Genomic DNA, 72,089 nt, shown 5'->3' on the forward strand with positions numbered 1-72,089 from the left:
GAACAAAGGATTGCTCATATAGTTTCTCAGTGATTAATGAGAGTTTCAGTTAGAGTCCCATTGAGAGAAAGGGACATTAAAGAGAAGTTCTGCATATGCTCTAATAAGGCAGCTTTAGCTGAATGATGTGAAGCTATGTGAACAACAAAAGCTTCTTCAGCAGCATTTTTAACAGAATAGGAAGCTCATATTTAAGAACTTTTGTTTTTTAATAATGTTGGCTTTTTTAGTCCCATCACTCATTAAACTGCTCATTAAACTGCCAATCTTCTTCCATTGATCAATCCTGATTTCTTACTGTATAACATGAATCTGTCACATTTATTTCTTTGCCTATTTATTTACTTAGTGAGCTAATAGAGTTTCTCTCCCACCTTTTCTTCAAGAACTCAAGGCACTGCATGTAGCATTTCCTCTCTTCTGTTTTTCCAAAGCTATAATTGTGGGTTGGGTTGGGTTGGATTGGATTGGGAAGTGGTGATGGCTGAGGATGAGCTAAAACACACGTCCCTTCATTTCAACTCCAACATTTTAGCTTTTTTCTAAATGAAAGTTCGTTTAGAGCCCAGTGATGTTAAAAGCAGTGTAGCCATAGACTGGATTTGAATTTCTGTTCTAATTACAAATTTCTTTGTAAATAAGACAGAAAATAAATTTAAACTACCAATGTGATTAAACCATACTGACAGATCTTAGAAATAATGGATTCTTAATTACTTCAAGCAGTGCACAGATTTCCAAGGACTTATCATTAGATAGAAGTTCCTATCAACTTTTCTTCCCAAATCATTGGCTTTAATAACCATTTATTTCTGTTCTATCTGGCATGTTCTTTTGCATGGTTTTACTGTGAAGATATTTCATTTCTAAAGTAGTTACTACCATTAATATAATAAATATTGAAGAAGACAAATTCAACATTGAAATACTGCACAAAAAATAAAATTTGCAAGAAATACAATAATTTAAAGAGTTTTTACATTTTTTCTAATTATTTTTTCACTTCCACTTAAATAAGATATAAATTCAAACAATGCATATATTTTAAGCATACCATTTTATTGTGAAAATCCACTTCTTATGTTGAAGTAAAAATACAACAGCAGGTATAGTTATATTCTGGGTTTTTTATTTGTGCTTTTAAAAATGACCATGAATTCATTCTATAAGTGCTAGTTTGCAACAATACAAAAACACTCATTTTTAAACTTCAATGCATACATTTCCATGAGCCTTAAGAATCCATTGAGCAGTTATACTTCTTTCACTTCTACAAATAGCTCTGCCTTTTCATTATTCTTTTTGAAATGAAACTTTTTTTCTTTTTTCTTTAAAAAAAAATCCCCATAAATTCTGCAGCTCAATGGATTAAGAGAATCGTTTGCATGAATCTAGACAACTCCTTGAATTTCTTGATATTTCTTCTTGTTATTGGTATTCATTGGTCTGATATGTGTATATGTTTGTGTGTGTGTGCGCACACACACACAATCTGTTCTAGAGAGATTACATTGTTAATTTGTTTGGCAAGGACTTGCAAATACAAAACTTGAATGAGCCAAGATGCTACTACTGTTCCTAGCCATTACCTGCAATAGTGATTAGTTGCTAATGATAGCTCTGATTCTTATTAGTTATTTTTGAAGCTCTCAACTTATTCTAGCTATGTTTGAAATCCCAGCGTTCAGATATCAAGTGTGTACCCTATATCTTAAATGTCTTCTTTATCAGATGTTACACCTTTTTCTAGGAATTATCCTATGCATTTTGTAGGTAAATCTTGATAATTAAGAATGACTCCGTGTCTTATGGAACTTGACCTCTAGTTCTGAAAGAAATAGATGTTCTGTTCTCTTCTGTGTTCTATTCATCCCCCAATTGTTTGTTCTAAAAGTCTGAAAATTGATTTCTGTTTCTAAGTTTACTTGGCTGTAAGCTTTGGCTTATATGTGCTGTTTTAGGTTGAACTAGAGATTAGTGACCCCAGATTGAGTTTACATAACTTGATTCTGGTCAGGGAAAGAAAGAAAAAAGAGCAAGTGACTTATTTTAGCTTTCCTGAAAGGTTAATCTCGGTTATTACTTTCTAGGTCAAAGGCATTCACACTGTGTAATGGAACAAAAGGCATGAATTCAGGTACAGTGGGAATATTTGGAAACAGTGGTAACAGATCCACTCTTACTATGTTTACTTATTTGTTTGGAGAATTTGTTACTGCCCAAAATGTGAATCTGAACCTTGTATCATAAAAATAAGCATTAGGAGAAATCAAACATACATCTTTCAAAAATAGTTCAATCTACATATAATATGAGGACGTGAATAGTATAATTTAATACAACAAAAATAGGACTCCGCTCAACATTTGGCAAATGCCTGGTGGAAAAGCAGAGGCCCACAGAGTTAAGGTTCATTATACAGATAATCCTCGATTTATAACAGTTCATTTGGTTACAACAGCACTGAAAAAAATGTGACTTATGGCCATTTTTCACAGTCACAACATTTGCAGCATCCCCATGGTCACGTGGTCAAAATTCAGATGCTTGGCAACTGGTTCATATTTATGGCTGTGTCCCAGGGTCTTGTGATGACCTTTTGTAACCTTCTGACAAGCTAAATCAATGGGGAAGCCAGATTCACTTAACAGCCAGGTCACTAACTTATCAACTGCAGTGATTCACTTCACAACGGCGGCAAGAAAAGTCATAAAATGGGGCAAAACTCACTTAACAAAAGTCTCACTTAGCAACAGAAATGTTGGGCTAAAATTGGGGTCATAAGGGCTACCTGTATACTGGTATGTTTCATTCAGATGTTTTTCTTTTTCCCATAGCCAAGGGTTCTTTGACCGCTTTACAAGACTGCTTACTGTGAAAAAAGGTATTATTCAGGTTATTCTCTTGCCTTATCATTTGTACTTCCACGTTAATTTTCAAAATGTTAATCAACAACCAATTTTCAGGAGAAAGTCCTTATCCGAGTCATTCTCTTGGCTTGTCATTTGTTTTCCATTTTAGTTCCTTTCTCTTCTAATCCACAGTTTTTTTTTTCCTGTCCAGGATTTTTGGTTCTAATATTTCTGCATCCAGGCAAATTTTCTTTTACATCTTTCATTCCTTCATTAATATTTTTTGGACATAATCTGTCCGTAGAAGCAGACATCATTGGTGCTATTGCTACGTAACATTGCAACTACTCATTTCTAACCCCTTTCTCGAAAATCTCCTGGGGCATTTCAAATGTGATAATGTTTTGTTTCATTTTGTAAACACCTGTACTAACCAAAAACCAAAGTTAACAGATAATCCTTTCATTCCACAAAGTATTGAATTGTGTATGTTAGCTCTTATTACTAACATTTATAACACTTGATTTCTTGGCTTAGGTGCAATGGTTCTACAAACCAAAGATCCAAAAAATATTATTACAAAACTTTTGAAATTATTGTTATTCAAAAGGGAATCCTTCATCTTTACCTATGAATATTGAAACATTTTTTCCCATAGATTTGATCAGGAATTGGGTATGGTGAGTTTGGCCCCCATTCATCCCTTTACAGTTTCTTAACTAATCTTGTTGCAGTATTTGTCACCATGAGTCATGGCTTAGGGACAGTCGAGGTCAAGAATTGAAGGCCAAAGGTCATCTGAAGCATCCTGCCAATGGCAGCTAGAATTGACCTTTATTTGACAAAGCAGAACTAACCAGGGATCTGAAAGAATAGTATTCAAGTACCCATCTGAACCCTGCATCTGAGCATTGCATTTGTATTGATCCTAATCAGCCTTAATTTTCTAACCAAAAATGGTTAATTAGAAAAGTATGTGAAAATAAGATGAGCAGAAGTAATAACAAAAAAGATGTGGAAACTCATGAATCAATTGCTTCAAAGGTTTGCTCAGATTGCACACTTGAAAGAAAATGAACCAGACACTGGTTTATTTGGAACCAAGGATTGAACATTCAGCTGAGCTAATATGTCTTCGCATTACATGGTGTGCAAGCTTAATGATTATGCCCATGTCCTTCTATTCTTAATGGGCTTCCATTTTTAGACACTTGCCATTCTTACATTAAAGACTGGCTTGTGGGTCTCACCATAGTTTTTTTATATATATATTTTTTATTTTAAGATAAACATACAGACAATACATACAAAACATAAAACCATCTTCCATTTTGTACACACAGTGTGTCAGTTGGTTTAGAATCTTTTGTGCGATCCTTTCATAATCATTGTTCACAATTTATATCAATCTCACATTGTCAAACCAACATATGCTTGTCTATTTATCAATTATTAATTATCCTGCTATTTATTCCATCTATTATATTATGCTGTCATCCAATGAATAATCATATAAAGCCGGCGAAAAAAACCCCCCCAAAAAAAACAAACCCCCCCCCCACAACAACCGCACCCCCAAGAACCCCCGGCCGCAGCGGCGGGGGGGGGTGCCAGGGGCCAAGGAAAAACAGAAGGCGCAGCCCGGGCGCGAGGCGGGGATGAAGCGGAGCGGCGGGACGGAGCCAGGCCCCGCGCGCCACACCCCCGGGGAAACCGCGAAGACCCCCCACCGGCAAGCCTATATATGTCTACATTATATTTTGTATCAGTCTATTAAACTTCTATAACAAAATTATCTATTCTGTTACCTTACCATGTCTTTTTATCCAACCATTGATAAAACAAATCCCATATCATATAAAATTGCTTGTCTTCTTGTTCTCTAATTTCAAATGTCAGTTTACTCATTTCAGCACAGTCCATAATTTTTTTAATAACTTCCTCCTGCATAGGTATTTTGTCATTTTTCCAGTTCTTCGCAAATACAATTCTAGCCGCTGTTAAAACATTTACAATCAAATATTTCAGGGTCTCACCATAGTTTTAAAAAGTTTATAAATAAATTGAATTAAGAAAGAGGTTTGGAGGTTTGGTACTACTGAAACAAACCTCCATGCATTTCTGCTTGTATTTCTTTGTCATTCATACCATAGGAATGCATCCAGACACTTAATTGATGTTGTTTAAAGAAGTCTGTGAAAACAGGCTGAATATTTTCAGAGGGCACCACCAAATAATAATTGCACTTTGCTTTTGTAAAAAAAAAAAAAAACTAATAAAATTCAAATGATGTTGTGGAACAAATGGTGACCATAAATATTTGAAGAAGGATCTCTTCCTTTTTAAGCCAAATTTTCAGTAAGGAGACAGTTGCTCTCTTTCTCACTTCATGCTGGAGATGCAACTTAAATAATTTAAATAACTTAGATTATCCATTTCTTCTATAATGTGTGGCCTATATGAAGTTCTTTGATATAGCTTCCCTATTGCCTTTTATCAATGATCCCATGTGTTGCCAACAGCACTGGGTGGGAGAGATCGCTTGCATTTTCTAAAATGAAATGAAAGGGAAGCACACTTCATGTTTCTACTCATCTGTCATTCCTTTGTCATTCACCCAGTGGCACTAAAGAGAAAAAAATATCAGCACATGAACTCTTGAAGCTTTCCAAGTCTCCAGCTGTCATTAGCTTTCAGCTCATTGGGCTGATCTTATCTGCTGCAGAGTGATTGAAAGTAATTTGTTTTGGTTGGAAGTAATTTGTTTTGGAGAGTAATTAGATTATCCCTTTGGTAGTTCCTACCTGGGGATCCAGAGCGTCTCTGTTACTTGTTGCTCATTAACATCAATACCACAGAGATCTCCATCAAAGAAAAGCTTTGCAGGGCTTTTCAGTTGCAGGAGATCCGTAAGGAATTTCTTATTTCTCTAGGGAGATAATAAATCTTCTGGTGTCAAATAGTCATTTCATGGTTAGGTTTATAAGAGAACCAACTGGGGCTAAGCTCTCCTTTTTCAGTCTCAGGAACAGAGCCTCAAACCTAGGCACTCTTAATCCAATACCCTCCAGATATGTTGTACCACAACTCCAATAGTTGCCTAGAGTTTCGGGGAGTTACAATACACTTCTGGAGAGTGCCAAGCTAGAAAAGGCTATAATAGTTATCATTATGATAGCTTAATTAATTGGGATATGTGATGACATGAAAAGAACAGACTAAATTAGAAATCATAATTCTGGTATGGTTAAAAAGATGCATTTAAAAAAAGTTCCAAGGTAGCAAAACAACTGTTTTCTATCACACATTGCTTATTCGATTCAGTAATATTTATTTATGGAAGTATATTATTAAGAAAACCTGCAGAGATATTACCTGAAGTCTTTTTCACAAACTGAGATAACAATCACTTCATAAGTAGCAAAAAGGTGTGTGTGTGTTTAATATTCTTCTATACTTTTTTTAAAATGAATTGTTGGCTTAAAATAACTGTCTCTGACCTAGTGCTTTCCCAATTTATTGAGACTACAATTGTCCAAATATCAAGCTATTTCTATCCTGGGAATGATGAAAGTTGTAGCTTTAGTAAAGCCGGAGGCCACCAGATAAGAGAAGAAGAGTTTATTGGAGTTGGGAGGCTAATAAATTCAAATAAATAAAGTAAATAAAAGACTGGCTGTTACTTCAGGCTATATTATCGTTCACATGGAATATTTTAGAACTTTCCAAACAAGGACTGCTTGGAGGATCTGATGGTCTTAGGGATCTGTTTGTGTCTCTTGTCATTTCCATCGAGACTCTCCAACTGTGCTGAGACTCTCACTTCCCCAACTCCCCAGTATGGTGATAATTGGATATTTGGCAAGTTTTGGTTCCAATACTTTGGGAAAGCAAATACTTGTAGACCACAATCCTCTCTCTATAGGAGTCATGGATTCTATGCACCCATTCCTTCCATTATGTACAACATAGCTGTGACGTGTAATTTAAGCACATATCTCTCGCTGATGCTGGCTATCTTTCTACTCTGGTTTGTTTTAAAAGAAGGCATGCACTGCAGTTTTAGGCACATAACAGCCACATTATATGGTATATATATTGGCAGGATTCAGACAAGATCAAAAACCCCACTATGTAAGCATGTTACAAACAATTCATGGTTCTAGTGGTTCTAGGCATAGAATAATTTTTCAATCTTGAAAGCGAGCGAGAGAGAAAGAGACAGAGAGATGTCATCTGAAAGTATGTTTTGAGCACGTTTAATGTAGTGCCTAGGATGCCACAATAGAAACCAGGAGACCATGATTTCTAATCCCACCTTAGGCACAAAGCCAGCTCGGTGACTTTCAATCAGTCACTTTCTCTCAGCCCTAGGAAGGAGGCAATGGCAAACCACTTCTGAAGAGCATCACAAGAAAACTTCAAGAAATGTCCTGGCAGTTGCCAGGAATCAACACCAGCTCAAAGTGATATGTATGCAAAATTGTATGTCATTAAATTAACATTCATCTTTGATTCTCTGTTAGCCAATTGCTGGTACTCCTGTAATTCTGCTTTCCCCTAATAAGCTATTTGGAAGATGCTCCACATTCCTTATCAAAACCTATTTAATCAATTTCAACTCAAAATATTTGTTCCCTTGGCCAAAGTAGGAGTGGGCTGTCCTGAATCCTCCAGTACCTTTGCTAGTATTCTCATGTGCTCCCAAGATATCTGTCTTTAAAAGAGTACAACTCAGGTGCAATTCTTAGGAAGCAATATTATGTCTTCACCAAGAATACGGCTGGAATTATAGTAAACATTTTCTTCTAAAATAAACAAGATTACTCCAAAGCAAAGCATGTGGCTCAAATAGGGGGCTGAATCTGATCTCAGACCAACATAATGTTTAAATCAACTTCTACAGAAAGGGTGCTTGCTTCAATTACACAGGGACAGTGCCAAATTCTCCCTTTTCTTTTCTCAATTTATGTGTCACTACTCTACAGTTTTCATCTCTCTGTTCTCTCTGTTTTTCCCCCTTCTTCTGAATGGTTATTTTATTGTCTGTGAAAGTGATTGTTTCATGAGTGCCAAAACAAGAATAATAAAGACCTTTGAGGCATACAGTTAGTGGGGGTATCATTAGAGAGAAGGAATGCAATGGCAACATGAATAAATGACCTTTTTGAAATATTCTCCCTCAGTGACCACATGTTTGCCTGCATAAAGCTAGTGAACACACTTTATTTTATTTTATTTCACTTTTCTCACGGGTATTCTTAGAATGAGTCCCTAAGTATTTGCTGTTGTGATAAAATGAACTTTGTCCAATTGTCCCTAACTTAAGTTTGTTGCATGTTCCTTCAAAAGCTAAAGGCAGATTGTATGGAATAGCTTATATTGGCTGCCTCTGAATGATAGCAAAACTTACGCATCTCAACACTTCTGATATTTTCTCAGCTAGCAGAGTTGGTCTGACTTTCCTGAGAACTCAAACCTTTATGAATTTGATAGAACATCACTTCTTCTTATAAGAGCTGCTGAAATGAGGGAAGCCTTTCCTGGGCCTTTTTTCAGATCAGAAAGCAGAAGCATCCAGGGAGGCTGCAGAAGGATGAGAGTTGTATAACAGAAGCAGAAATATCCTCCATCAAGAGAAAACAACCAACTCTCTTCTCTAAGGGTTCTGGTCTTGTTTAAAATATAGGTATCCTTCTCAGTGCAGTGACTGTTGGAAGAGCTTTGTGGTAAACTTAAATTGAACGAAAGCAAATGCTCGTGGTCTTGAAGAGATGGATGCACTCATTGCATTAGCCCAATTCTCAAAGAAGACTGAAGCTATTCTTCAAACTCCACTTCCTGAGAATCTAGAAGTGATGCATTATTTTCTAGATGTCTGTACTCATTTTGTACAATATATTCCTAATTATGGAGATAGTTCAGAATGATTGCACCTGCTCCCTAGAAAAAGAATCTGATGGCACAGATTTGTGGCAGGTGAGTCTCCATTTCAGCAACAGCGACTATGCATCCAGCCTGAGAGCTGCCAATTTGATACCCCTGATCTATGGGGAAAATCAATGAATGGATGACCCACCATTTATCTCTATGATTCAATAAAATTAAACCACCATTTTACTACCTCTCATTCAGCAGCTTGGTAGGAGATTACAACATATATTTTTGTTACTCAATGCATTTCTGGGGAAATGAATGTAGCTGGTTCCTTTTTACATCTTCTGACCTGAGTCAGAATCAAAATAATTGGTAGAACACTATCGTCACCAGGCTGTTGATTTTTTTTTTAAATGCTGGATTCTGAAGTATTATAATGAAAAGAATTCTGATTTGCTTTTCAGTGAACCACATTGCTCACAAGGTAGGCTTGGATGTATGGATTGATCAAATAGTGACAAATAATTCCTGTTCCATTACAACCTTTTAAGCAAGGTGCTGCTAAACTTTCTGTCTCTAATAATTTCCTACTATGGAATGAATAGCTAAAAGTAAGGCACACGGATTATTAAAGTTAACTCATGAGACACCATGGTGTTTTGCATGCCAAATGTATTCTACGTGTTTAGTTTCACCGTCTTAATGTAGATGTGGAACACACAGTCAAGAACCGTGATGTTCGTGTGAATTACCATGTTTTGCATGAAGCTCAGTCTCTTGGGCTTTTTCTGCTACTATCTCATCTTTGGATCTAATTGGGCATTGCTATTGTTTAATGTGCTTACTCGTTGAGTCTTTTTTTGTCCTACTAGGAGGAAATTTTGTAGATATGCATTTCAGCTGATGGCATTGTCACTTTACTGCCGGAATTTCTGCTTGTTTTGGATACATTTGTGAAGTGGGACCAATATACCCTGCAAATATATCTTGCTGGACACCGTGGGAATCTTTTCAATGTGTGTCCACCTTCAGGATGCAGAATACTTTCCTTTCCATTACTAGTGAAACCTGGTATATAACATACCTTCTTTATTCATGGTATAATAAAATGACTTTGGGTGGATTCTAGTCCTGCCTTAGTCATGAAACACCCGGCCAAGTGACTTTGGGCCAATCCCTCTCTCCCAGCTTAACTCATCTCCTTTTTGTGGGGAAAATAGGAAAAAAGAAGGAATGTTCACCATCTTGAGAAAGGTGAGATTAAAAACAAACAAATAAACAAATACCATATAGCTAACATTTAATAGGCATCTTAGGTAACTTTCACCTGAAAATGCAATAATTTTTCTCCAACACCATTATTGATACAGGCTGTGATATTAACCCCCGGTGTGTGGTATAGTGACCCTAATGACATGACAAGGATATTAACCTTTGTGCTCCCAACCCATGTCTTGTGGCAGAGGCCACCGCTGCTATGGATTATTTCTTCACCACATGAAACTGCAAACAAATGTCACCCTTTTGGAGGAAAAAAACAAATGTGAAAAGAGTTTTCTAGCTTTGGGGACAAAAAGGCCTGCACAACACTATTCTCTAATGTGGTTACTTTGCATCCAGTCAATGCATTTTCTACCAGAAGTGTAAAGCATGTCCCAAAATACAAGATACAAAACTGAAAAAATTCAGAGTATTCCCAAAGAGGGAATCAATGGAAGCTTTTGGCATTTCAGAAATTGTAAATTGCTACTATACAAAATAAGGAGACCATTTCAATAATTTAATAGTTACTGGTGCCATTTTTTAAAAAGGTCTATTAAAAAGGTTCTTTGCATCAGAAGTAAAAAAAGAGAAAGAGAGAGGGAAGAGTTACATGGCAAACACTGTAAAAGGTGAGCATGCTACTTTGAATCGCTACCTTTTTTTCTATTAAAAGGTTTATAATTCGTATAATTCCAGTTTTGAACATCAGAGCTCTTATTGCTCAACTACACATCAGGTATAATTGAGAAAGAATATTTAGCCTTTATATTAAATATTTTCCGTCTTAAAAATGCAGAGGCAGATGGAATACATTTTCCATTACTTTCACCAGCCTAACAGTAAACTGGGATGAGAAATAACAACTGGGCAAAACCTTCCCAATGAGCTTCATTCTTCTGTAAGAGGTTGAATTTAATTTTAATTAAATTCAAAATTGAATTAATTTTTTGATTAACAATATTTCTTTATTCGAGACTTTGGCAATTGCTGGGGGAGGATGGGGGCATAGCCAAGTGTACCTGAAAAGTACCAGGTTGGAGAAAACTACTCTAAACAATTCAATTTTGATAGTGTTGTACTCAGTTTTCATTTATATTTCATTTATATAATTACAAGATTAAAGGTAAAGGACATTTAACAAGTTTTCTTTTTTGTAGTTGCTAAGGTCATGTCACTCAACTAAGGTGACCATGGCTTTGAATTTAAAACTTCCTCGTTGTCCTTACACGTTATTGTAATTATCTCAACTCCTAGGCCCTTTGAATCATTGGATGATTTTTTAAATTCTACCCTGATTATATTAGTTTGAATAGCTTGCTCTTCAGAAGTAAAAAAAAAAACTTTCAGTTTCTTTTTTTAATGTTCCTATTGTAAGCCATTGTCAGGTTTTAGTTTTTATACACTTTCCTCTCAATCTTTTGTAGAAATCGATCATGTATAGGTAGTCCTCAACTTACAACCACAATTGAGCCCAAAATTTTTGTTGCTAAGTGAAACATTTGTTAAGTCAGTTTATTCCCATTTTATGGCCTTTCTTGCCACGGTTGTTAAGTGAATCACTATAGTTGTTAAATTAATCAAATTGTTGTTAAGCGAATCTGGCTTTCCCATTGACTTTGCTTGTCAGAATAATATGACCCCGGGACACTGCAACCGTCATAAATATGAGTCAATTGCCAAGCATCTGAATTTTGATCACAGGACCGTGGGGCTGCTACAACAGTCATAAGTATGAAAACTGGTACATAGGTCACTTTTTTTCAGGGCTGTTGTAATTATGGACAGTCACTAAATGAACTGTTGTAAGTTGAGGACTACCTGTAATGCTTTTCCTTGTCAGCATTCTTTTCTTGTTTTTATTTTTTATTTTTCAACATTCATGTTTTGCTTCCTGCACAGCCAGTTCAGTTTTCAACTTGCTTCAATTCATATTCTTGGCTATCTTTTACATTACCAGCCAATGCATTCTTTTTTTTTCTGTGACCGTTTGATTCAAAGTAAACTGCTTCTGTGGGTCAGGCATTCTCTATCCCAGGGGCATCAAACTCAAGGCCTGGGGGCCGATCTGGCCTGCGGGGCTGCCCTGGAAATAGAGAAGGACCGGCCCATGGTGCCTTTGCCAGCGAAAACAGATCTTGGAAGGGCCGCTGGCAAAGGGTTGCAGGAGGTCATTGCAGCTGAAAATGGATCTCAGGAGTCCATTTGCTCTGTCAGAGTGCTCAGGCCACCACAGGCACCTCCGACACAAGTGATGTCAAGCTGGCTACACCCCCTGGCCATGCCTCCTCCCCCCCCCCCCGAGGTCAAACACAATCCTGATGCGGCCTGCAATGAAATCAAGCTGGACACCCCTGCTCTATCCATATCACTATGTGAATGTAATGCATGGTGAATAGTAAAATAATTTTCTTATTTTATGGTCCAAACTGCCCAGTTGAGTTTGTGTCCAACAAATAATATCATCACAGATATGGCTCAGGTATTAATAGCTTTGATGGTGTTTCCACTATTCAATTTTGTTCTTTAGCATTTTTCTTACCATTTATTTATGCCTGCTTGCCTGCACGATTCCTGGAGGTATAAGTGTAGAATTCCTATCAATTTTTGAATATATTTTTAAAAAAATAAATGTGTTCCTCCTTCTCCTTCTCCTGTTCCTGCCGCTAATGGAGGCTCGGGAATGTTTGCAATGGCAAGAAAATGGAGCATTTAATTGCCACTTACTATCAGTACGTTAAGACATGACTAAAATGTTAAAGAAAGGAACTATGTGAGAAACTTAGCATCTCTGTCTGAGGTTTTACATGTTTGTATATGCAACTGATGTATGTAATTCAATTATCAAGGATATGCATTGTTTGAAGAATAAACTCAGAGGTATCCTTTATTTAAACAATATTCTAGATCATGTCATAGCTAGGTGTTCCTTGCATTTCACATAGTGCATTTAAAAAAAATCCTTGTTTTCCTTGGAAATAAAGACAACCAAAATCCGTGGCTTTTACTTTTAGGTAACTACATTTTACATATACTGACAGCTTTTTCTTCCCTCTAACTCCCTACAATAAACAATCTGACTATTCCTGTGGTTTAACAAGCATAGTGTAGTTGTGTAATTGGATATATCATTTTTTAAAATAAAAATAGATATTGCAGTTTCATAACTCATCAAAAGTCACCACCAACGATACTGAAATATACATTGTTCAGTCTATTTATTTATTATGTGTTGTATTGACAGAAGCATGATGCAGTGATGCATTTATTATCTCTTGCTTTTCTACTAATGCCTAAAGTAATGTAACAAAGCATCTAATTTAAACTAGGTTTTTCTCTTTAATAGTTTACAATGTTTTCCTGCAATATTTTCTCTTCAAACTACTCACAACATTATTTTTGACATTTTTAAATGCCTTTGACCTAAATCTCTTCCTCTTCCTCTCCCAATCCCTCTCTCTCACACCATTGCAGGATGAAGGTTTCTTCATTGACTTTTCAGTCAAGGGCTGAGAGACAGTGCTGTAAAAATGAACATCCCATAATATTCAAGTCATCGGTGACAAGAACAATTGAGAATAATCACAAAGCTTAGCACTTTGCTTGGTATCCAGCAAATTTATCTGGAAAAGTTGAATAGGCATTGTAATTCTCACTATAAGAATCGTAAAGAAATAACCTTATATAGATAGAGAGATAGATATGGATAGAGGATAGATAGATAGATGATAGATAGATAGATAGATAGATAGAGAGAGAGAGAGAGAGAGAGAGAGAGAGAGAAATAAAGGTCTGCCAAAAATCTAAAAATAACAGTATCAAAGCATAAATGATATTAAAACTTAATAATGCTGAACAACCTGTTTCACTCATGGTAATAACACTAACTACAGTACTTCAAGGTTTTCATGGTCAAAAAGTCCTTTCATATAAGCAATCCGTTTAATCTTTTCCAGTATTTATGCTTGATATGAGGTTTTGAAATATCTCTTGAACCACTGCCAAATGTGCAAATAAAATTTAAAAGATGTCAGAAAGTATTCCAAAAAGCTTACTTTTTATGACTATTAGTCATAATGTAGTACCTTCTCATACATGGCCTATTGCTATAGTCTTTACTTATTGACTATTCTTTGTTTTGAACCCTTAGCTTCACTTGACTGCCATGTTTACTCATTCACACTGTTTCAAAGATGTTAAAGAGTGTGATTTGATGTTGTTTGTATCCATTAGCATTCTCCAGTTCCAACTGTCCTCTAATCAGGCTACCTCTGAAGTACAAATCAATCCTCCAACAGCTTAAAGGAGTCTGTTAAGTGTCAAAGTCACTTAGGAAAACACCCTGATTCCTAGTGAATTACTGTTTGCTTTCTCTCTCTCTCTCTCATGGCTTTCTCCTTTGTCTTCTTTTCTTCCCTTCTCTACAGCTACTTATGTTTGTTTCCAGTGGTTCCAAAAAATGTATTGGGAAGGTTAGCTGATGATCAACACAGCTGCTTAATGTCAAATGATGCACAGCGGGTCACGCTGAAAGACCATGAGGTTTAACCCACCTGGGGAAATACTTCTAAGCCAGTCCCAGGGGTGGTGATAGACCCTTTGAGAATGTTTAGACTCCAACATTTAAAGAAAAAAAAATCTGGAAAGAGATTATTAGAAGAAACATATTCCTACACAGCCTTGAATGATGGACATTCCACATGTGAGTAGGAAAAGCTGGTAAAAATACTTCCCAAGACTACCATAATCACATGATATTTAATAAATGCATGTCAAACATTTTGTGAAATGGCTGTGGATACTGTGGATGGCATCGTTCTGGCTGAAAGGTGTAGTTCTAGAAATCTGTTTTTGTTTTACAAAACAAATTTACACAGATTATTATATTCATTTTGATTGGATTTTTTAAAAACTCAAGCTAATTAAGGATCTGAGCATTTTTAATAACTAATCCCTGAACGGCAAGAAGCATTTAATTGATACTTTAGAAATCCTAGAATAATCACTGATTTTAGAATAGAATGGAATGGAATTCTTTATTGGCCAAGTGTGATTGGAATTTGTCTTAGTGCATATGCTCTCAGTGTACATAAAAGAAAAGATACATTCATCAAGAATCATAAGGTACAACACTTAATATAATACAATACAAATACAATAAGCAATCAAATCATACTAGGAAACAGTTAATTAAAAATAGTAAAAATACAAGCAACAAAGTTACAGTCATAGAGTCATAAGTGGGAGGAGATGGGTGAAAGGAAGGATGGGAAGATTAATACTAATAGTAATGCAGTAAATAGTTTGACAGTGTTGAGGGAATTATTTGTTTAGCAGAGTGATGCTGTTCAGGAAAAAACTCTTTCTTGTGTCTAGTTATTCTGGTGTGCAATGTTCTATAGTGTTGTTTTGAGGGTAGGAGTTGAAACAGTTTATGTCCAGGATGTGAGGGGTCTGTAAATATTTTCACAGCCCGCTTTTTGATTTTTGCAGTATACAGGTCCTCAATGGAAGGCAGGTTGGTGGTAATTGTTTTTCCTGCAGTCCTAATTATTCTCTGGTCTGTCTGTCTTGTTGGGTTGCAGAACCAAACCAGACAGCAATAGAGGTGGACATGACAATAATTCCTCTGTAGAACTGTATCAGCAGCTCCTTGAGCAGTTTGAGCTTTCTGAGTTGGTGCAGAAAGAACGTTCTTTATTGTGCTTTTTTGATGACATTTTTAATGTTAGGTGGCCATTTTAGGTCATGTGATATAGTAGAACCTAGAAATTTGAAGGTCTCTACTGCTGATACTGTGTTGTCTAGTATTGTAAGAGGTGGTAGTATGAAAGGGTTTCCCCTATAGTCTACCACCATTTCTACAGTTTTGAGTGTGTTCAGTTCCAGATTGTTCTAGTTGTATCACAAGGCAAGTTATACAACCTCCCATCTGTGTGCGGATTTGTCGTTGTCTTGAATGAGACCAATCACTGTTGTGTCATCTGCAAACTTCAGTATTTTAACAGATGGATCGTTTGAGATGCAGTCATTGGTATATAGGGAGAAGAGAAATGGAGAAAGCACACAGCCTTGGGGGCGGCTGTGTTAATTGTACAGGTATCAGATGTGATTCTGCCTGGCTTCACCTACTGCTTCCTGTCTGTTAGGAATTTTATGATCCATTTACAAGTGTTTTCAGGTACTGCTAGCTGGTTTAGTTTAGTTAGAAGAATGTCTGGAATGATGGTATTGAATGCTGAACTGAAGTCTACAAAGAGGACCCTTGCATAGGTATTTGGAGATTCAAGGTGTTGTAGGATGTAGTGCACAGCCGTATTAATAGCATCATCTGTCAATCTATTTGCTCGGTATGCAAATTGCAGAGAGTCTAACAGCGTAATAATTTTTAATAATTATTAAAGTTTAATTGATTTTAATAAATTTTAATTCATTTTAATAATTATTATTAAAGTAATAATTTTGAAAATAGTTTTCAAAACTATTTCCCATAAATAAAATGCTCTACTCCATAAAGTATGTTTACCTATATCTGGTTCACAAACCCTCATTTTTTTCCATTCTGCTCCAATCACTAACACAGAGAACTGTCAGTAACTTTACTGACATTTGTAAGGCAAGAGATATACTGAAATGATAAAGTATACTTTAGCATAGGAGTAGATTGTCAATAACATGAAGAGTGGATGGTATCTTTCTTTTGACTAAAGAAACAAATATTATGTTGCATTTTTGTAATCAAAAGAGGACACATACATGCAACAAAACATTAACAGTGAAGTGAAGGCACATTTGGGCTCCACTCCAGTGGTGGGATTCAATATTTTTTACTACCGGTTCTGTGGGCGTGGCTTGGTGGGCGTGGCAGGGGAAGGATACCGTAAAATCTCCATTCCCTCCCCAATCTTGGGGGAAGGTTACTGCAAAATCCCATTCCCTCTCCACCCCACTAACCTGCTTACCAGCTCTGTTCTCCTGTGGAGGGCAACAAAAAAAGACCCAGCCGATCAGCTGGGGCTCGGGAGGCAGAGAATAGATGACGGGGATGAGGCCAGTCAGAAGTCGTATTTGCCGGTTCTCTGAACAACTCAAAAATTTCTGCTACTGGTTCTCTAGAACTGGTCAGAACCTTCTGAATACCACCTCTGCTCCACTCAATATTTTCATGGACCACTTCAAATACCTGCTCAAAATCTGCTCTCTTTTGGTAAAGTTCCTATGGGAATCTGCTTCTGGATTTTGCTGGTGGCCGAAGGTGGGAAGAATACAGCTGAGTTCATATTTGCTTAAGTACACAGCATGGGTGGGCTGCATGTGACACAAAACCTTCAACCAGGTAGGTCACTTGCACAATTCAGTGGAAACAAAATGCTTGTCGGCACCTGATATTTACAACAGGCCAGTGCAGCTGTTTTGAACATCCAACTTATTAGCACCACACTGCACTAGACATAAGCAGCTTGCATCTGCTTAATGTCAATCATGATGACAATATGGGAAAGATGGAATACCTTTTCTCCCTTTACTTTCTTTTCCCACTAGTAAGGCTACAGCATTAAGGAAGAAATTATTCAAAGTATCTATATGGTTGGGCTATCTCCTTGCCCATAGCATAAAAAGAGAGTTTTGGAGAGAAGTCTAAGGTTATACATACCAAGTTGTCCAGTTCAAAACTTTGCTGCCCCATTGTATGGAATTTTAAAATAATGTTGTCCTTGCTGTGACATCCACAACCTCACCTTGATTTGTGTGAATATATACATTCAACTTCCCAAGAATCATTGTCAATAGAAGTCCCAGGATGGATGTCAAGAGCAATGGATTCTGGGGAAATTTGCCAAGATCCCCCACTGTGTATTTCTACGTTTCAAAATTTACCCCCCCAAAAAACAAATTTGAGCCTTTTTGATTATGCCTGTATCTCTGTTGCTTGTTCCTTTTTTAATAGCTAGGTTCTTTTTATCTTCTCATTTTTTATTATTGTTAATGTTATTCTTTTCATGTTTTTTAAAAACAGTACTTCATCTGCTTTTTTGGCAGAATTCTTCCCCAGGAAAGGAAGCAGCTATATAGAAACACATAGACGGCAAGGCCTGTGTAATAGCTATTGTTTCAGGATATAATGCTTGAAGAAGAGGGGAAAAAAAACTTAATAATTGGAGAAGTGACCCATACTGAGTAAGTGTCCTCATGCATCAAAAACAAGCAGACAGCAATGCAAGAGAAATACCAAAATTGATTCCAATGATGTCAACGTCCTTTTCCAGCATGTGTCAAGAGTCTTATGGTGTTTGACAGAAGTATTCCCTTTCCTCAAGGGAGTAAAGAATTGTCCTGCTGGATCAGCCCAGCATTTCCTCTGACCTAACTTCTTATTACTACAGTGGGCAATCAGCAGCCTATCAGGAACTCGGAATACCTGAGGAGAGAAATGTCATCTTGTGCTGGTATTTTCTGAAAGCTGGCATTGCCAGGCAATATGTGTCTGCAACAAACCACGGTGATGCCAAAATATAATTCCTATAATGACATCAACCCACAAATATCACAATTCCATACATGATTCTTGTTCAACTGTGTTGCTGTTCTTGTATGGTTACACTATAGTCTATATTGTCCTTTCTTACCCAATCAAATGGCTATAATATACTGCTGTCATAGCTAGAAATAATCGATAATTGTATCCTCCATGATTATTTGAAACCCCATTAAAGTTATCCAAATCATTATATATTGTGGAAGCAAATCCTATAGTTTAATCAGATCCCTTGAGAAATATTTCCTTTTATATGTTCCAACACCCCCCATCAATGCACTCAGGAATGCACTCAGGTTCCAGCATTAAAGCAGGAGAAAAAACTCATAGCACCATGTGTTGGTTGATCAGAATTTAGGAAATTTTGGAAGTGGGACTTCCTGAATGGTGGGGGCTTTTTGAAGGGAGAATTCCCAATGTGTTTCCTTTAACGGTGGAGCAAAGCAGCCATAAAGAAATGTTGGAAGAAATGGACTGTGTACAGAATCCCATTTCTGAGTTAGGTTAATGACAGAAATACTTGATGAACCGACTTGTCCTCTGTTTTCATTTATGTGAAATGAGTCAACTATGCAGTGTGAAGTAACTGACAAGTTATCTTGCAGTGTCCTATACATTTTACACATCCCTTCTATCCTTTATCTTATCTTAATTAAAACACTTTCCTCTGTTTTTTTCTGGAATATTCTCTTTAACAATTTAACAACTATAATTATATATAGTGAGAACTAGTCCAGTGCAGTAGTTAAAAGCTAGAAAGCAGGACACCATAGGTGACTTTGTGCTAGTCATTCCCTGGGAAGAAAGCAACAGAAAATAATTCAAAATATTGTCAACCATGAGAGTTGGGACTTGTTGATATAGTTATGAGGAGGAAAGACTGACTTCAAGGCAGAAAAAGAAGGTTACAGACTAGATATACGCTACATTTTCATGTCAATCACAAAGATAATTGTGTATGTTTTTAACAATCAGATTGTTAAAGCCCCTGCTTTCAAGGCATATCCGTGATACAAGGAATGGGTCTTATCATCCAAGACATCATTGGTCAGTTTATCAGACCAATGATCTTCTGAAGATGTAATTAGCACATCTAAAGTCTTATACATTGTTGGGTTTATCACCTTTAAAAGGAACTTGTGCTTCCAGTTTTCAGTGGTATGAACTCTGTAAGCTGTCGTGATCTCTAAAAATCATGTGTCTTACAGCCCCAGGTCACCCATCCCTGATGTAAGATTATTTATTATTGTCTCATTCAAAATTTGGTTTCATCTAAATATCTGGTGAAGATTTCCTGCAAGCATTGCCAGAATTGGCAGTTTATAGAATTATCTCCCTGGGATTAAGTTCCCAGGTTGAGCTGTAATGTTCTAAAGCATGAGTGTCAAACTTGATTACAGTCACGTGACATATCGTGATGTATCACAACATTTTTTGCCTTTACAGAGCTGGGGTGGATGTGGCCTGCATGTGATGCAACCAGCCCATGGGCCACCAGTTTGACAGGCCTATTCTAAAGCATAACACTACTGAAATTAAGTACCCTAGAATGTCCTTTGCTTTGGCTTCAGCTGATGCCAAAAAATTCAATAATTACTTAAATGAACTGCTACCCTATGCTACTCAGAAAAGGGTTTGACTTTTTCTTCTAGAAAGTTCTTTGATTCTAAATAATTTCACATGTAGCATTTCTTTCTATCTTTACAAGTTTTCACCCAATTTATTTAGGGTGGTGGTGGAGCGATTGTTTTATTTTTTTAGGCTTGCATGCAGGTGCAAATCTTGTTAAAACAAGATGGCACCGCTCCAGAATTGATTTTATTTGTTACTATCTCTTTAAAAAATTTTATGAAAATATTTGTATGGCATATTTTGAGGTAAAACTACTCTTTAGCCATATTTCCTACACGTATAATATTGTCCAATGTCAATCATGTAAATTGCCTAAAAGTACAGACTCTACCTGTAAATTTAGAATGTTTAAGAAAATAGCAAAGCAGAAAAAGTGAGAGAATGTTAGAGTATTCCTTATAGTAGTGCAAAGCTTTGTCTTATAAATTGTATGTAAAGGCAAAGGTAAAGGTTTCCCCTGTCCAGTCATGTCTAGTTCTAGGGGGTGATGCTCATCTCTATTTCTTAAGCAAGGGAAACAGCATGGTCTGAAGACACTTCTATGGTCATGTGGCCAGCATGACTATTCGCAGAGGCACACGAAATGCTGTATTGTATCTACCTTTCTTCATTAAACAAAAGAACCTACTGAATAAGTGTGCATAGGATAATTCTGGGAACTATTTTGGAAACCAACAGTGCAGGCATGTCTACTTACAATAAGGGGTAAATGTGTTTACAATTAGACTAATTCCATCAATTCCATTCAAACTGACTTTTGAATGAGCACACATTGGATTCTATAGGAAATAAAGCAACCATATGAGAGTACTAAATATTTCTGAAGTGCAAAATAATCTTATTTCCCCCCCAGCTGTTGATGAAAGAATGTCAACCGAATGCACAATGTCCATTGTAAACATGTATCTATTTATTATGCATTTAAATGTGCACAGCACATACACCACAATATTGAACAACACCTGTATAAAACTACAGACAGATTTGGTAAATGATGAAATCTCATAACATTGATATAAAAGTTTAACAATGTTATCTGAACATTACAATATAAACCACCCCTGACCACATTAAGGATGAGTTCAACTGAAAGGAAAACAAATGTGATTTAAAATGTACCTAGGAGCTGTATCAATTATTTCAGAAACCTAGAAATATTTGGGGTATTCAGATGTATGCATTGTGCAGATAAATATTCATACATTAAAAAAGGGAGAGAAATAATGAGAGAGAATAAAAGAAAAGATACAGAGATATCCCACACTGCACAGAAATGTTCTAGCATCCCACTGTCTTGAGTTCACTTACTTAAGACTGGAACTGCATGAACTTATTTCACGTATGTTTGCATGAACAGCAATTAATCAGGTCCTGCTATTCTCTCATCTCATGATGGATGATTGTGCTTAACCTTGAAATGGGTTTGTTTTCTCCCAAGCTTTCTTTGAATATTCAAAAACTCAAAAAAAAAAAAAAAAAAGGAGAAATGGAATGGGAAAAGTTCTTTTCTTACCTAGTCTCTCCATTTTTCAAGTAAATTATTACATGATAGACTCAATAAAGCCAGGAAAAGCCAGTTGTAGGCATCATATTAAATCAAAATAATGCATTGGAACATGGTCATGTGATTCATTTCTGTCCCTTTTGTCTCTGTGGTAGATTGTTCATATTCAAAGAGAGCAAGGCCTTTGCCTGAAAGGGGATAAGACACTGGGAGAAAGTACTGTAGAAATATGCAAACAATCTTGAATTCAATTTTTTTTTAAGTTAAAACAACCAGAATCAATCTTGAAGCACACTGTTCCAACTTCATCAGAAGTATTCTGGCCTCAAATTGACCCTTTTTTTCAAGTTTCATGTAGCCATTTTGGGAACACTTCTAGTGAAGAGTCCATTTCAGGCTCCACACCTCTATTGAACTCAATATCGGGTGTTTCTAGCATACTTCTATTGGCTAGCAACAGAAATGGAACAATTCCCATTTGTATCCAGTTTCAAACTCAAAGAAGTTTGCAATGGTTCTTCCCAAAAGGGGGAATTCATATTCCTAAGTTCTGGTCTCACTCCCATTAGCACTGCTGAGTAGCTTTATTCTCCCAGGTCATCCATTAATACAGTACATAAATATATGCAAGTCATTCAGAAGTGTATATAACAGTAGCATTTTTTTTCAAATACAGGAATGTAAAAAAAAAAGTTGAATTCATTTTTGCTGTGCCTTGGAATTTTGATGATGACTTAATTTACTGAGTATGCAAACATTCCTTAAGATTACAGCCCTTCAATACCGAATTCCTCTGAGAAGGTCACAATCCACAATGGCTTCTATCACTACCATTGAAAAAGGATACATTTACATAAAAAGTTACCTTATGTTAATAATTCCTGAAGTTATTTCAGTCTTACATGTAAACTTAAAAATTGAACAGGAGACCGAGAAATCTCAAAGGATAAAAAGATAGCAATCTCCAATAAGATGAAGGGTGCTTGCTTCACTTTCCTTTCTATAACAGAGTTATTACTTCTGATTGGAAGAAATGCTGTATATTGATTCAAAGCAGCATGTAAATGATCTAAGATATGCAGGCTGTAAGGCTAAAACATCTTGAAATGTACTAGCTAGGAGTTATTCTCCCAGGATAATTTAAGAGTTGGATAGATCTTAAAATTTGCTTCACTCACTGGTTACTCATAGCATATCAAATTTCGGTCACTTAGAATTTGCCCTATGAAATAAAGATCCACGATGGCAATTTTTGTGCATTCAAGTTGTGCATTCTGCATTTACCATGATAAATATAAGCCAGTGTTTCATTTTAACACTCAATCCTAGGCATTTCTAGAGATACTTCTGCTTGCAACTTGGCTGCAGAAAGGACTCAAAGGATTACATGCTCAACCATTTGTTGTCATTAAGGCCACTTAATGACTATGACTAATGACTAATGACCATTAAGGCCACCATTAAGACTCCAAGCCTGAGGCCAATTCATCATAATTTTGTTTTGGAGCAGGAAATAAAACTCCAAAACTAGGAGAATATATGGCCCCTAGAAACTTTCAGCCTGACCCATAAACATTTCTTAAAATGGTTATGAAATTGTAGTGATTAACATGGCAAATTGTTAAACTGGAAAAAAAATCCATATTCATTACATTTCATTATGATAATTTGAATTAAGTAAAATTTAGCTCTCTTATCTCTTCCCTTCTACTATTGAAATATGACCTTCAGTGTACCATTTAAAGGACAACTATCATCCAATTGCTAATAATTTAAACAAACCTGAGTTAGGAGATGTTCCAAAACAAAATTGTTATCTGTATCGGACCTTGGCAGCCCACAGACTCCCAGAGCCTCTTTTACTACAACCATTGCAACTTAGTGATATAATTTCCCAGCATTTTAAGGCAGGAAACATATGGAAGCTATACTATACATCTTGAATTAGGGTTAACATCTTTACTAAATGAATACCCCTGTCCTTCCAAAAACTTCTACTCTAACACTTAGGGAATGTTATCTAGGCTCATAAGTGTGACAAAGCCTTTCCTGCTTTGCATCATGACTACTGCAGTCTTCACATCTCATAAGGACTTTCCAAAGGTTGTCAAGATATAGTTTTTCACAGCCCTATTTCAGATACTGAACTTTGGTCATGAGTTTGTCAAATTCAGAATTCACAGAGAACTCTGGATAGTTTAAGAGCAGTTACTTCTACACTGTTCTTCTTAACTGCACCAAAGAGAATCAGAGCCCGTGTAAGTGTGAACTTTGGGCATGCTCATGCATGTTACACTAAACCATGGTTTAATATTACATCTGCAAAGCCTTGGTTTCTCTCTGCTAACATATATCACAAAAGGACCTTCATACATTTCTCTCCAGTCATAGGCCTAGCCATCTCTTTTATGATGGGGCCAAAATAGCCACATCATAAGTATTCAGAATCTTAAAGAATCCAAGCAAAGAGCAGAGACCATTCTCATAATGAATTATACTTTTACCTGAATGGGGAACTTCACCAGACTTCCTCATAGCAAAGGTAAGAACTTTTTAAAGTCTGATTCCACCATAGGAGTAATTGCAGTCCCCCCAAATGTAGTCATGCACAACATCAATTTGTAACGAGGTGGTAAAATATGAGGACGTATTTTAGCTGAGCATTAAAAGTGGGATCAAAGTAAGTTTAGCGATTGAGCATCTGTTTGGTTTTTTTAAGCAGAATGCCCTAGCTTCATGTCTGCTCTGCTTAATAGGATTATATCTAGCTCATGACAGGAAAGATCTCAGTTCCAGGAGATCTACTGCTAGTTAAGGTAGCCAATAGGCTGGATAGAACAACTTATATCAAGTTGATCTTGATATAAATCAGCTTCTTAGTCTTCTGTCATGCCAAGGAAAGAGACACACTATAATCAGGTGCCTGATCTATAAGCGCTCTAAATGAGCTTGGTAGGTGAGGTGTTTGTGTGGGGGGGAAATGTACTGAAAGGAATCCCATTGAAATAAATAGAAGTAGGTGAAGGATTGTGGTCTAAAGTAGCCCTACCCAAATGAAAACATTGAGTTCATTTCTAAATCTGCATGGCAGGTAATCTGCCTGCATAGCAGCAAAATAATAAGTTGGTGGATCTATTCTCCAGACAGCTGAGTAGTTATCCTAATAACTCCAGTGCCTCATTTTGGGGTAAGCCCTTACTAATATCTGCCTTCAGCTCCCATTATGATTTTGAGAGCTGTCTTCTACAACATGACAAAGGCAATGTTTCCAAGATATCTGTTAGATGAAATCTGTGATTAGCTCCCAAAGCCATTAGCTTCCATTAAAAGAAACCATTAAACATTGCCTAAAGGTTACCCTCCTCTTTTGCTCACCCTTTCCACCCCTCCTCCAACCATCCTTCTTAAACCTGCTGGTTCATTCTTTGCTTTAAAGACATGGTTTACATTCACAAAATATATAAAGAAAAATATAAGGTTACTGGATGAGCATATAGTGCTGCAGCCTGACAGCTGCCTGCAAATATTTTCACCATGATTATCCTTACTAAAAGTAAATCACTGGGTAAAGATAGCACAAACGTGACAAGGCTCAAATTGGATGTAACCAACACTATCTGGAATTCTTTTGGCTACATATGGAAAAAAGGGGGGGATTGGGATGCCCCAACCCTCCCTCCCACATTGGAATTATAAGCAGGGTAGGGAGAAAAAAATGAACGCCCCTTCCCTGCTGGTCTTGTAAGGAAACTGGCTTCCAGAATAATTGAGTGAGGTAGATATTAAAGGAACCTTATTTCAGGGAATGAAATGAGAAAACTACAACCTATAAACCATTTACAGTATAAATGTTTAATTAAAGTCAATATTATTACCTTGGAGTGAACTGCTATTGGGACATGCTCAGCAGGAACCTTTATGGCAGAGGCATAACTAGTGGGACAGGACTTCTACTATAGACAAGCACCTATTTTGCAGTCAATGGTTGAAACCACTGCATTAAGATGATGGAAATTACTCACTTTTTAAAAAGCAAAATGAAAATAAACCAGATCTATTAAAGGTTTAACGCATTTTGTCGTATTTAAAAACAACCTCCCTTTTTTTAAAAGGCTAAATAGTTTATTCCTCTGCAGTCCTTAGTAGCCTCACATATGTTTAATCTGCCCTCCAACCCCAGCTGGAAAAAGATGACCATCAATTGGTGAAGTGACTCTGTACTGCAAAATTGTATCGTAAGCTGGTTTGCAATATTTTGTACCATTTATGGAAACCATTTTTAAAGGACTGGTTAACTAACCCATGTTAAAGGAAGGCTGACAAAATCAGAATACGTTGTCCAGAGTTTGTTCACTGCGATGTGTGAAGCAGGTCCTGTCTGAGAAAAACTCAAGAACGTGAGAGTTCCTGGTTCAACATGCACAGTAAAAAAGGGGGGGAAACAACATAGATGAAACCACCTAGTTTGTTAGCCAGCTCACTGAAAGGTAGAGCCAAATATGCTCATTTGAAAAAACAGTGGCTTGCCACTATATGGAAATCTGGCCTGAAAGGAAGAGATTTTCAAATGTTATTAAAACGATGCATTTAGTAATTCTTGACTTATGAGTATTTGTTCAGCAACCATTCAAAGTTCTAACGGGACTGAAAAAGTAACTTACAACTAGTTCTTGCCTTTGTGAATATTGCAGCGTCCCTACAGTCATGCAATCATAATTCAGGTACTTGATAACCAACATGTATTTACAGCACCTGAAGCATTCTGGGGTCATATAATTGCCAGTTGTGATTTTCCCAGCTGCTTTCCATCAAGCAAAATTAGTGAGGGGAACTGGATTCACGTAAAGTGTGATTTACTTAATGATTGCAGCAAAAAAAGGTTATAAAATTGGAAGTAGTCATATGATGGCTCACTTAATGATCGGACGTTCTAGCAATGGAAGTTCTAGTGCCAACTGGGGTTGTCAGTCCAGAACTACTTGTAATATCATTCCATTTAAATATGGTTTGTGGTCTTTAACACAAAGGTTCTTCATTTTAACCTATTCCAAAATGTGACTGGCTGAAAGAAGAAAATGACCATGCTGTACCTAAGCTGAACAATGAGTAAAAATGCCCAAATGTTGCCTTGTACTACTAATGTGGTACTCCTCATTCTCACAATGCTACGAATTTAACTCTAGAAGTTGAAAAGGGTCTACCTAGAATGCAATTCACTATGAACTCCTACCATACAACCTCCAGAGATTTTCAATGGGGTTTACTCCTACTTTGCCTGGTGGATTCTGCTTTACAGGCCCCAGAAGGATTGAATGCAGGAAAGTTCAGAGTTCAACTGTAGCAGGGCTGAAAAGAGCATTGCAGGGCATACATCAATACTGCAATTTCTGTAGCAGAAGTAAATTGACACCATTTTTATGAACTAACAACGCTGCACAAAAGGAGGTCAGAGATGCTATACGTTCCTATAAGCTGGCACCAGAACTGAGGAAGATTTGTCTAGCTCTTTTGTAAGGACTAAAATGTTTGCTGGCAGTCATAACTGGTTAAAAACAATGTTTTTTTTAAAAAAAACAATTTAATGTCTACTAACAAACATTGTACAATGCACAAAACAGTGCAAAACATATAGGAATCAGATTTCACATTTAAAAAGTCATAATAGCAGCACACCTGTGATAACTTACCCCAAAACAAAGATAAGATTAAATAAACCACAATGCAAGAGTCTTTCTACTGTTACACTGTGTAATGAATAGCTTAGATTGGAGGTTTGGTTTTGTAGAAGGTTGTTCTTTCTTTCATTTCTTTTCTTTTAGGAATTTTTTAAAAAATGATCAGAACTATAAATAACTTTCTGGCAATATATACAGACATCAATAATTTAAATATGTTACATCTACTCTTGCATAAAACTCTCAAAGAAAAGTGCACCATAGAATTCACCCCCTCCTTCTTCCATTCTCCCAATTGGGCCTTGCCTTTTCCTTCTGCCCTGAGGTAGCTTTGAAGGGAGAATTCTCAAATCCTGGGAAGAAAATGTGTCACTGTCATGGTGGGAGACACTTTGTTGCCTTTCTTGGTTCTTCCATTTTTGCTCAGGGCCATGTACATTCCAGGATAGATCTGGGACTCATAGGCGTTGTAGTTGTTTGGCAGCAAAATCTCTTTGAATTTACACTCATCACCAAAATGGCTCTGAAATGAGAGTGGAGAAGGAAGGGAAGAGGATAGTGAGAGTAAGGAAGAAGTTAGATATAAAAATGTCTTTGTGTACATATACAAGGAAAATACACCTGAGCACTTGGCCTTCTTTTTTGTTCTCTTTTCAATACTATCATACAACTCTAGCTTTATAATGTCTTTCAGATAATCTTACCCCATCCCAGTTCCTTCCAGTTTATTGTCTATAATTTTCATATTTCCAGAAAATGTAATCCAACACTTATGGAAGATATTGAATTGGAGAAGTTTGAGGCAGACAAAAACTATGATCAATGTTTACCAGTCCATCTGAGGACTTCATTAAATGGAAAAATTAAATTTTAATGATGGAATATTTGCCAAAGAGACCATAAGGTAATCTTGGTATCATCAATAAGTTAAGGATAGGTATTGTTTAATCAAGAAAAGCAATAGTCTAATCAAGAAAAGCAATAGTAATGTCTAATCAAGAAAAGCAATATTTGGTCAATTATCAGATTTGGTAATTTGATCTAGAGAAGCTTCCTATGTAAATGATGTTATATATTATATATACCCAACACCTTGGTTCCATTCCTTTGTTTCTCTAAAATTCTCACTTCTCACAATTTTCACAAGTATCTCACTTTTATCTTCCTAAATACTCCTGGGTATTTATCATGCAAGATTTTATCTTTTTCCCAGAAATATACTTTTTCTAATTATGCAGGTAACTCACCAACAGAAATAATTGTCTGTTTTACTCAAATTATGATTAGCTGGATCAATGAATGTTAGCTTCATTTTTGTTCATTCCTATACAGGAATTCCTATACATTTTTAAAAATGTATATACTGCCCAAGCATATATACAAAAATGCATATTGAAGTTGGTATAAATTTAAACTTTCCTTTTTAAATGCATCTTTCTTACATTTTTTTAAATCAAGACCTGCAAAAATTGAGTTCAGAGAAACAATTACTGTATATTTTAAATCACACAAGAGCAGCAGGCACAGATGATATCAATTCTCATCAAAATTCACAAAGATCAATTGCTCAAATTTACATGTAAGTCCTCGACTAACAACAGTTCATTTAATGACAGTTCAAAGTTACAAAGCACTGAAAAAAGTGAGTTATGACCATTTTTCACACTTACAGCTGTGGCAGTATCCCATGATCATGTGATGAAAATTCAGAGGCTTTGCAACTGACTCACATTTACGACAATTGCAGTGTCTTGGAGGTCATATTTTTGCAACCTTCTGACAAGCAAAGTCAATGAAGAAGCCAGATTCACTTAACAACCATGTTACTAACTTAACATGTTGCCAGAGATTCATTTAATAACTGTGGCAAGATTGTACCATGGGCCAAAATTCACTTAACAATTGTCCCGCTTAGCAACAGAAATTTGGGGTTCAGTTGTGGTCGTAAGTCTAGGACACTTATCGTCCTGCCTGTTCCTTGATCTGGAATAACAGAAATCCAAAACTGTTCACTTAAGCTAGGTTCAGCACTACGTCTTTCTCTACACCGGTTAAACCAAGGGTCCTCAAACTTGGCAACTTTAAGACTTGTGAACTTCAACTCCCAGAATTCTCCAGTCAGCTATGCTGTTGAAGTCCACAAGTCTTAAAGTTGCCAAGTTTGGAGACTTCTGGATTAAACTCTTGGGACTAACAGCAGCATTTCAAAATAATTTTATAAATGGATTTTTCAGGTTTCAGGGTCTAAATATGGCCGAATCCCAAAACATGTACAGTACACCTTTAGTACCTGCTTTCCATTCAAATTAATGCTCAAGGCAACCTAAGCTGTGCACACCCTATAGCTTCTTCCCTCCCCCCTTCATTTCCCCTTCTATCAATTTGATTTGCTTTTAAAATTCTTGGTAATTCTGCTGTTTTTTTAGTGGCTCCCTGACTTTTAAAGCATGTGCCTGAAGCTCACAGTAATATAATACATATATAATGTAGAATGAAAATTAAAACTCAAAAACAAATAAATTGAAAAGACTTTTTATTAATTGAGGTTACATATATTCAGTTAAAAGTTTAAAACACAGACTGTTTATGGAATCTACTCTACAAAGATCCTCAACTTTTTACACAGATTCCATATGTTAAAGAGGATTCCCCCCTCTCCTCTTTTAATACTAAACTCAGAGAATTGACGGTTTTAGAAGTATAGATGCATATACTTTTCTATACAGGGGACAGTCTCCTCTTACACAGAGAGCAGTAAAGCCCTCAGATATTTCCAAGCATGGAAAATCTTCAGGCAGCTGCCTTAAAAATGAAGGGGGAGGGACACATCTTTATGTTATATTAAGGATGACAAGAGACCTTTCCCCTGAGTGTTACATTTTCTTCAAGAAAATTATGGGGAGCTACTTGCTGGAGCAACAAGTTATTTTTCCTCTGTTTTAAATATATAATGTTATTAAAAATTTTATAAAACAGGACTAAACAGTGATAGAAGGAAATAAGAAGGAAAAAAATGAAAGTGCAAAAAAGTAAAAGAAAAATAGAAAAGAAAGCAAAAAAATATTTAAAAGTGGCTTTCAATCTTTATAAGAGTTGTAACCACAATTGTAGATTTACCTCTTTTTCTAAAGTTACACCATGACACTTTACTTTCTGTAATCTAGTTACCTCTCTAAAGTTACAGCATGGAGTTTTACTTTGTATAATCTAATCTAATTAATTATTAAAACCATGGATCATAAGTTCCTTTTTTTGTTTTATGCTAAAATCTATAAGGAGTTTCCAGGTGCCAATAAACATAGATATTGCCTTCAAACAGGTCAATTTGGCCATCTAAGCAAATTCTTTCAGCTTCACCATCTACAGTATTCCTAATATAGTAGCAGGGGTGGGATTCAAATTTTTAACAACCGGTTCTGTGGGCATGGCTTAGGTGGTGGGCATGGCTTGGTGGTCATATGACTGGGTGGGTGTGGCCAACTCAATATCACTCACATCGAGGCACGCATCTCCTCACCTGGCCTCTCATGACTGTGGGGATGCTGCAACAATCATAAGTGTGAAAAATGGTTATAAGTCACTTTTTTCAGTGCCATTGTAACTTTGAATGGTCACTCCACACAAGCAAAGTACCAGCAAAGGAGGGGGAAAAATTCCAGAAAAGTTCCTGAGACAGGAAGTCTAGTCCTGCCAAGAATGTAATAAGGGTTAACGGAGAGGCAGTTTCTGTAAGCAACACCAGAATGTTTCCTTCCTGCCTTCCTTACAGGATTAGGCCAGTAATTTCTTCTAACAACCGGTTCTCCGAACTGCTTAGAATGTTAACAACCGGTTCTAGCAAATAGGTGTGAACTGGTAGAATCCCACCCCTGTATAGTAGTATTACCAAATATTTCCATCAGATTCTGTTTTCTAAATAATTCTCAGTGTGCCTCATCTGGCTTTCCTTTTCTGCCTTTTCTCTTTCTCCCACTTTTATCCTCACTCTCCCTCCCTTCTTTTCTCTTCTCCCCTAATAGCCTTGCCTCCTCTGCAGAACATTTAAATTTAAAAGAATGAAATAACTTTTATTTGTAAGAAATAAGTATCAGTGAAGCTGTGCTCTAGCACTTCAGGAGGAAAGAACCAAATCTTATAGGACTCAAATAAAAATGGACAAAAAACAAGGGCTTTATAAAGCGATTGCTTTTTTCCAGAAGATTATGGTTATGTTACCAGTACTTTTCATATATGTCAATGGTGCCTTATATACATGGATAATAAAAGACAATCTTTTTATACAGTATAGAAACTTGCTTATTCTGGCCAGCAATATAAAGTAAGTATCCATCATTCTATATTCCACAGGTAAGCTTTTGGATATGGATGTATCACCATAAAATCACATGGTTGATGGGACATTGGAAGATTTCTGGGTCCAACTCGTACCTATAGCCGCTATCTTCATATTATTCCAGATGAATGACCTTGAAACTTTGCCTTGAAAACCTATAATGGTACATTACTTATGACTCCAGGAGGCAGGCTGTCCCATTACTTAATAGCACTTGCCACCAGGAAATTCCTCCATATTCCATGTTTGGCTATCTTTTTGTAAAGCTTGTACCTTGGGTTCTATGGAGAATAAATCCATTTCTCCTATACCTCGCCTGTCAAGTATTAAAACATTGCTATCATTTCTCTCTCTATTTTTCTCTTCTTCAGTTAATGTACTCACTTCCTTTAACTGTTTTTTTCATAGGTTTTAGCCTCCAAGCCCCTTTGTTGCTCCTCTCTGCATTTTCTCCAATTCCTTGGTATTTTTCTTGTATTGTAGTGACTACATCTGAGCACAATATCTCAGGGGTGGGTATCCATGCAGCAGAAAACATAAATATCCTTTCCTGTGATCTCATTACTACACTTCTGCTGCATTGCATTGGCTCTTTTGGCAGCTGCAACATGCTGCTGGCTCATGTTTAACCTGTGGTCTACCACCAGGATGATCAGATTCATCCTACTAAGCCAAGTACCACCTTTTTTTTACCTGTGCACCTGGTTTTTCTGAGTACATTGATCATAACTGAACTGCTGAATGTTCTTTCCCCATTTACAGAAGAAAGTATACTCATGTAAAGAAAACAGCAATGTTGTTTAAGGGTCAAGTATGGCAAATATGTCATAACCACCCACCTACTCTGAAAGAATCTGATTATTCTTATATTATTCTGAAAAGAGTCAAATAGCTGATTGACTTCTTAATTTTATCTATTTTGGACATAAGCTGTCCAAGGACAATTAGCAGAGCTGCAAGAAGGAATAGTATTATGGGTTTGCTATGCTGCTTTCTGTTGCTCCCTATATAAAGAAAACCTAACTCATCCAGTAACAGGTATTTGCCATAGTTTATTTACTGTGTTCCAAATCACAACCAAAGGACTTGACATAGATGACGCCTTTGGCTTGAAGGAGACAGTGTAAGAAAATAAGTCAAAGCATTACAGTCTGCCACCATTTGAAACTTTCCTTACTCTCAATTTTTCCCCGTCTGAATTTGAAATGGTTTGCTTGGAATACAGTCCAATGACTATTTATACTAAGCCCTAAATAAAAGTTATCTACCTTAATGACACTGAACAAAGGATGTATCTTTCAATTAGATATTTAAGAAATGATAGGTATATAGAAAATGCAGAAGGAAAATGATCATTTCTGGCAAACCGATATAAATAAAGGAAAGGTTATTGTGTCCAAAATCTTAAATTATCTGAATGTACAATGCCTTTTACACCCTTAAGATTTAGCCTCCGTTCCTTTTAGGCAAGACAGTAAGAAAACAGTTCTTTCTTTGGCAAAAATTTCTGCCTACATCAGCTCATATCAATAGAAGGACTACAATAGAAAGACAGCTGGAAATGACCAAAGGGGTGTGGGGAAGACTTGTGTTATTTTTAGGAACTAAATAGGCTACAAGAATTGAAATGGCTCTCCAACCATTTTTGCTCCAGATTTACAGATTCAAACAAATTCAGTATAGAATAAAAAAAATCTAAAGACCCTCATAGCTAAACTGTCCTTTTCTTCCATTAGACAGTACATGAATATATCCATATGTAATTAGTCTTTGAGTTTTGTTATAAATTAAACTGATTTGCTTTTTTGTCACATAGTGACAGTTTGCTAAATTCCAGAAATATGTCTTATATAAAGCTTTATGTAGCAAAAAAAGAAACATATCCCATCATCCTATTTTTTATTAGTGTTTGCCATTTCATTTCTAGTCCCTCAAAACTTTGCCATAAAGTTATAACTTTAAATTGAATAAAGGGAAAAGGTATTCTGTTATAAAACACACAAAAAGTAAACATAATAACTATTCCATTTGTTTTAGGACTACAGCTCTCCAACTTCTGAACCAGCATAGCCAGTGGCAAAGTAGTAGTCCAAGAACATTGGAAGATTGCAGAAAATTACAAGAGTTGAATATCTCAGAGCAATATGCTATCTTACACTTTGCAAACCTTTGTGTACACAATGTGCAATCCTTTGATTTCCCAAATTAGGTGATTGCAACACTTGGAAATATATGTGTATATTAAACAGAATTTTCTTGAGTATCAGATAATCTGACTTTCTGCTACAAATACAGAAATGTTTTAATCATAAAGTACCCTTTACTTCCTACAGCTGTTTGTAATGTCCACATCTGGGATGATTAGATAATTCTCCTCTTAATGTACTTAACAAGCACATCTATTTAATCTATCTACTAAAAGCCTGAGACACTTACTTGTCTTTCTAGTAGTGCCAACTGTGTTGTGTTCATCAAATGAAAGTACCATTGATATACATTATTTTTAAAAGGTTATTAAAAGTCTTTAGCTGAAAACCTTCATAATTGCTACTTACAGATCCATAGAGTTTGCCTTTGCTGTTCATTGCTACAAAAAGTCCACTTTTAACACCAAAAAGGCTAACCACTCCTCGTTCCACTGGAGAGATTTCCAGTAAACCTTTAAGAGAAGAAGAATACATTAGAAACAAACCAGGATATGGATATAGGATTACATGCAATCATAAACCATTTGAATAAAGAATACCCTACTAACTCTATTACTCTTTAAGATATGTCAGTAGAACCATACCAGTAGGGTTACTTTTGTGGCATGAGGCATGCAACAGCTACTCAAAAGTTTAGGAATATTTATGTGTATCTTGTATTAGGGCTTTGTAGGCACCCATATTAGAAAGCAAACATCAAAGTACTGGTATTAAGATTCAGAAAAGTTCCACTGAGCTTCAGGTTACTCTAGAACAGAAATTGGCAATCTCCAGCTTATGGGTTGGACCATCCAGCCACAACTGCAGATCCACTCCAAAAACTGTTGCCAGTCTCTCCCATTGTTCTTTTTCACCAATCTTTTCAAAACTTCCCGGAAGAAAAGGATTGGTTCACTCAGACTTAGAATAAATTGTTGAAGTATTGAAAGCTTTATTTCCCACCACCTTATTCATAAGGCTTAAGAGTTGTTGTGGTTGTGTCCAAGTTGCCATCTTACCATCTGTGGAAGGTCTTTTTTTATTCCCCCATATATTGTAAAATATTTATATGGAACATTGTTGGCACAATTTTCTCCTAGAATACTGTGGGTATTGGGTATTGAAGAATGATATGCACCTAATGCTGAAACTTGGGATTAAACGTCACTTGTGGTGGTATAAGCAAAGACCTTCCATGATATTGGTTCAGTTCTAGTGAAATTAACAGAATGGAGGTAATGACCACTTCTGGGTAACCAAACCATCCATTTTCTTTGCAATTGTCAGCCATCTCTTGCCCTCTTGTTTTGGGCAGCCCTTCTCACTGACCTGATTCTCACATTCAGGAGCAAGCCCATTTTGGTAGGGAGATGGTTGCAATGGGTGGGATAAACATGTGCAGAACCGAGCTACTATTCATTTAACTGGAATCCACATTTTGATATTTCCATGATATTGCAGTTTTGAGGGGAAGGATTTTCAGTTATTCTTTGATTATTAATAACTATGTTCCACTATATTTTATGTTTATATACCACCACTTGTGCTTCCCCACTTCGCAACAATGAGAAACCCTGTCATAAATGTTGATATGTGTGCAAAGAAACAACCTGGAGGCTGTAAAAACACTGTTATTATGAATCCTGTCAAAATTGCCTTAATCGGGTTTTATTTAGTGAACCACAACTGGCTGGTTCAAGCATGCCGACTTTAAACCATGATTTGCAAACCACCACTAAGTGGGTTCACACATTACATGGAGACAAAGCATACCCCGCCTTAACAACAAGAGTTTTAAAACCTCTGAACAGACCCACGGCAAATATTATCACTGATTCCCTCCCCACGCTTCAAAAAATATGACTTGAACAAACTACTTTCCATAGACAATATTCTACATGATAACCCACCTCTATACAGAATAACAGCTAGCCCTGCTCAGGATATGCCTAACATATTGATCTACAGTCTCTTGCCTCAATAAAGTTACAGAGCACACAGTCATGAGGTTGATTGTTGCCATGAAAGCACCCCCCCTTTGCCTTTGCCAACTAATTTTAATGGGGTTTAATTATTCCTGCCCCCCTAATTTTTTTTATAATATTTTTAAAAAACTTAATTTTTTTTAACACCAACATTTTAATTTTTGTTTAATATTGTGATTCTTTATTATACACCACCCAAAATCCCTCTTTGAGGGAGATGAGGCAGTTCAGAAATGCGAAAAATTAATTAATTAATTAAAAATGCTGTCTAATTTAACTCCTTAGCATGCTCACTAATAGCTCTTCCAGCCCAATTCAGCCAATGCACTGCCTGCTATTATTTCTTTTAGAAGGTGCTTAAAAGCAGCCTTCTCAATCTATTGGTAGCAGTTTCCAAATATGTGGAACTGGAAAGAACTCTGCTGGCCACGGATTAGTAACAAGGGATGCTGGAGTCCGACATAGCTGGCTTGCAAATGCTTCAGGTCTTCCTTCTGCTGTGATTGAAGAGCTAGCAGAGATCCCCCACCTCGCCCAGCTTAAAATAAGTAACTGACATGTTTTAGGACACATGAAACGTTTGTCATGGCGCAGTCTTTAACCCCTCCTCTGGGTCCTATTGTTTCAGTTGGGGTGTTAGTTAGAATTAGAGCTATGGGGCCACGGGGTTAAGTCACGAACAGATGCTTTTAGGCTATCCTAGTTCTTGGCAGAGAAGGATGGGATCTTGAATCCCAAATTAACCACTCGTCAGCCTGTGGCAAAAGCAGGGTTAGGGACTTAAGAGTAGCTGCTCCCCATAACCCTAACCGAAGCTAGGCTGTTAAGGAAAAAATGTCTACTTTTGTTTAGAAAGTCAGAAGAAGGTCCTGCTTTAAATTGATTAAGCTCAGGTCGGAGGGAATTTCTGAGGGCCAATTCTTAAGTAACTCCTCCCGCTTCTGTTCTTGGCCTGACCTGCACAAGGAGCAGCCAAGTGCAGTCAAATCACCCAATATAAAACCGGGGAATCTCCCTTTCCAAAGATCATGTCACCCGCCTTGCATAACAAACGCAACCGCTGCCACTCATTGAGCCCCAGCTCGACTCTACTGTAGTCAGTTGCCACTGTATTTCCAAGAAGCGCCTTTCTCAGTTTTCCCGGGCAGTCATGAGGACCAATAATTTTGTCGAGGTGAAATGGATTCCTTCGCTTGGATGGCGGCTCTTATCTATTCCGGAGAGACGGCGAGATAATCCCTTCACTCCTTTCACACGTTGCCTTTCCACTTCAAGGCCGAATCCCAACCCTAGGAAAATAGCGGGGGGGAAACGTCCAGCAAAACCCTCGGATCGATCGCCGTCCTGTCTGACTTCGCGCCGGCTTACCCGGCAGCTCAACGCGCGAAGGAAAAACCACCTGGCGTTTTCGGCTTTCACCGAGGGGCGCCTTCGCGTTTTTTCGTCTACCTGGGGGAAAGGGTGGTTTCCCTCGGTTTTAACCCTTTCGTTCCCCTGCCGCAGCGCGAGGCTGCTTTTCGGCAGGTCCAGCTCCTTTGGCTTTGACCCTCGACGCTGATTGCCTGAAGCGGGGAAGGGGAGAGGTTTGGCGCCTTGCCCTGAAAGGGGGCGCGGGGCTTTTCTCCTCAGCGAGGTGTTGCCTCAGAGGACGGACGGGCTCGGTCGAGAGTCTTCCGTCCACCGCGACCAGTTCACCTTCCCGGGGCACAGAAGCAACCCAACCCACGGGCCGTTCACGGGCTCCCCTTTCCCCAACCTTAGGATCCCACGCAGTTCTGAAGGGGGGGACCGCGCTCGCTGGCAGGCCCCCTTCTGGGGGGGGGGGTTTCTCAGCCGAACGGATCCAGGTGGGCAGAGGCGGCGGCGGGGGGGGGGGACGCAACCAACTTACTGTATCGGTTTTCGTCGTGGATCCCGTTGATCCGGCTGTCCGGCAGGACCTGGATGTGAAACCCGATGCCGACGTTGCAGTAGAGGCGCCGCAGCCTCTTGATGCCCAGCAGATAGTCCCCGTCCCGGCTGAGCAAATTCCTTTCCCCGGCGGGGAGCCTGGCCATGGAGCGCGAGAAGAGAGTCTCCCAGCGCCACTCCAGGGTGTCGTTGTGCTGCTGGGCGAAGACGGGCATGCAACGCCCCGCCAGCCAGGGCGACAGCAGTCCCAGGAGCAAAGCTGGCCAGCAGGCCGGATAGGGACCAGTCATCCTGAGCGAACGCGGGCAGCACACGTGGTTCCAGGGGAGGCAAGCGGCTAAAAATACACCTCTCCGGCCAAACTCCTGCCCCAGACTTAGATCCCAAGAGCGGGGTGGGGTGGCGGTGAGGGGGTGGGTGCAGGGAAAATAAACAAACAAATATATATATATATATACATACAAATTTATATACAAATATATAAAGAAATATATATATATATATACACTACACACGAAATATATCTGTATATATTTCGTAGGTGTGGGGGCGGGCAAGTAACTCAGCACCCTGTGGAACTGGAGAGTCGCTGCTTAGATCGCATGGAATTGGAATCCGGTGCGCAACCGGTGGGGCAGGCTGGCAGCAAAGATCGACCCCGCGGCAGCTTCTTCTGAACTTGATCTCCGCTTCTGTCAAGTGGGGACCTTCTCCGCGCGCTCACTCACGGCCCTTCTCCCCACCCCCACCCCCGAAACCACGACATTTATATATCCAGCGGGGCCTTGATACCTATTACATCACCACCTATTGCTGCCTACAAGCGACTTGAACTGGACGCGAAGTGATCACCCCGAGATGGTTCATCACAACCAATTGGGTCTAAGAAGTGGGGGAGGAGAAAGGAGGAGGGAATATATGTCAACTTTTTTAAAAAAATAAAAAATACACGAGTCTTCCGTTACGGATAGTCGAGAAACTTTCACCTTTCGTGCTCAGGACATGCGACTCTTGCTGGGTTTTTCCTCCTCCCCTTCGGTTTTGCAAGCGTGTGCAAATGCTGCCAATTTAACATACGCACAAACACACATATCAAAGAATGCCCAGCGCGCCTCTCCCCCCTCCATCCTCCTCCTCCTCCCCTCAACAATGTCTCGCTTTGTGGAAAACACAGGAATTTAAGATTTGGCTGTTTCCGCGGAACATGCTTTAGAGTTTGCAAAGAAAGGAGGGGACGGGAGAGAGAATCCTTTACGATAGGCCAAAATAGCTAATGCATGAGAGAGTGAAGGCATTTTTAAAGAATGCAAAAAACTTTTTTTTGTTAAAGTTTTTTTTTTTTTTTTTTTTGAAAAAAAAGAGCCAGGTCAAAAATTTGAAAGCAACATGTCCAGTGTGCTCTGCGCTCGGACAAAATGAAAGGTACATCTGAACAGGAGCTTTAACAAATTGGAAAGATGAGCAAGAGAGGAGAGAGGAGAATCTGCCTTTCAATCAAAATGAAACAAGCCAAAAATGCACTGAGGAGTTGTTAGAGAGTGATAAGGAGTGCCGAATTCTCCAGCGATTTGTTGGAATGGGATTTTAAAGATACTTTTGGTATCTGATAGTTTTAGGTTACCCCAGCGTTTCTAAGAGTACCAGACTGACAGCCCATGGAGAAGCTCTTCTCTGGTTACATATATGCTCCGAGGAGTCATTTTTCTGTCTATATGTATATATATAGAGAGAATATCTATACTATTCCTGCTGCAGGAGCCCAAGCCTCTTTTCTCTTCTCTTTGGGAGTTCTTCCTTTATTGCATGAAAATGAAGAACTTATACTTCGCATATACCTCGCAGCTCATTCTGCTCCTATGGAATTCATCCCCAGGGTAGGGGAGGGGGGAGAGATGTCCTTAAGGATTAGTTAATCAATAGATCCTTCAGCATTTTTATTTCTTGCTCCTTGAAACAAGGCAGAGGAAGACGTGTAAATAGCTCATTAGGTTTACTTGAAAGTAAAGCCCTGGTTGGTTGTTTTTTTATAGCTTATACTCCCACCTCAAGACCCACCACCACCAGACAATTAGCCCTAGTAGAAAGAAAAGGGGAAAAAAAAAAGAATTCCAGGCCATCTTACAAGTTGAATTCTCTCTGGGTGAAACTACCTCTCAACTTTCCTTTCTGTGATAATGGATTTGTATATAGAAATCCACCCAGAAACAAGAGGCAGATGTAAGCTTGCTCTGTTGGGCTCATTCTGTAAATTGGTTCATATCTACTTGGCAGCTGAAAAGGTTGGATCTTGTGTCAGTTTCAAGTTTTCAAAGTTGCAAAGGCAAAGTCAGACTCAAGAAGAAGGACCTGAAGCATTTGAGGGAATTTTCTCTCTAGCAAAGCTGAAATTAAGCATCACAATGCCTAAATCAGGTAAATAAGATTATAAATGCAACTGCACCGTCCCAGAGCATATGCGACTGTAATCTCAAATCCACAGGGAAATCATTAGGCTTATTCCCATCTCAGAATGTGATTGCAGGTAGTCCTCAACTTACAACAGTTAGTTTAGTGACCATTCAAAATTACAGTGGCACTGGAAGAAGTGACTTATGACCGTTTTTCACACTTGCGACCGTTGCAGCATTCCCCTTAGCCACATGATCAAAATTCAGATCCTTGGCAACTGGTTCATATTTATGACACAGTTGCAGTGTCCTGGGGATCATGTGGTCAGCTTTTGCGACCTTCTGACAAGCAAAGTCAATGGGGAATCCAGATTCACTTAACAACCGTGTTCCCGACTTAACAAAAGCAATGATTCACTTAGCAAAGGTGGCGAGAAAAGTTACAAAATGGGGCAAAGCTCACTTAACAAATGTTTCTCTTAGCAACATAAATTTGGGACTCAATCATGGTCGTAAGTCAAGGGCTAGCTGTAATTAATAAAATGTGTTACTGAGAAAAGATACAGGACTACCTGTACTGAGTTGTCCCCTGCAGTGTCAGGGCCGGGTACAGTAGTCTTCATCAGCAGCAGCAACTCTTGACCAACCTCGTAAATCTCAAAAGAAGCTAACAGAATCAAACCAAGTGCTGTAGGCTAAGCTAGAGAGTCTAACAAACATTCCAGAAGAAAAGCGACCAATCATTTCTGGGCTCTTGCCAGAAAAACTACAGAGACGCACATGCCTACCCATGAAGTCACTAGGGGTTGATCTCCTTCCAAGGGGGTCCACCTGCTGAAGAACAGCCCAGGATGGTCCCAAACGCCCCCGTAAGAGGAAAGCACACAACCTTTTAGGTTTCATCCCTTTCAATGGAACGAGGTTCCCTGCGGCTCCAGCACTGAGGCGAGAAGGAATAAAGGAATTGCCCTGAGTCAGATGCCACCTCACCTAAGTGTGAAAATCTCTGACTTTTGCTAAAATCCCAGCACCTCGCCATCCCTCCTCCCCAGCTTACTCTCATATTCACATCAGCTTTCCTTTCTTTTCCTTTTTTCTTTTATTTAAAGGCAGCTGAGTTGAATTAAGGGCTTATCTTGTCCAGAATCCCATTCCCACAGTAGCCAAACAGCTACTGGAAGCAACTGTACAGTCATCTGGACTGGGAATCTCATCCTTCAGGTATTTGCCTAATCCCCCCTCTAAAGCATCTTATCTGGTGGCCGCTATTACATCCCGAAATAGCGAATTTTATGTTTTCACTATGCACGTTGGGAACAAGCTGCTTCTTGTCTTTCCTGAATCCTTTGCTTGTTCTGCATCATCAGATCTTAGAGTGGATCCTAGAGTTATGAAATACAGAGCAAGTATTGTCTTTACATGATTTCATGTGTATCCACTATTGTGTCATCCTTTCACTTCTGTCCCAAATAAGTGTTAGAAAGTTTTCCTTTCTTCAAATATGTTTAGAGAACCAGGACAATATTCTTTATCTTTTCCTAGAAGAGTTTTCAACAACCATGTAATAAGCTTGATTTACCCTGTTGGGAATCCCCAACCCCCCCCCCCCAACCCCCACCATCACCACCACTTTAAAAAATTAACTGAGGAGAACCGCACAACAACCAGAAAACTAATAATAAAAGAAAAAAGAAGAAGGAAAAAAGAAAAACATGCGCAACAACCAAAATGTATGGAATTATTATCCAAGCCGTATTGAACCCCTCTGCCATTTTCAATTTCTTTCTTGCATTTACTATCACTTTAATTTAGCTGTATAGTTTAAAATACTGGAAAGATTTGTAGGAGAAATGTTTACCAATGAATATTAGTCACAAATTGCTAGAAGACACAACATATTTTGCCCCCCCCCCCCAAAAATAATATTAGTTTATCAAAATATCAAATACAGAAATATAAAGAAAAAAATTATACATAAAGGTAAATTAAGGAGGAAAGGTAGAAGAGAGAAAAGTGTAGGGTAGAAGGGAAAAACAAGGGGAAAAAAATCATGACTCCTTTTGGTGCAGTAGAATACAGTAATAACATGAAACCTCAGCTTTTTACTTTTATATAATAATATATGCTAGTCATTTCTATAACAACAAACCTATCTAACATACCTATTAACTCAGAATTTCTTTTCTCCCATCTCAAGCACAAAGTCCAAAAGTGGTTTCCAAATACAGATGGAACCTCTGGTTGCGAACGCTTCCATTCGCGACCAATTCGGGTGACAACGAAAGGTTTTTATGTCTGGTCACAAATGGGTATTCGGGTGGCGACCAAACACAGGCACGGTGATTTGCTGTTCCACATTGATTTCCACTTCCGTGCCATGCCATTTTTTTTTTCCGTGCATGCACTTCCGGGAATGTCAAAATTGGGTGACGACCGAATTCTCGGAACAGATTACAGTCGTCACCTGAGCAGGGATGGGATTCTACCAGTATAACAACCAATTTGGTGAGTGCACGCTCCACATTTAAAAAAGGCAAGCCCATACTTACCTTCAACTGCAGCCTCTGTGAAGAAAACAGCTGAGGCACAATAAACCACTCTGCCACACAAATCAGCTGTACTCTAAACAAAGGCATAAAGCACACAAAAGAGCAGGAGTGGGCGGCCTGGCCCATTTCCTTGTCACAGTGAACTGGTTTGGAGTGAACTGAACATCAGAACAAGGGGTTTGCCAGAATCCGGCCGAACCCCTGCACCTGAGGTTCCACAGTAGAAACAAAATTGTGTTCTTTTCTTTAATCAAATCAGTCAATTTAGCCATCTCTGATTACTCCCATTAAATTTTGCAGCCATTCAAGAGACAAAATATTCTTACTGATCAGATTATTTACTGGACACAGATAATTGGTGATGGATCTTCTCATCTTTTCTTATCACGGAGAGGATACCAGGACTTCATGCCAGTTCTTCCTGAAGACACAGTGCTATCCTGGAAGAAATTTGAGGGTTGACACAACCATGTTCTCATCTACATGGCTGTGGATCTAGAATTAGTGCAATTAGTCCTCGACTTATGACCAAAATTTCTGTGGCTAGATGAGAAAGTTATTAAGTGAGCTTTCCCCCCATTTTATGACTTTTCTTGCCGCAGTTGTTAAATGAATCAGAGCAGTTATTCAGTTAGTAACACAGTTGTTAAGTGAATCTGGCTTCCCCATTGACTTTGCTTGTCAGAAGGTCGCAAAAGATGATCACATGACCCTGGGACACTGCAACCATCATAAATATGAGTCAGTTCCCATTATCTGAATCTTGATCACTTGACCATGGGGATGCTGCAAGTGTACTAACTGTGAAAAAAATAGTCATAATTCACTTTTTTCAGTGCCACTGTAATTTTGAACTGTCACTAAATGAACTATTGTAAATCAAAGATTATCTGTAATGATGCTTTGTTTTTCTGACTAAGTTAACATGAAGAACAAACATTTGATTGTGCTTATGTATTTTAGAGTAAATTGTCTGTTATCTAGTTCCGTATCTATTCCAGTTATCTACTGCTAGAGTACAAATGGCTACCTATGATCTTTATGCAGAGTAGATGAGATCATTGGTGGGAGAGAAATAGTTTTACAACTGTTGCAAGGCACTCTTTCATTTATATTTCTATTCTATGCTTTACGAACGCCATATTTTTGTCCCAACTCTGATCATACATATCAAAACCAAATTAAATAAAGTCTTGTTTATAAGGAGGGATTAGAACTTCATATAAATGATGGTTTCTGTGAAACCAAATAAGGGTTGAGTAAATGGGGATATAGTCAAGAAACCGTTTTCAAAATATGCCACTCTTAGATCAAATTCAGTTTACATAGAGGTACATTTGGAATTGTTTCATATATCTGAATAGTGTATATCTGCTACTGCTAATACTGGCAGTGTCTTATGATAAATAAGAAAGTTAGTTATTCAACTGCACTTATCCCATATAATTGGAATAACTACCTTTCTTATTTATGTATTAAGAACAAAAACTTTCAAGCTTTCTTGGGACCACAAGAGAGAGATTCATCTATTCTTATAAATGTGATCTTCTAGAATCCTCTAATAAAATGCATGTGTTCTGACTAGGGCCAAACAAGATTATATGGGGAGGGGATACCTCTCTGTAGAATATGAAAAGTTGGCTTTTGATAGCCTATTTATCCAGTTTAACCAGTCTTGTCTAAATCTGAGCTTTCTAGGGTCTTAAGCACCCTCAAGGGAGAGAGGGTGCATTCTGCATCATTTTCTTAACTTTTTCCTGGCTGGGAAGTACACTCTCAGGGACTAACTCTACAAATCATTGGGTAGGTCAGGATAAAAACTAAAGTATAATATATTTCATTTACATATAATTAAAATTATTAGAGGAGGAAATTTAAACCCCTTTATGTCATGTTACAAATTGATTCAATATTTTGGATCCTTCCAGGGGTTATAGGAAGGCCTGTAGCTTCAAAAACTACACCCCTGTTACAAAGCAGATTATTTCTTTCAAATGATTGAAGCTGGGACTTCTTGGGTGCCAATATTAACCAGATCATTACAAGCATGAACTAATCCAGAGAATTTCCATTGGTTTCCATCTTACGTCTGAATTCCTCATCATAGCCAAAACAACCTCTGGAATTATTGGGTGGTTCCTTTTTATGACTGTGCATACTGGAGTGTAACTAAAATAACAATGCTAAGCTATTTAAAAGATGTGGTACTTTAAGTTTTGAGCTTTGGAAGGGTGCTTTGACCATGACTGTTCTGAACCTACTAGGCCTTCTTCTAATCAACATTAGTTTGCTCTACTTATTTGCCCATCCTTATTAATTATTTATTTATGAATTGCATATTTACCATGTTGTTATTTACCATGTTGAATTTTTCACAGATAATGTTCAGAAACTAAAGCAAAACTAACAAAAAGCTCTACCTCACTCCTAAAAAATCCTGTCTCAGTGAGGTTAGACAGCGACTTTATTTGTTTATTTTTATTTTTATTTATTTATTTTTGTCAATTGCTTATAAAATAATAGGTATAAGTAAAAAAAACATAGTTATGAACACACGAATTACATATAAGAAAAATAAAAAAATAAAAGAAACAATAGGACAGGGATGGTAGGCACATTGGTGCGATTATGCATGCCCCCCACAGACCTCTTAGGAAAGGGGTGAGGTCAATAGTAGACAGTCTAAGGTTAAAGTTTTTGGGGTTTGGGGAAGAAACCACAGAGTCAGGTAGAGTATTCCAGACATTGACCACTCTGTTGCTGAAGTCGTATTTCCTGCAATCAAGTTTGGTGCGATTAACCTTGAGTTTGTATCTATTGTTTGCTCTTGTGTTGTTATGGTTGAACCTGAAGTATTCATTGCCAGGTAGGATATTGCAATGTATGATTTTATATACTATACTTAGATCGGACCAAAGGCGTCGTAGTTCTAGGTTTTCTAGGTCTAGAATTTCAAGTCTGGTGGCATAAGGTATTCTGCAACAAGTAGATGAGTGAAGAACTCTTCTTGTGAAATATTTCTGGACTTTCTCAATTGTGTTAATATCAGATACGTAATGTGGGTTCCAGACTGATGATCTGTATTCGAGTATTGGTCTAGCAAATGTTTTGTATGCTCTAGTTATTAGTGTAATGTTACCAGAGAAAAAGCTACGTAAGATTAGGTTAACAACTCTTAAGGCCTTTTTGGCTATGTAGTTACAGTGGGCTCTAGCACTTAGATCATTAGAGATGAGTACTCCAAGATCCTTGACAGAGTTTGGATCATCAACAAGGTCTTGACTATTCAGCCTGTATTTTATTTTCTGATTTTTTTTGCCAATATGTAGGACAGAGCATTTATTTGTTGAGATTTGAAGTTGCCATTTGTTTGACCATTCTGATACATAGTCAAGGTCTTTCTGAAGGATTACAGTGTTGTCTGTGGTGTTGAATAGCTTTACATCATCAGTGAAGAGAATGCAGTTGCTCTTGATATGATCACAGAGGTCATTTATGTAGAGTATGAAAAGAGTTGGTCCTAGAACACTGCCTTGGGGGACACCACTGTTGACAGGTACAGAATTTGATAGGACGCTCCCAATTTTGACCATTTGTTGTCTGTTTGACAGGAATGCTTCTATCCAGTTATGTAGGTGTTCAGAGATACCGTAAGATTTTAGTTTTAGGAGTAGTTTGTCATGTACCACTGAATCAAAGGCTTTACAGAAGTCTATGTAGATTGCATCTATTGCTTTGCCCTGATCAAGTTGTGTAGTCCATATGTTTTTGTAGTGTAAGAGTTGCAGATTACATGATAGTTTTTTCCTGAAACCAAATTGTTTATTAGAGAGTAGGTTGTTTGTTTCTAAGTGGAGGATGATGGATTGGTTAATAATTGATTCCATGACTTTACAGGTGACGCAGAATAAAGAGCTTGGTCTGTAATTTTCAACTAGGCTGGGGTCTCCCTTTTTGAAGATGGGGATGACCATGGCTTGTGACCATAGTTTTGGCAAGGAGCTGGTCCTGAAAGATTTTTCAAAGATTATGCTTAGAAGTTCGGCTATGGCAGTGGATAGCTTTTTTAAGAAGTAGGCACATATTCCGTCCGGTCCAATAGATAGAGATGGTTTTAGATTGCATAGTGCTTTTTCAACATTGTCTTCTGTAAAATCAATATGTATTAGATCATTGTAGCTGTCTGTGGTTCGGCTAGGAAATACTGGGCATGATCCATTGCTGTTTACAAATACTGAGCCAAAGAATGTGTTAAAGAGGTTGGCTTTAATAGTGTCATCGTTGCAGTCTTTACCATTAGGTCCTTTCAGGGGTGGGATGGACCTTGAGTCTTTTAGTTTGTTGTTTACAAAATTGTAGAAAGCACGGGTGGAACTGGTGCGTAGAAGGTTTTCTTCTTGTTTAATGTGATAATTGGTGCATTCAGTCTTTATCTGGTGGCATAAACTTTTGTATCGGCTTTTGAAGTTGGCAATGTGACCAGATTTGTTTTTCCGCCAAAGTGATTTCTTTTTGGATTGAAGCTTCCTTATTGTTATGGGTAATTTGTTTTTTCTGGTTTTGGGAGTTGTTATTGGTACATATAATTTGTTGACTCTTGACTTCAAGTAAAAATATGTTGTAATGGTCTTCTACAGTGTTGCATCCAGTGAATAGAAATTGCCAATCAAGGGATGAGAGATCGTTGTCTATAACAGGGGTCCTCAACCCCGGGAGCACTCTGTACCGGGCCGCAAAGAAATAAAAAATAAAAAAATGGCAGCTTTCTTCGCCTTCGGTGAATGCTGCTGGGATCGGGGATCAAGGACACAAATGAAAGAAGGGGAGGGAGGAAGCAACCGAAGCCTGTCCTGCTCTCTGGCTCAGCGGCTTCGGTTTCCTCCCGCCTCGTTCCTCTCTCAGTCGCTCTCTCGCTGCTCCACCAGCCCAGGAAGAAACTGCTTCAAAGAAGCCGGGGGGTTTCCTGTTGCCGCAGCTCCTCCAAAGCGCCCGTTTACCCCCACCCCATCCGCCCGCACGCGCTTCAATTCAGTGCTCCGTTCTGCCTGCCTGCCTGCCTGGTTGGTTGGGAGCAGCTTCGGCTGAGAATAATAACTATTCGCCTCTTTTTATCAGCCGAAGCTGCTCCGAAACGAAGGCAGGCAGGCAGGCAGGCAGAGCGGAGCACTGGGTTGAACCGCGCACGGGCGGGCGGGGTGGGGTAACGGGCGCTCGGAGGAGCTGCAATGACAGGAAAAGCCACCCCCGGCTTCTTTGAAGCAGTTTCTTCCTGGGCTGGTGGAGCAGCGAGAGAGCGACTGAGAGAGGAACGAGGCAGACACCTGAGGGAGGGAGGGAGACACCTGAGGGATGGGGCTGAGGGAGGCAGGGCCGGCGCTCCCTGAACTTGGTGGTTTGCTGGCAGGCGTTTTATTACCCGACTAGGTAACAACATCAGATGTTACCTAGTCAGGTAATGAAACGTCTGCAAGCAAACCACCAAATCGATTCTTCCCCCGGTCCTTGAAAAAGTGTTTGTGCTTGAAACTGGTCCCTGGTACAAAAAGGTTGGGGACCACTGGTCTATAAGATCATAGTTGCCTTTTTGAAGTTATAATTGGGGATTACGTCGTTGTGATGATTTTTGTGTGGATGTTTGTTCAGACAAAAGTCAATCAAGTTGTGGTCACTGTTGGAAAAGGGTTCTTTAATTTGTATTCCGTAAATTGAATTCAAACTATTGCAGAAGATGAGATCGAGGCAGTTGTTAAGTCCAGTGTTGTTGGTTACTAGTTGTTCTAGTCCCAGATTTGTTACTGCATTGTAGAAGGTTGCATGTGTGGGTTCAGTTGTACATTCGTTAAGGGTCCATTAATATGAAGTAGATTGAAGTCACCAAGAAAGATAAAAGTGTGTGGGCAGGATGCTGCCCATGTTAGTAGTGTATTTAGCTTGTTTGCATGTTCGATGTCATAATCAGAGGCTCTGTAACAGTAAGAACCGAAATGTGATATTTAAGGACAGTTCACAGATGATGGTCTCAGGAAGAGCAAGCTCCTGGGTAACTTGGATGTTTTTTAGATGTAAGGACTTTTTATAGAAGATAGCAACACTACCTGCTCTACAGATTTCACGATCTGATCGGTAAACATGATAGTCTCTTACTGTGGTAATGGAATCAGGGAGAGATGCATCGAGCCATGTTTCACAGACAAATTTAAGGTTGAATTTAGCTGTATTTAGTAAGAGGAGAAATTAAGGTATTTTATTTACAAGGCTTCTTGCATTGAGTAGCTTGCATTTAAGGCCAGTTGTGGTTGGAATAGAGATAGTTAGGGGCGTGCGTGCCCAGTTTTGAGTGATGTTGAATTGGATGGGGTGGGTTTGTCATGAGATCTATCCAGTTGTCAGTGGTCTTCCTACAATAAAAGGTCATTAAGACAGAGGCAAAGAGAATGAGAGTTCATTTAAATGAAAGTTCAGCATGTAGGCACAACTTACAAAAACTATTTGTAATGGTTTTACATCTCTTTAAGTCACCAGTACACTATTCAAAAGTGCTTCTCTCCTGGCCTAGAAACTGATAAAGGAGAGATTCAACCTAGAAATAAGGAGAAATTTTCTGGCAGTGAGAACAATCAACCAATGGAACAGCCTGCCTTCAGAAATTGTGGGAGCGCCATTGCTTGAGACTTTCAAGAAGAGATTGGACTGCCATCTGTCAGGAATGGTGTAGGGTCCCCTGCTTGGGCAGAGGGGTTAGACTAGATGACCTACAAGGTCCCTTCCAACTCTGATTATCTGGCCTAAGTAAATACCTAATTAAGGATCTTTATTGATAGTATGCAGGCAGGTGTCTGATCTTCAGCTTGTATGAGAGCAGAAGGTCGCTGATTGTGCAGCTGGGTACCCAGAATGGTGCCTATTAGAGTGTGTGTATAGTGTGCGTGTGTGTAGTATATTTAGTTTTGCCTTAGATCGGGGTTGTCAACTCATGGCCTGTGGCCTGGCTATGCTCACACGCAGTTTAGTGAAGGGGAAAAATGTTGTGATACGTCTTGTGACAATGCCATGATGACACAAGTTTGACACCCCTGCTTTAGATGATAGTCAAGCATCATCCCTTGGCTTTTAGTGGAATGGATATTTAGCCTTTGATGGAATAAATATTTAGGGTTTTTTTCCAAAATAAGTAGTCTGTGAGTATTGTCAGTAGTTTATGTTCTATGTTATAGATATTGGAGTAGAAAACAGTTAGTTAAACAATCATGTATTTACACTAAAACTCAAGAGTCCATCTCTGCCTTAGGTTTTTAGTCCTATTGTTTTTATTCTAGCTTGATAAGCTTGATAAACTGATCTTCAGGATTATGCTTCTGGGGAATGTGGTGTTTGTTCCACTTTTCTTTACATAGTTGGTTAGAACAACCAGAATATGCTGTCCATATTGAAGATGTGCCTGGTAGCCCCCAAATTTGGGAACCTTTACTATAATAATATTGACACTAGTTAAAACATTTAAAGTGAATTTTTTTTATTGATATTTTAAATCACAGGACACTTACAAATGTCTCTAATGTTTGCAGAGTTGCTCCCCCCCCCCAACTTCTATATTTTACTTGAACAGGGCAGAATCACATATAAAGTGCAAGCTTTATCACTGATAAAAGCTCCAAGTCCTTCTTCAAAGTTATCTTTTCCTTGCTCTGATCCACCTAAAGCAGGGGTATCAAGCTCAAGGCCCGGGGACCAGATCTGGCTCTTAGGATCCTTAGATCTGGTCCATGGGGCCACCCTAACAGTCTCTGCCATCAAAAATGGAGCTCAGGAAGGCAGTGTGTTCTGTTTATGCTGGCAGAGGGTTACAGGAGGCCATCCTAGCCGAAAACAGAGCTTGTGAGGGCCACGTGCTGTGCCCCCCCCCAGCTCCATTTTCACTGGCAGTGCGCTCAGGCCACCACAGGCACCCATGACACAAGAGCCATCAAGCTGGCCATGTCCCCTGGCCATGCCCCCAGCCCCCCCCAGGTCAAACACAAGCCTGATGTGGCCCTCAATGAAAACGAGTTTGACACCCCTGACCTAAAGAGATCAGGTAATCAAAGCATCTCTTTCTCCTCCACTAGGGAGAAAGCACTTTCCCAGGCAAAATAAGGCCGTCTAAAAAATAAAAATGATTTTATTTAGTATAAATCTAGTGAGAATTGCATCGATTACACTCAGTTGACATTTAAGTGTTCTTCCTACTGCTCCGTGCAACCTATAATTTGGTGGTGATCTTGGAAAGAACTATGAGAGCTTCATCCAAATGCATATGCTTGATGGTAGGACTCAGGAGCTCAGATTACATATCCATGATCTAAATAATGCTGCAATGAATTGAAAAACTATATTTGTCTATCTAATCCATCCATTCCTATGTCGCATCATGCACAGATGCACATGCATTATACAATGCAAATGTAGATAGACACGTGCGTTTATATAGTGACAATGTTTTGCAGTTAACTTTCTTAGCTCTGCTAAATGGATGCTAAACTGACGTCTTGTAAAATTCTAAGACTGTGTGGGACGGGGGGAGATTGTCCCATCATGTTTGATCTGTCTCTGTAAGTGGTAGAATAGGGAGGCCACAAGTATCAATCTTTCATTAATTATATTGCTGGACAGATCTCTCCCCTCCCATATTTGTATGTAAGTAGGTCAACACAAACAGGCCTGTCGGTACCTCCTCTTGTGTCTTGCAGGCCTCTTGTCAGACATCCTTCTTTTGATGATGATCATTTCAGAAGCCACCGAGCAGCAGCAATCAGTTGAAGAGCCTTGTCTGCAAAAGTTTTCTCACGTTCACGTCTGGCTGATTCTCTATGTCAAAGTAGTGCAGCTGAGAGAAGGGAACCAGCTGGAATGCAGACCAACACTGGGGCCCAAGCCTGGAATGGCTCAGGAGAGTCACTGAGAGACCCTTACCAGCTAGGCCTCTGGAGGCTGTGATGCCTACAAACGCACACACCCATTCATGCGCCCACTGACAATCCGGCTAGATAGGCACACAAACTCCTTTCTTCCTCTTGTTCACGCTGCGGCCTTATTTGATCTCTGGCTTCTTTTGTTGCCAGCTGTTGTTAGCGCCTTGCCCTGATCAAAAATGTATTACTTCAGACAACACGGTGCTGTAATATGCTGGACAGGGGCAGTGGAGGATAGCAGGGGCCAGTCACAATGGGGCATTGAGGAAGCCAACAGCAATAGGATAGATGAAAAAAGATGCATACAGATGCACAAAGCCTTAATGCGAGGATCTCCCTCTGACATCCAGCACACTTGCATATTGACAGTAACTATTACCTCATGCTCTGCTTGTTCTTAGCAATGCCTCTTTAAAAGACATTATTTAACAATGTTGTGTCTCTATGGATTACAAAGGCTGATAGTTCTTCTAAATGACATTTATAGTCTCATTAGGGAGAAGACATCTCTAATACTCTTCCATCGGAGGATTGGGTGGTAACTTTCAAGCCATTTTAAATATGATCAAAGATGCTAAAGGAGGTTAAACACCTGCTAAGATTCAGCCAGTCTCCACAGGCTGGAAGTACAAGAACAAGGACAAACTTTATGATTTCTTCAGAAATTAGTCCTGCCAGATCCTATGGCAAGAAAATTGGATGGAGAGATAATCTATTCCTTAATCAAATATCTTTGGGAGTAACTCAAGAGACTTGATTTGGATTTTTTAAAAAAATCACATCTCTTTAGAGCAGCTATTCATGCAAGCATTGACTTAGATATCTTACATGTAAATGGAAGAAGTTTGCATAACCATTTGTTCTATCTGACCAAATTTATGTGTTGGTTAAAGTATAATATATCTCAGAGTGACAGTTTTTGTATAGATATGGGAAAGTTTTATTACCAAATGCATACTAACCCAATATGGAGTTAATCATTAAAATTATTTATGTACAATATTTTGGACACTATTTTACTATAATTATTCTTGCTGTTAAATACATTTTAAAAAGACTTGTTTGGGATTTATAATAAAACACAAACTATATCACAGTAATATCATATTGTATAAAATACAATAAGCTGGAGGAGGAGGAGGAGGAGGAGGAGGAGGAGGAGGAGGAGGAGGAGGAGGAAGAGAAGGAGAGGGTTATTATTCCTGAAAGAAGAAGTAGTAGGATTGTTAGATTGGATTAAGGGCAGATTGAGAGCTCCTAGTCAAACAATTTCTCAGGCAGACATACAATAAAAAAGGAATAACATGCCATTGCATTATTGTTACATCTGGCCTGTTGGATAGAACTTCTAATCAAGAAGTATTTTCTCTGCATTGTTGTAAGTTAATGTGATGCTAACATTTGGTTTGTGTCTATTGAGGATATTTTTACCATCAAAATTTCTAATTTGTGAAGTATATGCTTCTAATGCTTGAAGATGCCCTTTAGATTTAATAGGCACACATACTTTATAAATGAGCATTATTTATTTATTTGTTTGTTTGTTTATTTGTTTGTTTGTTTATTTAACACAATTCTCTTGGAAATCTCAAAGCATTCTTTTTAGTTCCATTTTGTTGAAATGAAAGGAAAAATCATCAGTGGATTTTATTTTAAACGTATTTATTTAAACAAACAAAATATATCTTAAAACCTAGTGGAAAAGATAATTTCTGCATCCCAAGATTTTTGTGATGTGTCTTTCTTGAAGCATTGATGCAAAACAAACAAACAAACAACAGTGCAACATTATGGATTTATTATAAAAAGGCTTCAAATGAACAGCCCATTTCAAACATGAAAAAGCTATTTCAAACATGACATAGTTTGTACACCTCATTTTATTTTATTAAGCAAATGAAACAAAAATGAATTTAAAAGCAACGTATTACATTGTTTTTCCTGTTATTGACTCCAGAGTGAAAGGAACAAAAAACACCTTAATTCTAGAAAGTCTAATAGGAAATCAATTTTGGGCTTTTTAAGGATGACTGAGAAAACCAATTTTGGGCTTTTTAAGGATGATTGGGAAAATCTGCTGTCTGCAATTCCTAGAAAATTGCTGAACACAAGTAGACCAATCACCTGACCCAGTATAAAGCCATTTTCTTATTAGCTTGGGAAGCATTTTATCCTCAAGATTCTTCTGTTATTTCCTATGAACTAGAACTGCCACATACAATCTGCAAATATTTAGATGACCACTGGATGGCATCAAAGAGACACAGACCATACTGATACTTTGCTGCCATCTAGCAGATATCCAATGCTTTGTAGGCTACATTCTAGTAGTTCTAACACAAATTCATCCTCTCATGTCATTGTGTCAGAAGGTCTGGTTGAAATCAGGCCACCCATACTGCAATAAATCTGGGAGCTGAAGCTACCGTATGTCCAAGCGAGGCAAGCAGAGAATTGATTAATGACTTAGGCCCAAGCCAGTTAAAGATCTGCCTATTCCTTTCTGCCCCATGCTCTTAGGTCATCAAGGGCACCTGTTCCATGTCTCACCATGGATGTGTCTAACATCAGTACTTAATTTTGTTTTTCCTTGGCAGGGTCAGGTTATGGTACAAAAGGTGTGGAGCAGCATTTAAATTGCACCACATTTTCATTGGGAAAGAGTTTAAAATGTATTTATTTGCCCAAGTCTGCTGGTGTTGTAATGCTAAGAGCTTTCCACTTTATTGTTGTGTATTTTTTGTTTTTAATTGTTCTTGTTTTTTTATTGTAAACCCTGCAGTTCAGTTAATGGGGTGGATACACCAGCAATTTTAGCTTGATGGTGGCTGTCCTGAATTCCCAAAGTTTCACATCAGCTCATAGTAATCTGTACAAAAGAGAACCATAGACAAAGCAAGTGACTGAGTGTAAATTCAAGTCTATTACTACTGTCGTTATTTTATATGATCCAGCCATTCTGATGCAAGATGCAAGATCTGGAAGGTGGAGCTCAAGTAGGGACATAGATGATCTTCCTGTCTTCTGCCTTGTTTCTCTCCTCCTTCTTCCCCATTTACTAGAGAGAAGACTCATTTGCAGCTTCTCACCATGTGAGAACCATCCCATTTCTAATCACAAGGCATTTTGCAGCCAAATGTAGATGTTAATTGAACTGTCTGGAACACAAAACTGAATATCTTTCAACAAAGAGCTTGGCTATAAAGCTGCCACTGCATCTCCACTTAATGATGGGTCAAGAGAGAGAAAGGCAGGGAAGCGGTTTCATTATTAGTGAAAACTTTGATGCTTGTTCCTTTTGAACCCAATTGAATATTAACAGCAACTCATAATATTTTCTTGGGGATTCAAGAAAAACTTTCATGGTGAGATGTTATTGTAGGCTAGAAAAAGAAGAAGCTGATAATGACAGCAAACTATTCCTAATGTGCATAAGTGCTTCCATGTGATCTATATAACTGGGGGTAAGTACTCATAGTTCAATGCCTAGACATTTACTACAGTTGGTAGAATGCTGGGAAAATGCTACATTTTCTGCATCAGTCCATGATTCATCAGAGTTATCTCTATTAGAAGTTACGTGAATAATACTTTTGGAATATTTTTAAAAAATTCCTTATTGCACCACTATCAGGTGATTTATACAATATTTGAATTTTTTTATCAGTTGGTTTAACCTATCATTTTCATTGTTTGAATGCTATTGTAAATGTTTTGTTTTTGTTTTATCTCCCTGGATAACTCAGACAGTGAATGTGCAGTCACTGCTGTGCTGTCTGCCTACACTATTATAGAGGAACAAAATAGAGAAAGAGAAAGCCCACCAAGCTCTAAAGACTCATCATGTAAATAACTTAAATGAACCACTACTTCCTAGGAGAAAAACAAAATCCAATGGAAAACATGTTTATTCAAAATGAACAGATTACCCACTGTCTCCCCTCCCCCCACAAAGGAGCCTTACTGGGAATGGAGAAAGGTTGCCATTTTGTTTCGAAAGAAGCTATTCTTACTTGGGAAGAACATTGTTCATATAACCTCATGGAGCTAGGCAGAAGATGTCCAGGATTGAATGATTCAAGCTCCTAATTAATATGTGGCCTGTTATATTTTTTTTCTCATTGTCTATATACTGTATATTGAAGTGAATGTGTGTTTATAGAGGTAGATGGGAGAGAAATTGAAAAAGCCAGACTAATTGTAGGCCTTGTTACCACCATCACTGCTGATGAGGATAAACTCCAATAGGCTCCATCCGTAATTAAATTAATTTAAAAAATAAAGAAGGGGACAACAGTTAGCACACTGTAGCAGGTTGAGGTGAAGGGATTTTTTAAAAAACCCTTTTCCCCCCAGCTTTGATCAGGACAGAAGATTTTCTTCTGGAGTAGTTGAAAAGAGCAGAATGGATCCAACAAAGCAAAAATTTCTACAGAATTTATTCAGCAGACAGAATATCACCATTGAGATTGCCACATCATTTCATGGGGTACTTTATCTAAATAGATTATCATAGATATCTAAGAAAATGAAAACATATAGTGTTCACCAAGTCTTTTTGTTAAAAAAACCCCCTCAGGTTACAGGATGGGGATTTTTGGCTTCACCTAGTAGATATGCAGTTTATACTCAGTGTCATTTATTAATTCTGCACTCTTGAGTGAACCCCATTATTTTATATTTAAGTCTCAGAGATTAGCCCTTAGTTTAGAATTCACCTTTCTAGTATATAAGCTTTTCCCCACCATAAATTCATTTTCAGAGCCCCCATAGCCCATAATAAACATTGATGTCATTGAAAACTTCCTTATTTAACCCCAGAGCTGTGCACTATTGGATGAAGGAACAATTTGTATTTCAAATACAATTCAGAGGAAAGAGCTACACATCTTCTCTTATAATTAAGACAACCATTTTTTCAACATATCTTTAAGTAAGAAAGTGCAGAGTAAAAGAAATTTTCTGTATGCCAATACACAGTTTGAACCACAGGTGGCAGATGGTAAAGGAATGGTAACATTAAAACGTGGTAATTTAGACTGCACATTTTCTATGTTTCTAAGTCAAATCAGTAAGGCTTGGCCAATAATAATCTTAGCTAATTTCTCATCTAATTGTCTTCTACCCATATTGGCAAATAGGAGAAGGTAGGGGTAGAATGAATAGGTATAATGGCCATAGGTCCAAACTACACTTTCCAGCAATATGGCAACACAGCACCGTACAACTTTTGACAACTCAAAGGTCAGATCAAGCTTTGGGTGCTCTCGTGAGGGGATGGCCTAGGGCAAAGCTGTCAAACTCATGGCCCACAGGCCAGATACATCACATGCTGGCCACACCAACCCTCAGTTTAGCATAGGGGGAAAAAAGGTGTGATATGTCATGTGATGACACCATGATGATGCAAGTTTGACACCCTTGGCTCAGGAGTGTTTTTTGCAGTATGTTCAACAGTTTTAAGAGATGAAATTGGTGACTGAGAAAGGTTTAAGGTACACATTTTGTTTCCTAAACCCAAATTTTGAGACCATAGACACTGAGAGCCACAAAAGGGTTATTGGCAAATTGCATTGTTTGCATTCTTGCTCAAATGTATATTGGATTGCATTATATTATTGATTTCAACAGACAATGTACATTAGAGATAGAACAGATAGCAAGACTTGAACATGGCTTCCTTAGGTTCTTAACCATTGCAATAGGTACTCCATAGGAAAAATAAGTCTGAAGACAAGTTACATTCAGACAGGGATATCTAACCATGCTGTGCTTTTGTTGGCTTTTTGTTCAGTGCACAGTAGCTGCAGATGACTCTCACTATGTACAGGAAAATGAGGAAGTTGTAATCAGAAACATCTGAGGAGATGCCTCAGCATGAATGGAGCTTTGATTTTGCTTTGGATAAAGCAGTTGCTGATGGGAGAACACAGAATAGGAACCTGTTGTTTTATAACTAGGAGAACACAAAATGGAAGTTGCAGAAATCCTAGAAATTCTTGGATTTAATTATGCATGTCGGAGAGAGAACTACAATGTGCCAAAGAACCTTACTGATAGATCTTTGATTTATTTTTTTTACATCTAATATCTATTCAACACAGGGTAAACACTGGAATTTCACATCTTTTTATTGTTAATATATAGGGATTTGAGAGAGAAAGGAGTATTTATCAACACCTGGTGGTATAACTCAGTAATTGCTCTGTCTAGCAGGAGAGACAAGTAAATCCAAACCATTTTAAAAGCCAGCAGAAATAACATTAAAAGTCCAGCTCACTCTAACTAATGTTGAGGTCCTTATGAATTGAGAGCAATATTTAATAAGCTTTTCTGAAATAGTTTTAATTGTATAAATATTTGTTCTCTGTCCTTCAATAAATCCTATTACTTTGCTATAGACTCTAAATCCTGGAATAACAAAACAGAATCCCAATTAATGTGTCTGGTCCAGGAAAAAAATTATTAGATTTCAAAGGAAAATTGACAGGGCTACTGAATTGTCTTCTCTAAAAGATACCTTATAGTTTATATCTCAAAAATTATATTTAAAACTATACCATAATGTATGTGCCCTTTGAGTGTTTTTTGTTTTTTTTCTAAATTATGTATTATTTTTATTAATTATTTAAAATTATTATATTTAAATTAAAAAGAAAAAGCTCAAAGGGTAAATTCAATGGACTATTTGATGGACTACTAGGTCTTTTTTCTGCCATCATTTTTTTATATTTCTATGTTGTTATAATTTTATTTTCTGTATTCCTTTGAGAAACAGAAAAACTGAGCGGAAATAGAAAAAAAAACATATTTCAAGGCCAGTAAATTTCACCTACTTGTGGCATTACAGATAAAGTTCTGCCTCGAGTGAAATTAATAGTAACATTTTGTTTCAATCCATTGGCCTGGAGTTCATCTTGCAACTTAAGTTTGCTGTCAGCTGTGTTCTTCTCGTGCCGATTGTATCAGGATGGCACAGGTGTAACTTGAAGGCAGAACTCAGCTCCATAAATCATCCTGGAATGAGGCTGAAGGCTGATGATATACTGTTGCTTAGAAACTTCCTGTGTGAAATAGCAACTGGAATTGGCCATTTTGTCTCTCATGTGCAACCTTCCGAACCTCAACAATGTTCCTGGCCTCTGTCCTGCCGGTTACTTTTGATGTTATTCATTAAAAACACAGGCGGTTAACACTAGTGCTAAGATCTATCTTCATTCTCCTCATTCCCGAGAATGTTTGGATCTGGACTTGTAAACTGCTGAAACATCATCTCTTTTTTTCTGCTGCTTGCAAAAGAAGGATTCTTTGTCTTTTGGGGCCCTTGTGGAATCTGAACAACAAAAGCAAGGGAAGCAGTTCATAAACCAACATCAGCCCAAATATATTAAACTCATACTTTTTCATGGATTTGGTATGTGAAGAAAATAAACGACCTCCTTCAATTCCAGCAACCAATGAGCTGATAGTTGGTTGCCTCCGAGTTCATTACTACAATAGCTTCCTCCAGGCTTAGAACTAATATATGAGGTCACTTGCCCATATAGTAGATTTCTTCCAATAGCTGAGCTATTTTTTAATCATTATTAGCTTGGAAAAGGTTTTTTGGGGGGGTGGGGGGGGGGACTTGAAATGGAAAAAAAAATCAGATGCAATTAACTGAAAATTTCACCCAACTTACATCAAGGCTAAGAATGGACCTTGGAGACAGCCAAATATCTAGTAGTCAGTGGTGGGATTCAAAATTTTTTTACTACCAGTTCTGTGGACATGGCTTGGTAGGAGTGGCAGGGGAAGGATACTGTAAAACCTCCGGTCAATTTGCCGGTTCTCCGAACTACTCAGAATTTCCACTACCAGTTCTCCAGAACTGGTCAGAACCTGCTGAATATCACCTCTGCTAGTAGTGCTGTATGCCAGTGTCCTCTACAATAGGCAAATACAGCAATAGGCAACCAAGCAAATACTGAAGACTTTCTTCTTCTGGACATGTTTCATGAGAGCCATTCTTTAGAGTTAGGAACTACCAGTAATATTGTGAGGTGGTGGGCAAGAATAGAGAGTTGTTCAGAAACATTATGTTTCCTTTTTAAAAGATAGATCAGGAAGACTTTGGGGCTTGATGCCACATATTTTTTCAGTTTTTTTTTTTTTTTTGCCTTAACTTTCATATTTACGCTATTTGTATACTTTGTTAGCTACTGAGAGTATTGTGATTTAAAGTAACATATAAATGGGATAAATATTGAAGGAAGGATGCCTATCTCCTGTGATCCATACTTCTGGACTCTCCATGGCATCATTAGCTTTGTGAATGTTGATTGTGCAATTCCTTCTCTAATCTAGAAATAACTTCAACATGCACTGGCCATGTATGGAACATTCTTAGAACAAGCGGATTTGAAAAGTATCAGCCCTAGAAACACACTTTACTCCAAGCCAGCTGCAATATTTTAAGTTTTGAATGAGGTCCCAGTGACCCTCCAAGAAGTTATGTGATAATTTTTAGGAAGAAAAAATTGTTAAATACAAAGGAAGTAAGTCCGTTGATTTTATTTTACTACTTTCTCATTAAATTACATTTACTTTTTGTCTTCATTTTTCTACATGGTTCTAATCCCTCAGTTAAACATTAAACTTAATGTAAAACATTGAAAATTGGGTGGAGGGGGGGGAGAAATAGTGTAAAAAAAATTGCCACAGATATTTTCTAACAAGGAAGTAGCACATAATATGGCAATTTCTAACATCTCACTTGCACTTAGGACTCGACTTGCCCTCTTTGTTGGTAAGAATGAGAGAATCAAATATGTCTTTTTCCTTTCTGTTGATTATCCTTGGTTAATAGATAATAGGGGAGATCTCTCAGCTGAGACACCAGAGAAGCATTTTCAGAGGAAAAGGTATAATTAATTACCATATTTTTTGCTCCATAAGACAGAGCTGACCATAAGATGCACCTAGGTTTAGAGGAGGAAAACAAGAAAAAAAATCAGGCGGAGCTTGAAAGGACCACAGATAGGTGTCCTCTCATGTGCCAGCTCTGCCTATTGACTCCTGCACCGTGGAAAAGAGACAGAAGAGGCGGGCAATGACAAAGACAGAAGAGGTGGGGTTCAGCACTGTAAAAGGACCCCGCTGCTGTGCCCCGGCTGCTATTCACCAAAGGACTGGCACCGACGCACAGACATTTCCACTCACCTTTTTGGGGGGGAAGTGCATTTTATGGAGTGAAAAATATGGTAATTAACAAACAAAATTATATGCTGTCCATCAAACCAATGGAACTCTGGATGCTGAAGGATAAAAATGCAATATGCAATCAAAATCAATTAAAAAACCAAATTAAGATCCTTGTAAAATCTTATTGTCCACACAAGACACAAGCAGACATATACAAACAACAGCTTTCTGTCTTATTTAATCATGGACATGTAGAGGAATTCGGACATCATGTGTGACATTTCTTGATGGGGCACAATTAAAACACTATAAATTTTGATTATGATTATTAATTAAATGAATAGGTTTTAGTCATATTTTTGGAACAATCTTCCCCAATATGCTGCCCAATCTTCTCTGTTTTTAATTCATTACCAATATAAATAGATTTAGGATTTTTCAGTGTCTCTTTATTTTTTCTTAGTAGGAAAAAAAATTGTACTGACAGCCTGTGTCATACTGTCTGCTCACTGACATTATCTTTCCTTATGCCTATTAGATAGGTGTTGAACACTTGATCTGAGGTCCTTACCAATGTTTTTCAACCTCAACCACTTGAAGAAGTATTGACTTCAAATCCCAGAATTCCCTAGCCAGCATGATTGATTGTGAAATTCTAAGAATTGGTCCAAACTTCTTCAAGCGGTTAAGGTTGAGAAATACTGCCTTATATAATATGAATATGCAAAAACTTCTGGCAGGTTACTCTCTTGGGCTGCAACTGATTGTAAATAGTTGTTTACAGTTGTTAAAACTGGGGAAATATTTATCTAATAAAAAATGATCATGTTAGTCTTAACATTTTTATTTTTGATCACTTCATTTTTGGTCATGCCACTTATGGATGTTGAACAATACGTAGCTTTTTTTTGGCCAGAACTGATATTAAATATTTACAATTCCTTCCATCTTCATAAAATAGTGTCTGCTTTCTTCCACTGCTGGGACATTTTCCTTTGTTCCTTCTCTTCCAGATCCTATAAAACAAGATACTCTAGAATTTCATTCTAAAAATCTTCTATTACTCCCTTGTGGAATATTGGACATGTCAGATTCCTGTGTAATAATACTCCCATGTAGAATTCCTGTAAGGTAACTGGATCCCAAGGGATTCTTCCCTCGTAACCATATCTTTCTGGACTTTACTAGCAATGCTTCCCAACAGAATATCCTTTGCTCCACCAAATGACAAGTTGTGAGCTTTCTTGCTGTTTTAAAGATAGCTCAGCAACATAAGTAATTTGCAACAAAGCAATTGCATCATGACTGAATTATTTCATTTAGAGGAGTATATATTAATACATCATAATATTATCCTATAATAACACTAGTTTCAAAATTAACATATTTTCATTTTAACTGCATTCATCACCATAACTAGGCATTCGTGAAATAAGGGTGGAACAGAATATTTTTTGCAGGGGTTTAATGCTCATACAAAGAGACTAGATGCCTAGCTAACTAGAGGACTAGAGATTGCCAATGAAATTAAATGCAGTGGGAGGAACAGGATCTGGGTTCAACAGTGGAATTCCTCAGAAACTTGAGTGTGCTTGCTGTACCTTTTACACATTTTTTGGAACTCTATGCACCCTGCCTTCCCACTTCTGGTTGGTCAAGGAATTTAGGGTACATTGTATCTTGGTTGACCCTAATTGATGATTGGTCAGTCTATGTTAGTTATATGGAGTAGAGGAGGGAAGAGCCACAGAATCCTATACATTATATTACACATGGCCATGTTTATATGGTAGCACATTAGCTGAAGAAATTTCTCATCATTCATATGCATGGAAAATTTAATCTATCATGTTTCCCAGATCGCCATGATGTAGAATAGGATGTAATCTATCAATTATAACCTGCATACAAACCCTACCTATATAAATACTTCACATTCTTGTGACTGTACGTCATGTATATTTAGAAGTTGTAGGAAGAAATTTTGAGTATAGAAAAGTAGGGGGGATATTTTGCACATAAGGTTAAAAATGCATAAGCAGCCTAAAGGACATTCATCTTCCTAGAAATCCACATATGGAAATTCAGGAAGGTAGATTTTAATTAATTCAAGTGAAAGATGGCCACATACATTGGCATCATTTTATAGTTTGAAAGACCTGAAGGGATGCATAGTGATAAGTAAAAAGAAGATATGCAAGAAATGAAGACAGAAGCTGATCACTAAGGAGAAGCACAAACTATATTTTGGACTTGTATTGATGGATTCATGAAGTCTAAGGCTCAGACTGAGATGAGGCTTATAAAATGGTATTTAGAATCAAGAAGTTCATTAATCTATTATAAAGGGGATGGGAATAATAATGGGGAACAAGGAAAATATGTAGCCATCTAACATCATGGGACCATAGAAGTAAAGTTTTTCCATTATCCAAGTTTAGTAGATATAAGAGATTGCTTTAACTCAGCAAAGGGTCTGTCAAGTTTCCCCATGATAGCCTTGTGGACAAAACAAGTAACTGAGGAATGAGTGCTATGATCTGGTGGATTTACAAGTGGTTGCAACTGATTACAGAATACTTCCCCCCAGGGGTGAGATTCAAATTTTTTAACAACCGGTTCTGTGGGCATGGCTTAGTTCGTGGGCATGGCTTGGTGTGACTGGCTGGGCATGGCCAACTCAACATCACTTACATCGAGGCACGCATCTCCTTGCCTGGCCTCTCATGACTGTGAGGATGCTGCAACAGTCGTAAGTGTGAAAAACGGCCATAAGTCACTTTTTTCAGTGCCATTGTAACTTTAAAAATGGTCACTCTACACAAGCAAAGTATCAGCAAAGGAAGAAAAAAAACTCAAGAGAAGTTCCAGAGACAGGAAGTCTAGTCCTGCCAAGAATGTAGTAAGAGTTAATGGAGAGGCAGTTTCTGTAAGCAACACCAGAATGTCTCCTTCCTGCCTTCCTTACAGGATTAGGCCAGTAATTTCTTCTAACAACCGGTTCTCCGAACTGCTTAGAATGTTAACAACCGGTTCTAGTGAATAGGTGCGAACCTGTAGAATCCCACCCCTGCTTCCCCCTTACAGAGAGAGAGAGAGAGAGAGAGAGAGGGAGGGAGGGAGGGAGGGAGGGAGGGAGAGAAGGATGCTTATAAATGGGTTTCCATCAATCTGAAGGAGGGTATTAATTAAGGTCCTAGGACTCCATCCTTGGCAATACTATTCAACACTTTCTAAACAACTGAGACAACTGAGTAGAAGGGATATGTATCAAACTGGCAAATATACCAAAGTTTTGTGGATTGGCCAACATCTTGGAGGACAAACTCATGATACCAAATAACTTCATCTGACTTAGAATTGGACAAAATCAACAATGATGAATATCCTGCAGCAGAGATGAAGGGAAAGGAGGGGTTCTAGAGACCCTTCATATTATGAAAGTACAATATGTACTTTTTCTGTAGTCACAACTTTCTTGGCCTTAGTCACAAATTCCCACTGAGCATCTTCAGAAATGAAAGTGCAGCCGATAGAGCAGCACAAAAAAAAAGAATGACAGAAGCAACACATACCCCTTCAAAAAAGTATTCAGGGTATGCTGCTGCAAAACGATTCTATGTGCAAAAATGGCAGAATACCCTGAATGGCAGAATGGTTGACGAAGATGACAGAAGTAGTAGAGGTGGCAAAATGTACCTTGTTTGATTAGAGAAAGATGAATTTATTAGTGACTGCAAACCCCTTACAGGCTTTTTATTGAAAAAAGAGAAAAATGAAGTTATGATTTATAGTTTAAAAACTAGCAAGGTAGCTTATGAAAAGAAATAAATTTTGATGTAACTTTCGAGAAGGTAAAATATGTACGTATCTTTCATCACTCTCAATTGCTTCTTTATATATTTTTTCTTTTCCTTTCTTCTGCTTCTAGTATTCTTTTTCATTTCTTATTACTTTATTCTTTATTTCTTATTACTTTTTTATTTTATTTCATATTACTTTTCTTTATTCTTTAATTCAAAATTTATAGTTTTTTTTAAAATTCTGTTGAAAAACTTCTTCAATAAAAATTATTTTAAAAAATGAGTGAAAGATCTCAAATGCATGCATGTAAGGCTTGGGAGTTACAGCTGTGGCCAAAAGGGAGGCTTGCTCACACCAAGACTTCCACAAGCCCCTTAAGGAGGCTTCATAGCTGACTTGTGAGTCACTATCCCAAAATACTGTAAATATTATTGGCTCAGTGAGTTGAGCAATGCAGGATTGGAAACAATCTAGAGAACTTCAGGTCAGAGGGGAATGATGGCAGATTGCTCTGTGGAAGCTGAGAGAACAAGGATTGTTACATAGCTCTAAGACAGTTGGTGGCTGTTGGACATATTGCAGTAGCTAATCGTTTTTATTATTATTTTGCAAACCAAAATGATGTACATTAATTGCACTTTTCTCTCAGATTTATGTGTTCAGACAAAATGGAAACAAAGATTTCTCAAATAGTGCAAGCATTTGTTTACACTGGCAGAAATATGGCAACTATTTCTTTGCATTCGGTAGGCTAAAAGACCAGTTTTCTGTTTAAAAATTATATTAAAAGATGCTGGAGACCTGTTTTCAAAATAGGCAACACTAAACTAAAACCCACTGACAGTGACAAATCAGAGGGGGAAATTAAGTGATGTTATTCTCCAGGGTAGTGTCTGATTATCAAAAAGTCTTCTTGAGAAACTTTTTGTACTTCTCAAGCAGAGACTTTATATTATTTCTAGGAAATGAATTTGAAAATCTTGTATAAAAGAAACCAAAGAAAGAAAAGTGAAGAGCAACACAAGATTATAAGGAAGCCAGAAAATTATTTACCCTTCCTTCCTCCCTCCCTCCCTTCCTTCTTTCCTTTTTGTCTTTTGGAGGGGAAAATGCACATAAACTCAGACATTTTAGCCATGATTGTGTGATTAAGTCATTATGTGATAAACAAACATCAAAAAATATATGGCCTACTAATTTTCTGGATATGCAGAAAAGCTCCTGAGGTCATCTATGTTGTAATGGAAACCATCAAATAGCAAGCAGGTAGTCACATAGCAAGATGCTAATTGAGATGCTAATTTTGTTTTAAGAATGTGTCTCATTTAGAGCAATTGAAAGCTCTTAGATGCCTAGAGCCTGGCCTCTGTTGTAAAATCCATAAAAGTAGCACTGTGTTGCATAAAATAATTAAATTCGTCAGTTGGAAATTTTCAGGTTAGCACTAATAGCCCAGAACACAGGTTCTTGATTGACTACCATGGTCATAAATCAAGAGGGAGACATCCGCCTGTTGCTAATGAAATGTTCCAGTTGTGCACTCCTAAGGATTATGGTGTCAACAAAACTCTTGATTTGGATCACAGCCTTGCCTTCACTCAGAGGCTATATATTAATCTTTGTGTACAGAATTTCATTGCTCAAAGCCAAGCCAAGCCAAGCCCCAAGCTGAAAATAAAACTGTGATGTCAAAATAGGTGGAGAGAACTGTAAGAAATACATCACAGACATCAACAAAAGTGACATGCGAGCAAATACATTCAGAAATAGAGAATAGGTCTGTTTAGATGGTTGTAACTTGAAGGAGAAAAAATTAAATGCTCTCAGTGGAGGTATGGATTGTAAAAAAAATAGCAGAAATTACACAATTGATCTGTCTGATCGGAGATAAAACAATAAAAGACCTATGGACGTTTTGTTGAAACTGAAAAGAATTGAAAAAAGGTGAGATGCAGATTTCTGGGTTTGCTAATTTAAAAAAGGGTTGAAAATTGGATAAAAAGAATCCCTGTAATGAAATCTTTCAGAGGGAGGAGAGATAATTTGTTGGTAACTGCTGCAAAGAAAACCAGAAATTACTTCTTTAATTACAGGATGCGTAATAACCATTCAATTAGCAAGAGTTGGGAGCTATGACAGCACTTTATATATCACGCTTACGATTATTGCAGTGCCCCCATGTCACATGGTCATGATTCAGGCACTTGGGATCTGTTGTGCATTTATAACAGTTGCAGCACCGTGTGGTCACATGATCACTCTCTTCCTGGCTGGCTTCGCACAATCAAAGTCAATGGGGAAGCTGGCAGGGAAGATTGCAGGTTGCTGTCACATTGATTTCACCCTTAGTGCCCATGGTGATTCACTTAACAAGCATGGCAAAGAACGATAATAAAGTCAGATGCTGTCACATGATGCTTCACTTGACAACCACACTGCTTAATGATGAATTTTGGGTACAGATAGTCCCCTATTGTGTTCATAAATCAAGGATGCTTAGAGTCCAGGCAATAAGATTTGTTATTATAAACAATACACCAGAGACATCTGTAAAATAAAGTACAGTTAGTTTCTTAGAAACTTCATGGAAATACTACGTGAAAAAGATTATAGATATATTAATATTAATAGAGCATGTGACAACGGTGTATCTTTGCTGGTCTATGTCCACAACAATGTCCATAAACAGCCACAGTTTTGTTCCATACAGTATCAACCCTGTGAACTCTCAGGCTTTCTCTTTCCACTATGTATTCAAGATGGACAGTGATTAATATTTATATATATTTATATGTCAGGGTGCAGGTACATACATATGTATATAGCATATCTGTGCATGTGTTATGTATGCATACACTTTTGAGAGCAGGCAACAATATTTTTAATATGTGCCAATGTGCCCACAGGAAAAAAAAAAGATAATAAAGATTATCATGTTTAAAGGTTTGGTTTGGTTTGGTTTAAGAAGAGATTGAACTGCCATTTGTCAGAGATGGTGTAGAGTTTCCTGCTTGGGGGGTGGGGGGGTGTTGGACTAAATGGCCTACAGTACAAAGTCCTTTTCAAGTTCCAACTCTGTTAATCTGTTATCTGGTTTGGTTTGACAACAGTATTTCTATCCTAAATCCAGTGCTTGAATTACTGGGAAAAGGCCAAACCTGACACCCCCAATATTAGGATAGTATGGTTTGTCTTTCTGAGAATAGGAATAGTGGAGGAATGTAAAAAGGTCAGGCCTTTTCACTCCTTCTGTAATCACTCTCCTAAACCTTTATTCTGAATTATAAAATAAATTTTATCCCCTTTACTCTTAGCCCCTGAATTGGAAAAACTGCTCAGCAAAATGCTTGTACCTAAGCAGAGGCATATGGTAAAAGGCTGTACTCATTCCTGAAATCTATGTCAAAAAATGACTACCAAAGATGAAAAACTGTATTCATACACTAATTATAGTCCACTGGAGATGTCATAATTAAAGCTCTCAGCATTGACTCATTGCATAACCTTTCTCATTAAATCTTTAGCCAAATCCTTAGCCAACTGGCTAGCCTAGCCAATTACACTGGCAGGACTCCAAACACAAAAATAGAACCAGTCATGCAGGCTGGGCTTATCCAACCTAGAGACTCCTAAATATGCTAGAAGTACAACTGCCATCATTTCCAGATGGTCAGGCCAATGAAAAGGTAAGATCCATCTGGACGTAACAAGCTGAGAAACTCTGCCACAGATGGCTGTCATGCTCAAAGTCAACAGAAGGAACAACCCATCATCTTCTAAGTCAAAGAATTTTAAAATAATGTTTAAATGGAATCTATTCTACCTCTGTAACTTAATCCTATTTAATTTTGTTTGGCCTTCTAAAACAGTAGAAACCTCACCTCTGCCCTCTTCTGCATTGCTTAACACCTTTTGGCTTGAAATACATTTTCATGCCCTTTCTTTTCTTTAAGTCAAGTGTGGTTTGTGATATAACTCTTATCTTTGCTGAGTTCCTTAGCATATTGTATATATTTTACGTTGAGCATATACATTATACATAAATATAGTTTTATTCAAGCTGCATAAACTTACAGTAGTTCTTTTTCAAGCAATTTCACATTACTTACTCATGTTCAGCTTGTGACCAATATAATGCCAAGATCTCATCCCCTTCTCTTTTCCTCTTCAAAGCAGTTAGGTTGGTTCTCTTCCTTTTACCTTTTAGATAAAGATGGTGTTGTTTTAGCAGTTTTCTTGTGATCAATACTCTTCTTAAAGGAAAATTGTTTTATTAATATGATCATTTAATGTTGATCACCATGTGTCACTGAGTATTTTGAATAAATGGAACAATGTGGTAAAATTCACTAGTCTATGAATATTGATTTACATAAAACCAATCCTTAAATTTAATAAAGTATTGGAACTTCTCCATGTAGTATAACCCCTGCCTCCGCACAGTTATGCAATTTCTTGTTTATCTAAATCCTGCTGAGATGGTGCTTCTTAGCAAGAGATCTTGGAATATCCAGTATAACTCATCCATTCGTTAAATATTCTTTGCTGATTTACAGATGGCCAACAAATGCAATAGGATTATATGATGCAAGGTTATTGCTGATGCTATTGCTTTGCTTAATTACACATATTTATATCTAAAAATTGGCGTCTAATAAAAATAGTTTTATTGTTGAAAATCTTATTGTCAATTGGGCATACATGCATAAAATACATAGACACCACAAAATATACGATTTTCTGAGCTGCTCTCTGATATTATTCTAGTTTTAAGGGTGCTCTATTACTTTTCATCTGGTCATGTGCTGAGCTATTTCACTAACCTACTTTGTATATTCCAATTATCTGCACTAGAGATGTTGAATACTGCTTCAAAATAAATCCTCTATTATAAAGTTTTATAGTTTTTCTCCCAAACTAGAATATGGCTGCATTTGACAGCAGGACTGAGATTTGAGAGAAAAGTCAGCTTTAATTGCCTTCAGTTTAAACACAATACTGAGCAACGTGTAGGATCAGCTTATAAGAAGGTTCATTTAAGAAAAGGTTCTCTGTGGTGAAATGCAAAACATTAATGCAAATTCTTGGCATGGAATTAGGTTGATTATGCCCTATTCTTTGGTCTCCCATAATCGATGGGAGTTAATTGTAATAGATGTAGACTATCCCCATATTTTGGGGAAAGTCTCTACCAGCTTGTCTATCCAAATTTTTCTGTTGAGAATCAAAGCAATCCATTATTCTTCCAGTCACCTATTCTTTGAAACAGTCGGCATTTCTTTGAATTCAGTGGTGAATAATTATACCTTCCTCTCATTGCAGTCAAAGTGATTTAGCTGTATTGTCAGCTTGGGTTTGCGGCTGCTAGAATTGCATTACACCTTTAGGTAGCAGTTCATTCTTTCTAATATAACATTCCAGGTGATCATGTTCTCATTTTTCTTGCCCTAGTATTAAGATCATTCCATAAAAATTAGATTTTATCATCTCATTTTAATGCCTAAGTATGTTTCTCTGTGTGTGAGAAAGTAAGTGTTTGTGAATGTGTAGGGGGGGTGTATATATTCCAACATCTGTTCAGAAAGATTTGCAGGTGATGTCCTTCACATATGCAGCATGAATTTCTGTGTAGAAGATATCTTTGCATATACATTATACACACAAAAGGAGTTCCCACTACAACATTTCTCTTTCATCTGTATCATTTTTTATGTGGAATCTTTTATGTACAATATGTGCAAAATCTCCTTTGTACGGATAATTGTGGTGTCATATGCATAACATTTGGGGAGTGGTGTGGTGGTCTTTAGGTGGAGCTCTCACCTCACAATCAGGAGGCTGTGAGTTCAATCCTAAGTAGAGGCAGATATTTTTCTCTCTGGGCACACTGGGAATATATCTGCTGGAAAAAAACTCCACATTGGCAACAGGAAGGGCACCCAGCCAGTAAACACTCAGCTCTATTCAGTTGTCCAGACTCCACCCCTCAAGGGATTATGGGGTTGTTAAAAGAGGAGGATGATGATGATGATGATGATGATGATGATCTGCATAACATTTGGGGGTAGATGTATTTGAGTTGATCTCTTTCACTAGATGGATAGGAATCCAATATTCACATTGAGAAAAAAAGGTTTGTCAGATCTGCTCCCACTCTGTAGACCCAGAATAGATATTGGAAGACTTCCCTGAAAGGTCTGATGAGAAACTGAATAACTATATGCAGTATGGTATTATGTGTACCTTGACTTACTCAGAATAGCTAAAGTTTCTGGCATCTTCCTGTCCTCATGGAGCATATAGATAATATAGAGCCAAGGACCATAGAAACATGAAGTACACAAGGAAGAAGATGCTAATCAAAGGACCACGCTATTGAATTACACTATGAACTACTTGGGAACTCCAGGACAACTTTTTTTCTGAACATATTAGAAGAAAAAAAGTAAATGTTCACAAACTGAAGCTCTTTGAATAAATGTAGAATATCAACCTCTAATGAATCTAAGGAATTAGATTCATAGGAATAGGGAGACTTAGAAGCTGATGTAATTTGAGTTCATGTGGTGGAAAAATAAAATGCTGTGTGATAAATATTTCCAGCAGAAAGATTGGCCATCCAATAAAGCAGTTACTGTGGTCAAATATATGAAAATGTGCTGAAGGTGAAAGCTGCTTGAAGGCATCAATGGGTAGCATCTTTGTGGATATTTCCATTGGATTGGATTCATCAGCAAAGAGTAGTGATAAGCTGAAAAAATTGTAGTCAGTGTCTGGGAATGAAAATCTGTCATAGGCAGAAATTCCTTGTTATTGTTGTGGATTGTTGCGATGTTGAAGAGAACAGCTTGTTGTGCTTAATAAAACTTGTTTAAGTTGAAAAAGAAATTGGTCATTGGATTTGAAAAAAAAGCCAGAGGTGCATTTCATAATTTTGTCATAAAACCTGCAAGGATTAAGTGACAACATTTGTTAGGAAACCTAAGGTAAAAGTAAAGAGGCAGAGTTTGTTTATTTTGTCAGTCCTGAAGAATTAATAAATATATTGTGAGTGTTAATGAAAAGTAATTAGAGGTGGTGATGGCAGCTGGTTGTGTGTGGAATTTTATTTGCAGCAAACATTATTATGCAGTATTTTAAGCAAGATATTACATCTTTTTGCCATCCAATAACTTTGGGTTTTAATTACTCTCACCCACCTGTGTGCTTCACAACACAACTAATTTGGAACAATAATGTGGTTGATGGTTTGGGATATGTTATCATATCAAATGATATGATAACCTTTGATAATACCTTATCAAAGGTATTCTAGAGTTATTATTTGGCCAAAAAGCTATTTTTGCTTTTTATATTCTTCAGAAAGGGGACTCTGTGAATCATATTACAAATGCCACTGCTCGTTCTCAGAATCAAATGGATCAACTGATGGAACAGTAAAGCTTATTGTTTAAAAAGCTTGGGCAA

The 72,089-nt window shown here is 37.8% G+C and overlaps 1 protein-coding gene across 1 annotated transcript; it reads right to left on the reverse strand.

Moving 5' to 3' along the window:
- Positions 1-22,670: 22,670 nt before the first annotated feature.
- Positions 22,671-38,041, reverse strand: FGF4 (fibroblast growth factor 4). The gene is made up of 3 exons (XM_026664620.2): positions 37,732-38,041; positions 34,225-34,328; positions 22,671-27,859 (listed from the first exon to the last, which is right to left on the reverse strand). The coding sequence occupies exons 1-3, from the start codon at positions 38,039-38,041 to the stop codon at positions 27,683-27,685; spliced, it is 591 nt and encodes a 196-aa protein (XP_026520405.1). The 3' UTR covers positions 22,671-27,682.
- Positions 38,042-72,089: the final 34,048 nt, after the last annotated feature.

The sequence above is a fragment of the Notechis scutatus genome, chromosome 1 (assembly GCF_049901735.1).
Source record: "Notechis scutatus isolate UNSWTSFEM ecotype Mainland chromosome 1, rNotScu1.2, whole genome shotgun sequence".
NCBI lineage: Eukaryota > Metazoa > Chordata > Lepidosauria > Squamata > Elapidae > Notechis > Notechis scutatus.

Bases quoted from the DNA above. Each gene is read 5' to 3' on its own strand.
- FGF4 (XM_026664620.2), bottom strand. From the start codon at position 38,041: ATGACTGGTCCCTATCCGGCCTGCTGGCCAGCTTTGCTCCTGGGACTG. The intron at 34,329-37,731 runs GTAAGTTGGTTG...CTTCTCTTAAAG, and splicing joins CCACGACGAAAACCGATACA to GTTTACTGGAAATCTCTCCA. The intron at 27,860-34,224 runs GTAAGTAGCAAT...CTCTCATTTCAG, and splicing joins AAGGCAAACTCTATGGATCT to AGCCATTTTGGTGATGAGTG.